Source organism: Neovison vison, chromosome 13, assembly GCF_020171115.1.
Source record: "Neovison vison isolate M4711 chromosome 13, ASM_NN_V1, whole genome shotgun sequence".
Classification (NCBI taxonomy): Eukaryota; Metazoa; Chordata; class Mammalia; order Carnivora; family Mustelidae; genus Neogale; species Neogale vison.
In genome coordinates, this window is record NC_058103.1 from 20,046,127 (window position 1) to 20,118,215 (window position 72,089).

Genomic DNA, 72,089 nt, shown 5'->3' on the forward strand with positions numbered 1-72,089 from the left:
GTAGGCAGAGAGGCAGGAAGAGAGAGAGAGAGAGAGAAGGAAGCAGGCTCCCCACTGAGCAGAGAGCCCAATGTGGGGCTCGATCCCAGGGCCCTGAGATCATGACCTGAGCCGAAGGCAGAGGCTTAACCCACTGAGGCACCCAGTTGCCCCCATTTAGTTGTATTTCTTATTCTGGACATTACATATATTATTTTTGTCATTTTCACTTACTTCCTCCTTGTTCATTTCTTCTCAGAAAGCCTTTAAACGCTCTGAAGACAGAGGTGGGGGTAATTTCCAGTTTACCAATATCTTGCAACACCTAGCCCAGACCAGGAACTCTGTAAAGCTTTGAAAAATTTAAAAGAATTGCCCACAAATATGAATGAACCACAGAAGTATTACCAATACACTTAGATAAAATTGCTTTATCAATTTGGGAACTGGTTAACCAAACCAAAATGCTTATGAGGCACCATCATGCAGTTCCTAATACAGAATATGGATATAGAAAGGCACTTGGGGCTTGGTTCTCTTGATCCCTTTAAGGTTCCCCTTCCTGTCTTTGTTGAAGTTCTGGAGTCACTGCCTTCTGCTGCTGCTCTTTCTGTCCTGTACTCTTACATTTCCTCGATTTTCCCCAAACCCTATTCATGCAATCGATTGGTGTGTGTGTGTGTAAGACTCACTAAAGATTTGACAAAATAGATCACACATCCATACAGTGGGAACTTTTGAAAATGCAATATTAGACACTTCTTGTATCAGTCAGGGTCTCATCAAGGGAAGCAGAAATCTCTCCAGATATTTAAAGAGAGAGGATGTCACTTAGGGAATTAACTGAACAGGCAGGGGAGGTAAGCCGCAGGACATACAAATGAACACTGGTCTGCTCACATATGACAAAAGAACTCTGACCCTTAACCTCTGTAGAAGTCAGCCCAGAATGGTCAGGACTTGGCCAATGACCACCGGCTTCCCCATCTTTTTATCCACCGCCCGTCTCCTACTCCCGCCACCTGCCAACTTTGGGGAGCATATCCCAAGCCAAAGATGCTCTCCAAATCAACACAGCCTGCCTCTGAGATTCGCCATGCCAACAACCTGAAATCAGAGCACCCCTGAAATCTTCCTTTTTTCACTATAAAGAGTTTTCACTTTCCAGCCTGCATGTGAGTCTCTGCCAACTGAAGCAATGGTGGCTGACTCCCTTATTATAGCAAGGTTTGGCAAACCTCTGTTTGTTCTCATTTGTTTTTTGTTTATTTCCACAGTGGATTAAAAAGAAATGAGGTCACACTAAAGTAATACAAAGTTAATAATCACTGCAAGCTATCACCACCCCTAGTGTTGGAGACAAAAAGGGAGCTAGAAGAACCTAGAAGCTCAAACCCCACACAGTTGGGAGAAACCCTGAAGGAAGGAGTGACCATCTGGCTGATGCCAGCAAATCAGGGTCTTGGGGAGGGCGTGGCTTAGGTATGGGGCTGGGCCCTCTGGGAAAAGGCTGTTGCCCCTCTGGTGCTGGTACATCCATAAGGGGACAGTGAGGCTGGTCCTGGAAGTGCCAGAACAGAGAGACTGAAGCTGACTGCTGCTCCTCGAATGAAGCTCTTTGTCAGGAAGATGGTTCTAGAAACAGCAAATGGCTCCAGTGACAGGAATAGCAAGCAAAGTGGAAGGAGCAAGTCCTCAGACTCACTGTGGCAAAACCTAACAAAGGCAGCTGACAAAGGAAAATGTACATAGCAGCATACAGAATTGCAACAAAGGAGAAAGACAACCACTTAATAATTAACACACTCTGTCCTTAAAAGAATTTTATGCCACCCGCATTACCCAAAGCCATTATTTTGCTTTTCTCTTCCTTTGTTTTCTTCCCATTCTTTCCTGAATCATCTTTATTTTCTCCAACCTTACAAGCAAAGCAACTCTCTCTTACATTGTATCCTTCTACACCGTGTCCTGGGAGGCCCAGTGCTTGCACCCTAAATCAGCCAATGGAGGCATTTTCCTTTACAAAAAGCTGTTGGCTCTAGAGGAAAATTATACCACTCCCTCCGGGGACAGAAGCAGCTGCTGCCATTTGGGAGTTCTAAAAGCCTTTTTGTCCTTGTTTACTTTGTTACGCATGTTTCCATACTCCCTGTGCATTATGTGCAGGCAGATGCTGGGGTCGCTGCAAAGGTGAAGTTTCTAGGAGGTAGGCATTTTGCAGCGTCTCACTGTAGGAGAATCCATGTTAACACAGGTCAGGGCATGAAGATCTAGTGGCTGCAGAGGGTAAACGTCTGTGGGTATGGGCGATGAAGTCAAAGTAGGGAAACTCAGAGGCCACACTAGAAGGAGAATGTTTTCTTCTGTTAACTTTTCGAAGTAAAATACTTTGCAAAAATAACACATGTTCATGGTAAAGAACAAAACAAAACAGCATGTGGGTATGTAAGGAAGTAAACATCCTCCATCCTCTTCCTCCATTATTTCCACCTCCTGGGTATGCCCACGTTATTGAATGGTGAGTATTCTTTTACGCTTTTTTCTTCCATGCGTGGTCCCCTTCCACACTGCCTGGGTTTGGCCACATGACGTGCTTTAGCCAATGAGCTGATAGAAAATCTGATACAAATAGGAACTAGAAAAATGTGCATTAAAGTGTGCCCTCTCCTACTGCTGCCAATCTTCCCACCTTCACGTGAACAAGCCTAGGCCAGGCCAGGTGAGTGAGGTCATTCTAGACAGTCCATGTTCAGCTAAGTCCGAATACTTCCAAACCCACCCATGGAATCATGACAACGAAGGGTGTTTTAGACAATCGAATTTTGAAATGGTTTGTTGCACATTATGTTTGTTCATAAAGATGGAAAGATATAACTATTTAAATATAAATAGATTTCTATTTCTGTATGTAAAAATATTAAAAATGTTAAAAAATGTTAAAAATATTTTTATACATCCTTACTTGAGTCATATACGATTATGTTCCATACAAATCACAAGACAACTCAAAAGGTGAGAAAATCCCTATAATCAGTAGCCACCATCCAAGTCATTAGTGGGTATGTGTTCATGTGGATCTACTGCTGCTTTGTGAATTAGAAAAGAGAAAATTTTATTTTCTTCTTCTTCTTTTTTTTTTCTCTAGCCAGTCAACAGCATGGCTTGGAATTATGCCTATCCAAGTGAGCGTACATCTATTCCTACACACGCGTACCTCTACCATACTGTTTACTACCTACATCTTTAGAATTTGAAATCTCTTAGATCAAGTTGCTCTCAATTTATTCTTCTATAAAACTGCCTTTACCTTTTTTCACATTTATTCTTTCACTTGAATTTTATTTTTTTTATTTAAAGATTTTTTTTTTTTAAGTAATCTTTACACCCAAACTGGGCTCAAACTCACAACCTGGAGATCAAGAGTCGTGTGCTCTACTGACTGAGCCAGCGAGGTGGCCCTCTTTCACTTGAATTTTAGACTCCTCTGGTCACGAAGGATGAAACATCTTGTGGGAAATTCTGGGAGATTACATTGAATTTAATCAGTTTGAAAGACCTAACAACTTTATTGTATTTCATCTTCCCATGAACAAACATGTTATATTTCTCTTTTACTCAGGTTTTTCCATCACCTTCAGCAAAATTGTATAATTTTCTGTACATTATTATTCTGAACAGACATATTTCTCTTCTACTCAGGTTTTTCCATCATCTTCAGCAAAATTGTATAATTTTCTGTACATTCTGTACATTATTGTATAATATTCTGTACAGAATATTATTAATATTCTGTACATTATTTCTGTACAAAATTGTATAATTTTCTGTACATTATTATACATTTACTTCTAGATTCCTTCTTCATTGCTTTATATATTGTGTTTCCATCAGAAGAAGGATCTTTAGGGACGCCTGGGTGGTTCAGTTGGTTAAGCAGCTGCCTTCAGCTCAGGTCAGGATCCCAGCGTCCTGGGATCGAGTCCCACATCGGGCTCCTTGCTCAGCAGGGAGCCTGCTTCTCCCTCTGCCTCTGCCTTCCTCTCTGTCTGCCTGTGCTCGCTCTCTCTCCCTCTCTCTCTGACAAATAAATAAATAAAATCTTTAAAAAAAAAAAAAAAGAAGAAGGATCTTTAAATCTATTCTATCCCATTGGTACATAGGAGAGCTCTAGATTTTTTTTAGCATTTATTTTTACCAGGCATCAATACTGAACTTTATTCTACTAGGAAAACTAAGACAATCAACTGACCAACTATGTAGGTCATCTTATCACTTGTAAATCATGATTTACCTCTCCCTTTCAGTATATGTACTTCATGTTCTTTTTCTTATTTTATTAATTTGGAACTGCAATGTAGTATATTAAAGACATTAGCAGTCATCTTTATCTACTTCCTGACTTTGATGGGAATGCTCCCAGTGACTCACCATTGATCACAATATTTACTGTAGGTTACTGGTAGAAATTTCCTATTAAAGCAGAGTTATTTTTTAGTTCTCATTTTCTCAGAGTGTTTTTTTTTTTTAATAAAGAATGGGTGTTGAATATAATCAAATGCTTTTTCATTATCTATTGAGATCATCATACAGTCCTCCTTCTTATTTATGAGCTGAACTATCATAATAAATTCTAATATTAACCTACTCTAGCATTTCTGAAATAAATGCTAATTACATTGTATTATTTTTCCAAAACACTGCTATGCTTTACTAGTAGTATTTTTAGATATCATGCTTCTGTTCACAAATGAATTTTTTCAATACTTTTATTTTCTTATTCTCTTCTTATCTACACTTGGTAACAGATAACAGCTGACCCTTGAACAACATGGGTTTGAGCCACAAGGGTCCATTTATATGTGGATTTTTTTTTTCTGAGACAGTACTGTAAATTTTCCCTTCCTTATTATGTTCTTAATTATATTTTTTCCCTAGCTTACTTCATTCTAGCAATATATAATAATACATATAATACAGTACATAATACATATAGACTACAAACTATGTTAATTAACTATGGTATTGGTAAGGCTTTCAGGCAACAGTAGGCTATTTATGGTTAAAATTTTGGAGAGTCAAAAATTATATATGGATTTTGAGCTGCCTATGAGGTCAGCACATTTAACCAGCATGTTGTTCAAGGGTCAGCTATAATACCAGCTTGACAGTGTGACTGTTGTAAATGATTATCTGTAGTTGTAAAGTACTGTGTTTCTTTGTGCCTGTTTATATGTGTGTTTTCTTCTGCCAATGACATATCTATATTAAATTCATGCAAATTCTTCTTTTCTCATCTATCTCTCTATCTACCATCTTTCTCTCTTTCTCTATCATATATTCATCTATATATATACTATTGTCTCCTCCGAGTAATTTTGATTCTCATCTTCTAAAATAGCTGCTGAAATGTTTAGTTCTATCTTCAGTGACTCTCATTTTTTTCTTATGTTTTCCTCAGCTTTCTGAGATAGGTTTGAAAGTGATAGTGAATATTTACATAGCTCTTTATATACAGGCACTGTCCTCAGTATTAACTCACATATGACTCAATTCATGTCCTGGGTACACATATGAACTTGATTCAATCTTCCTAACCACTTAGTTCTGGTAGAACATGGTAAACTATATTAGTCGGGATTGATTTGGGAAAACAAGACACCCTAGATGTTTCAGCAGAGAGAACTCACACGGGATTGGTTAAGCAAGTACTAGAACTCTGAAAAAGCAAAGTGAGAACACTGAGGTAACCTAGAGGTACCTAGAGTAGAGGTATATGGAAGTACAAGTGGCTACCACCTGTAAGTGTGGGGAAATTCATGAAAGATTTTCAGAACCTAGAAACTCCACAGAATTGGAGTACAGAACTCTGAGCAGGAGGTGTTACTGTAGGTCATGTAGGCAGAGGAGAGGTCTCTTAGAGATGAGGCAGTGTCCACTGTATACATATTGGTGAAGGAGGGGGAAGAAGCCTGCTTTGGGCTGCCAAAGGAAGGTGGAACCAACTGCTATGGCCACGATTGCCTCCTGCTACTGTTGGGACCACGGTGACACCAACTACAAGCAAACAGGAAGCTCCTACCCTTGCCTCCAGCATCTTCGTTGTGCTTTTGTGTTCTCTGTCAGCATAACTTTATTAACTTCACAGTTAATAAAGTGACAAAGGAGAAATAAGTTCACAAATTCCTAGCCCCAATTTCACAAAGAAAAGTATTATAGGATAACATTTGGAGTTTAAAGAAAAAAGCTTAATAACAAGCACAAAAAATTTAAATGATTTTTCTAATGTCACACAGACAGTGAGTATAGACCTAATATTCAAATCTAGGCAGTCTGTTTCCAGAGTCTGTGCTCTTAACCACCACACAAAGTTGCCTCTCCAACTATTTAAATTCCAGAAAATTCCTTGGTTCTAGCTTACTAGTTTCTCTTGAACTATGTCCTTTCTTTTGCTCAACCCAACTACTGGGTGTTACTTCAATGATGAGAGTTTTGTTTATTTTTAAATTTTTAAGATTTTATTGTGGTAAGAACACTTACCATGAGACTTATGCACTTACATTTTGAAGTGTTGTTCACTACAGGCATAATGTTGTACAGCAGATCTATAGAAGTTGTTCATCTTCCATAGGTGAAACTTTATACTCACCTGTAGCAACTCCTCATTTCCCCTTTCCCTCAAGCCCCTGATACTACCATGCTGCATTCTGCTTCTCTAAATGTGATCACTTTAAATAGCTAATATATGTGGAATTATGAAGTGTTTGTCCTTCTGTGGCCGGTTTATTCTACTTAACATAATGTCCTCAAAGTTCATCCATGTTACCACATATGATTTTTTTTAAGGGTAAATAATGTTCCATTTTATCTGTATACCACCTTTTCCTTACCCATTCGTCCATTGATGGGCATTTAATTGTCTCCATATCTTGGCTATTTGTGACTAGTGCTGTAATGAACATGGGAGTGCTACCATCTCTCTGAGATCCTGATTCCAATTCTTTTAGATAAATACCCAGAATTAGGATTGTGGATCATCTGGTAATTGCATTTTTAATTTTTAAAAAGATTTTATCTATTTATTTGAGAGAAAGGGAGAGAGAGAGGGAGAGAATGAGTGGGAGGAGGGACAGAGGGAGAAGCAGACTCCCCACTGAGCAGGGAGCCGGACGTGGGACTCGATCCCAGGACCCTGGGATCATGATCTGAGCCAAAGGCAGATTTTTTTTTTTAAAGATTTTATTTATTTATTTGACAGAGAGAGATCACAAGTGGGCAGAGAGGCAGGCAGAGAAAGAGAGAGAGGAGGAAGCAGGCTCCCTGCTGAGCAGAGAGCCTGATGCGGGACTCGATCCCAGGATCCTGAGATCATGACCTGAGCCGAAAGCAGCAGCTTAACCCACTGAGCCACCCAGGCGCCCCAAAGGCAGATTTTAACTGACTGAGCCACCCAGGCTCCCTTATTTTTATTTATTTATTTTTTTTAAGAGCTCCATACTATTTCCCATAACAGCGACACCACTTTATATTTTTATCAACAATGTGCAGGGGTTCCGTTTTTTGCATATTCTTGCCAACCATGATGACAGTTTTAATTTCCACTTTATTAGGTTAATTTTATTATGGGTTAAATATCTTCCTACAGTTTTTAGGATATAAATGATATTTATTCTAAACTTCCTGTTTTGCTTATTCTTCTGTCTCTGTCCTTATGATTAAGTTGATTAAGTTGATCTTTTATTGAGGAACAACAAAATATTGGCCTTCCTTGAATGATGACTTTTTTTTCCCCCTAAAACTAGGCCATTTTAATTTTTTTTTTTAACATTAGAAAAAATAGTATTCTTGATGATTTCAGACATGTAAGGCTGTTGGGTAGTATTTGGAAACATCACAGTAATGCTGGTTTTCTCGATTGGTGTGTAGTCTTCAATAATTATAAGGAGTTACTTGTATGGAATTGATGACAAATTATAGGACCATGCTTATGCATCCATCATTTTCAGGATTGCTGGTAACTTGTGGGCATATCTTCCCCAAATACTTGCCCTCCTTGTGTCACTGTGCCATAAGGCCCAACCTGCTGATGTTCACTTCAATGAGAGTTTGGTAATGGCATTCAAAGTTGTGTAGAGTGGGGATAGGAGATTCTTTTTGACACTAAGCATTGGTGGGCAAAAGATGCCATTCAGTTCAGGATGAGTTACATGGCCTTTTCAAATATAAGCCCAGCCACAGATGTCTATAGCCATACCACCCTGAATGCGTCTGATCTTGAAACATAAGCCCGTTGGCTTAAATGAATCTTTCATATTTAGGTGGTTTTTGAGTAAAGCCATCTCCAACACAGCAGACTTGAGTAACCCTCTTCTTCCATATTTTCTTCTTTCTCTTTCCTGTTTGAATTACTTTTAATACTTCTATTTCTTCGCAGGCAAAAAGTTGGGCAGAAATTTCCTGATTTCATTCTTTATTTTTGTTTAATCATTTTTAAAAAGTTTTTATTTATTTATTTTGAGAGAGAGTGATAAAGACAGTGTGTGTGTGCACAAGCAGGGTAGGGATGGGGCAGAGGGAGAAGGAGACTCCCTCCTGAGCAAGGGACTCAATCCCAGGACCCTGGGATCATAACCTGAGCCAAAGACGGATGCTTAACCAACTGAGGTATCCAGGTACCCCTGTTTAATCATTTTGGAAAGTACCTTGGCTCAGGACTGTCCCTCTTTATCCAATACAAATGCAAGTACTGCTCCTTATGGAGTCTTTTTATCATTCTTTTGCTTGGTGTTTGTCTTTTCATGTATCTTGATAGTCTTTTCCATTTGTATTTTCTCAGCATGGCACTGTTTGTGGTGAGCTTAGCTTTCAGACCAATCATCTAGCCTCTTGACCTTCCTTGTTTCTCTTTTTCTCATGGTAATCCAAATGATATCCATAGTGCTTATGGTGTAGGTGTAGCTCAGTACATTTTTTTTTTTTTTTTTTTTATGTTAAGGTGATGGCCACCAAGCCACCAGGTCTACAAAGAACCTCTCAGTTTTGGGGTCTCAGAGACTTCTGAGCTGACTCCACACCACTCACAACAGGATAGGAACACTTCTAAAAGGACCTGTTCCAGACAAAAAAGCATGATGCAATTGGTGACTATTGGTGTGCTCTCATCTCTGACCGCTGAAATACCTTGCTGGATTGACTGACTGATTGTCCACTTATGGGGAGAGGTGAGATGAACTGCTGTAGCCTGTGACTGAGTAGCTTTCATTCAGAGTAGAGAGGCTTGGAATACCCCACTGGTGTAATATGTAGCCTTTAGTTATCCCATGTCCTTCACACACACATACACACACACACACACACACACACCCGTTGCCATAGCCTGATATCCTCCCATTCCCACCCACCTGAGTCTGCAACCCCTGTGGTTGCTCTCTGGCCTGAGGAGGTGGATTTTTCAGAATCTGTCCTGCTTGATTTCCTCTTCTGATTACCCATTGCTTACTTTTAGGACCACTCTTGAACTTAGGATCCACTACACTTGGGTATGAAGCTCTTTTGGTAGTGTTCGCAACTTTTCTAGAAGGAAAATATGTCCTATGTCTTAGGAAATTTCGTTCTTTCATATCCCACCTTCCAAGGATTTTTTATATGTTACGATCCATTAAGAATTCTCCTTGAGGGGCGCCTGGGTGGCTCGGTGGGTTAAGCCTCTGCTTTCAGCTCAGGTCATGATCTCAGGGTCCTGGGACTGAGTCCCGTGTTGTGCTCTCTGTTCAGCAGGGAGCCTGCTTCCCCCTCCCTCTCTCTGCCTGCCTCTCTGCCTACTTGTGATCTCTGTCAAATAAGTAAATAAAATCTTAAAAAAAAAAAAAAAAGAAGAATTCTCCTTGATTTACATGCCAGATGTGAATTTTAAAAAGAAAATGCATGATCATTCCTAGAGATTCTATTATGATATAAAGTAGCTAAAGCAGTGCCAAGTTTGCCATCTAGAATGAAATTTTATATATATTTTTAATAAAAATGGGCTTCTGCTACTCACAATATTTTGAAAATTTTTTGATGAGTCAATTAAACACATTTCCACGAAAGTAGATATATGTTATTTTAAGGTTGCCTAGTGTTCTAGATATAAATATACCACCTAGACATTCCCCTGTTGATGATCATTTTAGTTTCTTTTCAGTTTTTATATTACAAACAATATTGCAATAAACATGTCATATACTTTTGAAATTATTTCTATAGAATGGAATTTTCAATATAGATTTATAAAGTCAATAAGAAATATTCATGGGATGTAGTTTTCAAAAGAAGAGATCACTCTTTCTTCTCTAAGTTTTTGTTAGCCCCCATCTGCATTAGCTCAAGGTTCTTATCATTCTGGCTATTTCAGTCCTGGAGTTGAACGACAGGCCCATCATCCATAAGTATCCTCATTTAGTCGGAGCCAAAGCACCAGGACAGAGGAGGGTATTCAAAAGCATGGTGATGGGTGCCTGGGTGGCTCAGTGGGTTAAGCCTCTGCCTTCAGCTCATGTCATGATCTCAGGGTCCTGGAATTGAGGCCCACATTGGGCTCTCTGCTCAGCAGGGAGCCTGCTTCCCCCTCTCTCTCTCTGCCTGCCTCTCTGCCTACGTGTGATCTCTCTCTCTGTCAAATAAACAAATAAAATCTTAAAAAAAAAAAAAACACATGCAGAGAAACATGACGCAAAAAAGAAAGCATCACTCATGCATTCTCAGAATGTTAAAACCCTATAATATCTATTGATAAATAAGTGAAAATATTTTTAATTAAAATGTTTACTGAATAATATGCAGAAAAATAACATATCCTGAAGTCAAACAACTAATTTCTCAAAATTATCAGGAGCTTTACACCCACCAAGAAAGTCTTAATCCTTTTCAGCAAAGAGATCTTTCCTTCACATCCTAAATCCTTTTTCTCAATAGACTCAAATCCAACATCTGTCTTCATTGCAATTTCAAACATCTTCTTACCTGTTCTGGACTTCTTTTCAACAACTGACACTTTCAAGTTTGGTTCTTTTCTTTTATCCTCAAGTGTAAACTCCAAAATATCTGTGTCAGAACAAACATATGGTAGATCTACCAGAAGAAACCCAGGTACGAAAGTTATTAAGCTGATTTATAGCAGCTGACCAAAATATCACTAGAATTTACTAGGCATGTGTTCTCCATACATGAGTTGTTTTTTCTTTTTTAGAAACTGTAAGAAAGCAGAGATAGGACACAAACACACACACACAAAGGAAAGAAAAGAGAAGGAAAAAGAAAAAGAAATAATCATTGTGGCAGACCATGTTTCAAAAACTGTCCATGTTTTTGTGTTTCCAGTTCTATGATTGTAGAACCTTGACATTTGTCCTATCAGAAGGTGGAGTCTAATTTTCACCCTTGAAGGTAGGTCAGCCTTTGTGACTGCCCAATAAGTAGAATGCAAAGGAAGACACTGTGTGACTTTTGAGACTAGGACACAAAGGGTGTTATAGCTTCCATCTGGCTCTTTCTCTGGGGCACTCACTTTTGGATCCCAACCACCAAATTTTGAGGAACCCTAGGCTCCATGAAGAGGCCACCTGTAGGTGATCCTTTGACAGTCCTATATCAAGTCCCTGCTGAGAGCCATTATCAATCACCAGGCATGCATGTGAACAGCCTTAAGATGATTGCTGTTTCTAGATGGTTCCTAGACTTCCTTCATAGTGTCCTCCCGATGAGTATGTATGGATCAGTGACAAGCCTTCCCTCGCGTGCTCTATTCAAGTTCCTGACACATAGAGAATCTATAACAAATGGCTGTTTTTGCCATTCAGTTTGGGGTAATCCTGGAAAAACCACCCTCACCCTCAGAAAAACAGAACACTTGCCTTGAGTTACTGAAATAAATAAATGTGGGAGGATATACGTTTAAAACATCAGGTTTGAAAAGGGCTGGACACTCACACCCTTCCATCACAATGTTAGTTCTAGTGTAGAATTAATTCTTTTACCAGAGATTCGAATCAATATTGATGGATCTCAAAAGTTTCAGGTGAGTACCTTTTCCTGTCCTTTGGCATTTTCTAGGCTGCATATCTGAAAAATGTTTAAAATTGCAATGGATTCTCCTAATGTTTAATTGAACATTGCCCTTCCTATGTTTTAAGGCATTGTCTCTAAGGCTCCTATCTAACATCAGCCTCGACCCTCCCATTGCCTATTATACACTCTGCTGAGATTCATTTCTCTTCCTTAGCACCTGCTTCATCTGACTGTTAGGTTTGGTAGAGGTGGATGAGAATTAATAATTTATTCATTTGGAAGAAATTGATAAGTTTATTATTTAGCAAGTATATTTCAGAATGCCTTAGGCTCATCTATTAATGATTCCTTTTCCTTTAGCTTATAAAAAAAAAACAAAAAACAAAACCCAAACTAAACCAAAACAAAACACACCAAATATATAAAACCAACCAGTAAAGATTTTACCCAAGCTACCCTGCTAGGTCAACTCAGCAAAGAGAAATCAAATTGGCTGAGACCTGGTTTTGTTTTTAGTTTTACTGAGCAGGACTCTTTCCTGAACTAAAAGCTTGATGTAACAGCTAATGGAAAATTTTATCCCTTTCTGATGATGTGCAAAAGAGCTACACAGTTGAGTGTAAGTCTTATATTCAGAGATTAAAGCCCACATTCACTTATGGTATCTCCAATTCTGTTTTGGTGATGAAATTTAGTGTTTTAAAAAAATTTACACTGCAGCTCGTTCTAACACAATTGCTATCTGACTACTTTATAACCTACACCATACCATTTATGGATAAAATAATGAAATTTCACAGAGAATTAATTTAATGTTCTCAGAGGAATTTTCCATATCTGTTTTTCCTTTAATTACCCAATATGGCTGTGTGAGTAAGGCGGAGGAAAGATGTGGGAAACTAGATTCTATTCCTTTCCTGGGATTTGATCTAAAGCCGCTCAGAGACATTCCATTTTTAGGTTCCTCAGATGGAAAATTTTCTACTCATGTTAGTCCTTTATTTTCTTAGGTCAGGTGTAGGTAAGGGATGCTGCTGAAGATTTTTTTTTTTCCTGCTGCAGATTTGAAGATGACTATGTCACAAAGGTGTCAGAATCAAATAATAATTTACAAGTGTGTTAAATAGTCTAGTATTACTTTTAAGCCACACATTAAATTTGAATTATCAAAAGTGATTTAAAATGGGACATTGATACACTCTACCCATTCTGTCTTGAAAGCCAAACATTTTTATTGCTATAGTTACTTTGTTTGAGTCTGGGTGTGTATGTAAGTACACATGTGTATTTTATAAAGTGAAACAAAGACCAGAGAAGTGTATCCTCAGAGAAATTGCAAGCAAATAGGGAAATCCTTTGGCCCTGAGGCTATCGGTAGCTTTCTTTCTAGTCCACTTCAGGATTTTTCCTTTAAATAATTGTAGGGCTGAGAGTGTGGGACAGAGCCCACTTATTCAGGATGTTACACTTGCTTTTTTTTGCCCCTTTCGTGGGCTATCATAAGCTTCTTACCTCAACTGGACTTCATTTTTGGCAGTTTCCAACACTTTTCCTGCCATTATGACACAACTATGTATATAAGAGATCTCTGAACATACTAAACATTGCTAGAACATCGTCATTCATTATAAGCTAAAATATAAGGATGCTTATATAAAATTTTTTTGTGTGTTTATTTTGGTTTAAACTAGGTTCCTCCGATGCTGGGTTGACCTTCATATTCTGGCCCATGAAAAAAATTTTCAAGTGGTATTTATTAGGCAATTAATCTAGTGCTTTCTAGGCATTGTGATAGAATTTTTGAAGTGGCTGTAATTTTTTTCTTCCTCTTTATGGACTGCTGCAAAATATCCACCCAGTCAACATTTAACTGTGATCTCCGGTGTGTGACGAAATCTGCTGGAGAAAATATTTGTTCTTGCAAGAAATAAGTGCATGCAGATTTTGGAAATAATTAGTTGTACTCCACAGTCATAGTTATTTTTATTTTAAAGAACTTGGGATATTATTCTCAGACCATTCAGGGGGCAAGTCCTTCTGGTCCATTTTCCTATAATAGTATTAACCACTATTAGTACTACTGTCATCACATTTTTTTTTTTTTTTTGTGGATACCTACCAGATGTCAGACATTGCTCTACATGTTAAATGTATGTTATCTTCTTAAATCTTGTGAAGTAGACATTACCCTTATTGTAAAAATGAAAAAAAAATTGTCACTATGCATAGTGGAAATAGCAAAATCATTGGTGTCAAACAGAATTAGACTCATTCTCTGCCACTTCAGAGCTGCCTTGTGATTGTTTAAGTCATTGGCTGTCTTTTGAATATTACTGTAATAAAAGATACAAATGTTTGGTTTGAAGGAACCATGAAGCAAAAAGCAAATGAAAGAAAAATACAAGCAAAAATCAAAACAAGCAAAAACAGATAATCAAGACTTAAAGTCGTTTTATTTCCTTCAGGGGTCTAAATTGTTGTAAAAATGATCTCCAGTTATACTGATCAGGTGAACTTTTTTTTTTTTTTTTTTTTTTTTATTTAACAGACAGAGATCACACGTAGGCAGAGAGGCAGAGAGAGAGGGGGAATCAGGCTCCCCGCTCAGCAGAGAGCCCGATGTGGGGCTCGATCCCAGGACCCTGGGACCATGACCCGGGCCGAAGGCAGCGGCTTAACCCACTGAGCCACCCAGGCGCCCCTGATCAGGTGAACTTTAACTTCTGATTTTTTTCCTTTGAATTTTAATGAATCAGTCATTCTCAATGATATGATGAGCCTTTTAAGTTACCAAGGAATGAATTTTATGTGTATTTAAATTCTAAATTGCCTAAAAATATGATTTTTGTCCTCATTTTAAGCTTTCAAGAAATTATGCCTGAATCTCTGGTTAATCAAGAGTTCTGCTCATTTCAGTTTAAATCATTCTCTTATTGAAAAAAGCTTCAGTTTTAACTGGATTGAAGTTGATTTTAAGTTATCATGTCTCTTAGAACCCTTCTTTTTCAAATGAAGTTCTGTAGCTTTTTCACTGACACCTTTAAACCAAGACATTTAACTGACACTAATTGAAAATGAAAAAGAGAGACACTCTGGGGTATTTTCAAATCTCAGCTATGGGAAAAAAAAATATGTATATCCAGTCTTCCAGGATTAATGCATAGTCTGGAAGATACCAGTCCAGATGTGCCATGCTCTTTGGTGATCATCTGGCCCAGGATATGAGTAATTTTTGAAGCTCCCTCTGGGAAGAGATATGTGCAGTAAAATACCACCTCTGTTTGCCCACAACAGCTTCCTCACCTTCTAATTTGGCCAGGTCTCTGTAATATCCTTTGTCCAAAAAGGATGCGCTATGTATTGATGGGTACTAAATAGCTTCTACTACCAAGGAGACTTCCTTTTCATTTTCTAGTCTCAGATGATCACAGTAATCTGGGGAGAACACTATTTTGTGCTGAGGTGTCTTTTCCTTCTGAACACTTCAAAGTGAAACCATCATTAAACCCGAGTGGCAGTCATTATTTGTCTCCAGAACCCAAGTGAGCAGATGAGTGGTGACTGTCTAAATGGCAAAGGGCTTGACCACTGACAGAATTCTAAACCTGGATTCTGAACCTATCCTTTTTCATGAGGACAATGAAAGGGAGACAGATTTTATACTAGGGAGGGTCAGCAGGAGAGATATGTTCTTCAATGGTGGTCAAGGTCTATCAGTTCAAAAACACTCAACACACATTTAGTGCCTACCAGTGTGCACTGCTGTCCTTGAGGCACATCACTCTCTGCAAACTGTTCCTTCAGAGGAAACAATAGCCCACACTCATGAGCAAGTTCTTAAGAGCTGTGACCTTAAAGGATGGAAGTGTGGTTTCACACTAAAGTTTTCCAACTGGAATTAAATGCTGGAAAGGGCATGGGAGTCAGAGGCACAGCTAATCCCTGCATCCTACAGACAGATACAGAAGACTTAATTAGAAAGACTTTACTAGAAACATGATTCACCCTAGTTTGAAATGTCTCAAAGGGAAATGTTCACAATTTTTCATGGAAGCCCAAATTCACAGTCTGTTAGAAGTTGTTATCCTCCTGTCTTCTTGCATTTAAAAATGAATATTTTTCTTTCTCTTTTGATTCTTTCACCTCCTATTATTTCCTCCTAACAGAATGCTTACTCTATTCCTTTATCATTTCCATGTGACTGTGGTTTGGAAGTTGATACCTAATAATTACTAAAGAGTTGGCCAAGTACTCTTGGAAGGTACCTTGATGATTATCTCAGATCCACAAAAATGTCTGCACTTTAGATCACATACAAATTAAAAGTAAATACATTTTTGAAGTATAACATATAAAGCTAAAAAAAATCCATATTTAAATAACCCTGGGTCAGTCTTTTTTGTAATCAGTTCTTTAAAATAATTCCCTTACTAAAATTTGAGGTGAATGAAAGCACCAAGGTTCTTTGGCACTTGGATCATTAATTATCTGCCTTCCTTTGCCATATGATAAAAGACAGGCTTTTGTCTTGGTTTTCTTTCCTTTGTCTATTTAAAAAATGCTTTGCCTGCCTACCTTTGACACATTGCATTTCACAACTTGCTTAGCCTTTGCTGGGCAAGGAAGCTTGGATTTTCTCTCTTAGAAAGTCCATTTATTCAGAGACAAATTATATGAAGTGATCAGTAAATGTGGCCTTGGGTGATGAACATGTGTGCTCATACTGTTCACGTACATGCCCTTCAATCCAGTATAAATTAATTTTTAATATATTAATTAAAACATTGTTTCCTAAAGGCAGAGAGCACATCTCCCTACCTCCCTCTTCCTCTGTCTCTCTCTCTCTCTCTCTTCCATGTTGCCTAGTAGAGTGCTGTATACTTCGTGATTGCACTGAGGAAAGGGTGCTGGCATACTTTAAAGACAGTAGTATAATAATAATAAAACCTTCTATTTTCTTTTCCAGTTTCCTAATCTAAACTCTGTATCTTTCTATCAATCACTCTTATGGTTCCCCTCAGCTCTCTTCATTTCAATTGTATTCTTCCGTAAGAAAATGAACAAACCAATGTCAATTTTCAGGTGGTATTCTCATGCATTTCCATGGCTTTATTTACTAGGTATGCAGGCGACAGCCTGCTCATTCCATCAATCACAGAGGTAAATTCCCATGAGTCCCCAAGATGCCTCGATTTATTATTCCTGGACTATTCCCTTTGAGAGATTTATCAAAGAAAGGGTGTTTCAGAGAAACCTAACAATCCTTGCATTGAGGTTCTCTCAATCATTCCGACAGTCTAAGGCTTCACATTTGTGAAGCCTCTTGATGCATAAAATAATGCAAAGAGAGGAATAAAGCGCACAATGAACTTGCACTAGTGGGAAAGTCACGAATGGTAGTGATTAAAAACACAGGCTTTGGATTCAGTCAGGATTCAAATCACAGCCCATCAATTAATGACTATGTGATGAGGGCCAGGTCCTGAATCTCAGTTTCCTTGTATGTGAAGAGAAGCAAGAATATCAACCTCATAGGACTTTGGAGAAAATCAAATGAGATAATGGTTGTACATATGAGACACAGTGAAATGTCCGGAATGTGTTGCATTTTCCTAAAGCTGTAACTATAGTTATTCCTAAAGGCAGTAAAATGGTCAATCTCATTATGAGAAGGTTTGTTATTACCGTTCCACAGATTCCTTTACCTAAATCACATTTTTCAAAATATATCTATTGAACATGGAGGGAGCACGTATTACCAGACATTGGCAGTGCTGTCTTCCCATCTGCAGCAATATCAAGGGGCAAGGAAACCAACTCATCACATTGTGAATTTGGCAGAACGATTAAAAATGTATAGAGCTTGAATCATAGGCTATGTGTTAATTAGTATAGAAGCCAAAAGAGTACTTGATTTTCAGTTCAACTTGAAATTTTCAATTTATTTCTCAGTTCAGTGGAACAGTGATATTAATAGCTAGTATTAATGGAGTGATTACCCTGTGCCAGGCACTAGATTCCCTAGCACAAATATTTCTCAGTTCAGGGGAATGCTCTGCAGGGTCCCTGGGACAATAATCCTTGGGTAGGCAATAATTATCTTGCCTTCTCCTCAAATGAATCAAAATTCAAATCAAGTTCTCCTTTGACTTTGTATATGCCAAACATCTGGCAGCTACTTTGACATCTAAGTCTCACCAGGCCATTTATAACTCCCTGATTTTCTCTTCATTCTGAAGGCTGCTTTTTCATGAATTCCTCACCAATGCATAAAAGCCGTAAAGTTCAGTGCTTTTTCATAGTCAGATGAAGAGTTCCCGGGACCATTTGTGTTATCAAAATTGCAACATTGCTAGGGTATTCCTTATTGCCCAATTTTTAATTTATTCAATGAAAAAGCAGAGGATAGTTAAAACTATTAACATTGAATCCTATATCTGAAAAACCTATAAATAGGTTAACTAAGGGGCTAGCTACACAGGACTGAAAGCAGTAATTTCATGGTAGGAAGAATGCCTAAAGGTCTTATTTCAAATTCTGATGATGCAGCAGATCTAGACACTAGCGTTTTATAGTAATGCCTGAACTGACAAACATTAACCAGAAATCACTGCCCATGATATAAGTGGCAATCTATCATGGTAAATGTCAGTATGGGGAAGACCTTAAAAGCCAAAAAACCAAAAAAGATCAGATATAAAGCTTATCCAATTGGACTTTGCTCTCTAGAGGAATTTTAAATTCATATTATAATTGGGTAACCTGTGCTCTTTATAAGTTCTTGAAAAGTTCTCTAGCTCTAGATAGTACTGTTTATGGCTTTGAATGATTACATATCAAATCCCCTTAGGAGAGGCAATCTTCAAATGACAAAAAGATTTCCATATTTTCTAAATGATTGGCCCATGTATTTCAAGCTACATTCAGATCAGTAAAATTTCGAAGTAGCACTGATGATGGGGTTGGATCCATCTTTTGTGATCAGCATTAACACAATTTTACTCTCAATATTATTAATTTTTTTTTCAAATAATAATGATCTTTCAAATCAGAATGCTAATCAAAGAAACCAAGCAGAATATATCAGCTTCTTCTTTTAGGTCTAATACCATTGTTTCTAACAGTGATATGATAGAAATCTCCCACTGATGTGTTTTTAATACATGAAACTTAAATACAACACTCAACTTATTAAAATGATACAGGGTCTCTTGTTCCAGAAATGAAGACTAAATCATCCGCAAAATATAAAATCTGTACAAAAAATCTGTAAAAAATCTGTACAAAATACAAAAGACCTGCTGCATTTTCTCCAATGTGTTATGGACGTTTACCTATCTGCTTCTTGCACTTAAATGACCCACTTCCCTTCTCTGCGTGAACAATTCCAAATCAGCCTTCAAACTGCAGCTCAACTACAACCCAGAGCTGGTCGCCTCTTCCTGTACCTGTGCTCAATCTATCAGAGCATCTGCCACATTGTGCGGACCTCTGACCACATCACACAGAATGATAAGCTCTATTTTGCCTTTGTATTTGCAGCACTCAGAGTAGCACTGAGGAGTCAGTGGACAATAAATAATATATTTTTTTCTGAATGAATCACTCCCAGGGCTGCTGTGTACATCTCTGCAGGTTATACACGACTTCACTCTAGGGGCCACAATTCAGATAGATTATGATGTGAACAGGAACCCTGCAGTTGTGAAATACATATCCTGATAACACATGGCAGACTCAGTCATTCGGGCTACAAGTTTCATACTCCCTCATGCTAAACGTTAGTGTTTGGTGCTGCTCACGCCCTCTTCCTTCAGTTTCCAAATCCTGATAAGTCAGGATAAGTTGGTTTTGCTGTCATAACAAACAGTTCCAAAGTCTCACTTATTTGACACAACAAGTGATTTATGGGACATGTCCAATACAGGTGGGCAGAGGAATTCTGTTCAATATTATCTTTCAGAGACCAAGACTGACAGAGGTTCTATTTTGACCCATGGTCATGATCATTGAGACTAAAATCAGAATGTGACTGATTCTGTACATGATTTAAAAATCATGTACTGGCTCTTTGAGCTCCTGTTTAGATGCGCCATGTAAAACTTCCAATCACATATCAGTGGCCAAAGAAAATCATGTAGCCATACCTAATTTTGAAGGGGGTCAAAGAAAATGCAGTTCTTCCAGATGCTCTAAAGAAGGAGAAATACTCATAAATTGGAGCATCTCCTATTTCTACTCCATTTGTCTGATTTAACTCCTTCTTACCTTATCCCTAGAGTACAACTATCACCTACATAGCTTCCCTGCTTTCTTTTTCTTTCTTCCATCTTGCCCTCGGCTCTTCTCTTCATCAGTGATAGATTGATCTTTAAAAAATTTAAAAGGGGCATCTGGGTGGCTCAGTGAGTTAAAGCCTCTGCCTTCAGCTCAGGTCATGATCTCTGTTTGTCAAATAAATAAAATCTTAAAAAAAATAAATAATAAGTTTCTTACTTCTTTCAAGAAGAGATTTTTAATTAAAAACCTTTAGTGATTCCCCCACTGATTACCAAACTAAGTCACAATTTATTTATCTAATCCCTCCTCTTTCATACTTTCCATAATTTTTGACTTCTTAATGGGAATCAGATACCACATGGGACACTGAGAAGCAAAAAAGATAGCTCCTGGACTTGACAGAGCTTATAGCTAGACACAAAGAGAAAATGAGGGTATTTCAGAGTGATGTTATAGTGGTATAGCTCAGTGGTAAGATCAAGAACAGGATAACTTTTTTTTTTTTTAAGATTTTATTTATTTATTTTTTGACAGACAGGTATCAGAAGTAGGCAGAGAGGCAGGCAGAGAGAGAGGAGGAAGCAGGCTCCCCGCTGAGCAGAGAGCCCAATATGGGGCTCAGTCCCAGGACCCTGAGATCATGACCTGAGCCGAAGGCAGAGGCTTTAACCCACTGAGCTACCCAGGCGCCCCAAGAACAGGATAACTCTGATTGGAGTCGATAAAGGCATCTCCAAGGAAGAGATGTTTAAGATAGATCTTGGATTTTGAATATATGTTTTATAGGCAAATATAGTTGAGGATGGGTGAATTGGGGAGAGATGAAGGCAGAAGGAAGAACATGGATAAAGAGGGAGGCATGAAAATTTGGTGTGTTAGAAATAGAAATAGTTCTGTAGGCTAGAAGACAAGGAGTTCCAGTGGTGGGATGGGAGTAGTTCTGAGGGGTAGGAAGTACATATGGAAAGAGAGATTGAAGTCATGTGAGAAATGGGGGAGCCTCACAGTTGGTTTTAAGGATATGGCCTTTGTCCTTTGGGAATGGTAGAATAATTGAATAATTTTAAAGATTTATTTATTTATTTATTTAGTCAGAGAGAGGGAGAGAGCAGGAAATGATGTGATCTACTCTGTACTTAAGGTTCAGTCTAGTGGTAGCATGAATGCAGAAGTGGAAAGCAGGAAACACCTATTTTGGAGTGACTTTTACTGTGATTAATTTTATGTATCAACTTGCCTGGGCCATGGGGTGGCCAGATATTTGGTCAAACTTGTTCTGGGTGTTATTGTGAGGGTATTTTGGGTGAGAGTAACATTTAATTTAGTAATAGTTTAAATTAGTAGCCTTTGAGTAAAGCAGATGAACCTCATCCAGTGAATTGAAGGCCTAAATAGAATAAAAAGACTGTTCTCCCTTGAGCAAGGGAGAATTCTCCAGCAGACTGCCTTTAAACTTCATCTCTAGCATCAGTTTTTTCTGGTTCTAAAGCAGACTGCCTTGGGACTCAACCGGATCACTGGCTTTCCTGGGTCTCCAGCCTACCAGTGCACCCTGCAGATTTTTGACTTGCTAGCCTCCGTAAGAGTGTGAACCAATACTTTATAATAAATCTCTCCCTCTCACTTTCTTTCCCTCTCCCTCCTCTCTCTCTGCCTCCTGTCTTGCTGCCTCTATCTCTCTCTGTTTCTCTTTGTCTTTCTGCTCTCTCTCTCTCTCTCTCTCTATTGGTTCTGTTTCTCTGGAGAACCCTGACTATACAAATTTTGGTACTGAGAGTGGTTCTGGAAGAACAGAATCTTAAGGATGAATTTTGAGAGTTGGTTCTAAGGCTTCTAGAATTAAGATTTTAATCTGCTTAGATTTAAAGACATTAGTGACTCTATTTTAAGTAGTAAAAAGAACACTAATAGTCCATGTGTGACCTGGCAATAGTACTATGCAAAAAATATCACCAACGTGATAATCAAAGGCTAGAAGTAAGAATCTGGGTGTCCATGTATATAATACTTGGACATATTTATCAAAGTAAATCCTTAAAAAAATTTTATTTATGTATTTATTTATTTATTTTAGAAAGGGAGTGGGAAGGAAGAGGGAGAGAGAGAATTCCATGCAGACTCCACACTGAACCTGGATCCTTACTCGGGACTCCATCTCACAACCCTGAGATCATGACCTGAGCAGAAACCAAGAGTTGATGCCTAATCAACTGAGCCACCCAGTTGCCTCTAAAGGTAAAAGTCTTAAATACTTAACATTTACCAGGTCAAGAAGTAGTCTATGAAGTGTTAACTACCTTGCCTGAAGCACCAAAACTTAAAGTGAATGAGGTGTGTCATGAACTCACATTTGCTGGTGCAGTTTCTGGTATTTTCACCCATTACTCCAAAACTGAAGGGCTGAGTTCAGTCCAAGGACTTTACTTTTGAATTACAATTTATAGTTCTCTGGAAATAGCTCAGTACTTTTCGGGATGCTTATAATGGAGCTGCTGACTAACGGTTTATTAACAATGGAGGTGGACATAATCTGATGGGATTAATCAGGTGTGGGTCAAGTTGCCCCAAAAGTAATTTCCATATACTTCATATAAATAGAGAACCTAATTATGCAAATCACTCCAGAGATCCCCAACTGACCTTTTTTTTTTTTTTTAAAGATTTTATTTATTTATTTGACAGAGAGAAATCACAAGTAGACAGAGAGGCAGGCAGAGAGAGAGAGAGGGAAGCAGGCTCCCTGCTGAGCAGATAGCCCGACGCGGGACTCTATCCCAGGACCCCGAGATCATGACCCGAGCCAAAGGCAGTGGCTCAACCCACTGAGCCACCCAGGCGCCCCCCCAACTGACCTTCTTGACAAGAACTAACCAACAGTAATGAGTGGAAAGAGAAAATATTGAAAATTGGATCATTTCCTCAGATAAATCCAGAGTTGACAACAATGCTTCTGGAGTTTGAGTGCTATAGTTGCTGACGGGGACGATCGTGCTGATTCAAGCTCCCTGAATGGGATGTATAGATTCACTAGAAAGTAAACTAAAAAGAGAGATGTTTTCTGTTTCAGTATGACCTAGCTTTATATTTATTAAAACTTGAAATGTTTCTCAAAGTGATGGTAAACAAACTTCTTCCAACTGGCAAGAAAAAAAAAATCACCCTGTATTTTCTAATCAAGGAGGATTAAAAGGCTATGAAACTATATCCAATGCACAAATGTTGTAATTACGATAAATATTTGTCCTTTCTGTTTTCACTACAAACTCATAAATCCTAGAGTCTGTGTTTGGCACATGCAGGAGATTACAGCCATCTGCTGACAGACAAAGCTGTCAATTATAAAACAATCTGGCTTTCCATTTCATTCCATTTACAGGTTAAATGTGGCCCAGCTGAGATAGGATCTTAACTATTATTACTATTAAAATTGAGAAGTTCTTGATCCCTTCTGCCCTGTGATCCCTTCTGCTCTGGATCCCCAGAAATTTGCAAATCTCTGAACTTGGAGTTTCAAACTCAAGGTCAGCATATCTTGTACAGGCCATTTAATAAGGTAAACCACACTAAGGGAAGGCTATGAGCTTTTTATCTAATTCGAGGGCAAAATGATGGTTTCATTCAATTAAAATGTACTTTAGACTAAGGAGAGAAATTATGGCAAACAGACATAGCAAAATGGAGATAGGACTATTGCCTGTCAGCTGGACTGATGAACATTTAAAAGGAAAGCTTTGAGGTTAATACATAATAAAACAATGAAACATGTGGGGGCATGGGGCTGGCTCATTCAGAAGAAGATTCGATTCTTGATCTCTAGGTCATAAATTCAAATCCCACATTGGGTACAGAGATTACTATAAATAAATAAATAAATAATAAACTTTTAAAAAACACACAGAATGAGGGGTATCTGCATGGCTCAGTCGGTTAAGCGTCCGACTCTTGGTTTTGACCCAGTTCATGATCTCATGGGTCCTGAAATCCAGTCCTGTGTTGGGCTCTGTGCTCAGCAGGGAGTCTACTTGAGATTCTTTCCCTTTGCCCCCTCTCCCTGACTTGTGCTCTCTATCTCACTCTAAAATAAATAAATAAATTTTAAAACAAAACAAAACAAAACAACAAAACACGACACATACAATGAAACATGGAAAGTAGAATGGCCAATTTAATGCCTTCAGATTCAGCAACATTGAGGAGGGACAGTTCAAAACCATAATAGAGACATTTTAATGAAATCAGCAGTGGCTCTAAAATTAAGGCCATTAAAGACCTAATGGAAATGAGTTAGCCTTTGTTTTGGCCAGATTCCATACTAGACAATTCACTCTGCTTTCTTGAAATTTTCCTGCAGTTTTACTGGAAACAGTTATCTTGTATTTTGTCTTAGTTAAATTGCCTTTTAACGGACTGTTCGGTAACTCTTCTATTCCACAGCAGCCATGGAGGAAGAATTAGCTTTTAAACAGACACCTAAGAGTAGAGAATACACATTTTCCCACCTAGATCTGGGCATGGGTCAAGCCTGAGGACAATTCCAAGGGGCTATTGAAAGCCTAATTAAGGCTCCATATTTACATAGTGTTAATAATAGTGTTTTTTGAAAGAGTTCTTCCTCAACGCCATTAGAAACCAGAGGGAAGCGAAAATATATTTGAATTTTCTCAAGTGCATGATTCCTCCCCTCCTTTCAATTTAACAACCGCAGTTTGCATTTCATAACAATGACCTAATCTTGGGTAAATAATTTCACCTACTGACTCCTAAACTCAAGGCAAAAGAAAAAAAAAAAGAGAGAGAGACTATATTTTACAACTGAAGAGCCCACTGAAATACAATTCATAAATCTAATGTTTCTCAGTTAAACATAAAAATGTGTACCTAAAAGGATTCCGTTTAAAGCAAATTGGGTAACAATTAGGGCATCTGGCTCTAGCCTGCAGAAGCAAATTTTGCCTCCTGGTTTAAGGGAGAAGGTTAAGTTGGATTTCAAAGTTACCTTCCACTTTCCAGCTGGCTCTGTTCTCCCATCTGGTGACATCCTCAATGTCAGCGTTTCATTTTCTCTTCTCCATGCCTCTTGTACTCAGCCATCAACATTGTGTGTCCTGGGTCTCATTCTGTCAAATGGATTAAATGTTAATCCAATGGTAAAGAATAGTGGACTAACTTTATTGTCTAGTACAGCTGTTGGAGATTTCAATGTCAATACATTGTTGGACCAGAATCAACTGGAAGGTTTATTGTAATTAATTTAACATCTATACACAGACTCCTCTACTTGAAGACTTTCAACTCCAGACTCTTAGGGACATAAAAAAATTTCCCTATAACATGATCAACTTTTCTTTCCTTGACAAATGGTAGTATAGGAGGGATCCTACAGATAGGTGTTGAAGGGGGATCAGGATATGCGACCTCAAAATATGTCATTTTGACATAAGGATTACTTTGAGTTGAAGGCTATTGGTCCTCCCCATTATCTGCTTAAAAGTGAACATAAATTTCCCTTTGTAAAGTTGACTCCATTTTACCAGGAAGAGAAGAGTGACTGTTACCTGAGATAGAGAACAAACACCAAGGTGAGTTTGTACAAACACGCCTTACTAAAATAACTCTTATCTCCCATCAGCTGCCTGGTGTATTTCTAGTCCCTTCCCCATAATTTATTGTCCTTTGAAGCCCTAACTTTGCTTCCTTTGTTAAAATGGTGCATAAGCCCCTGAGTTTAACCACTTTTCTGACTCTCACTTTTCTTTTTCTTTTCTTTTCCTCTCTCTCTCTCTTTCTCTCTCTTTTTTGTTTTTGTTTTTGTTTTATTTATTTATTTAAAGAGAGGGAGAGTGTGTGTGTGAGAGTGACCGGGAGGGGCAGAGGGAGAGAGAGAGAGAGAGAGAATCTCCAGTTGATTCTCTGCTGAGTGGAAAGCCCAGTGCAGGGCTCCATTTCACAACCCTGAGATCATGACTGGAGCCAAAATCAAGAGTCAGATGCTTAAATGACTGAGCCACTGAGATGCCTCTTGTCTGTCACTTTTCTATGGACTCCTGTGTATGTAACTATTAACAAAAGTCCTGTACCTTTTTCTCCTCTTGATCTACCTGTTGTTAAATTCACAGATCCCCAGTACTGAATATAAGAGATAGAAGAAGAGATTTTCCTCTCCAACAGTGGACAGAAGTTAAGTTTCATCACTGTATGCCTACGTTGATACAGAAGAAGGACAGGAGTATGTCTGAGACTATAAATCCTACATGTATTAAAGTTCCTGCTGATGGGAATTTTCCTGGGGACTGTGGATGCTGGTTCATACTCAAGACAATTTGCATCCACACATCCTCAAGGTCAATGGTAAGAAGGAAAATGAAGATACCCAATGGGGTTTATGAAGTTTATTAGTGACATATGGGGTACCTACTGTTTGTTAACCCACAATATTTATTTTCCTCTTTTTATTTATAACTTGAATTTCTCATTCATAATGATTTTTTTATTAATAACCCTTACTTCCTTATCAGATTTGATTTCATTCAGGATAGCAGTGAGGAACAGTTTAGTCCAATTAAAAGAACTTACGACCTTACACCTCCCCAAAACTAGGAGATTCTGTGGCCCAGGTGTGGTTAGTGAGGGCAGGTCTCCAAGTGGGCATATTGAGAACAACATTGTTTTCCTATCAAAAGTGACAAACTAAGCCTGTATGACTCTTTTGCTGTTTATTCTTTTCTTTTCCACTTGCTAGAATACAGATGCAATGTCTGAAGTACAGAAGCCTTCTTACAGTCATGAAGTTAAAAGACACAGGCTAAAAGTGGCGGACTAGGAAGTAGAAGGGGCCGAGCTTTTGATGACTTCCCAAAACAACTGCCCCAATTTTAGACTGCTCACCTCTGGAGTTCTGGTCATGTGAGAAAAATCTGTTTAAACCACATTTGAGGTTTTTGTTGTATGAAGTCATCCCAAGCCTAAGTGATACAAATTGCTCCAACAGATTTTAATTTTATTGATAAAAAGTGGTCTATTGGGGAGGAAATGCTTGAAAGACTTTATTTTAAAAACTTTGGGGAGTAGCTCAGACTTCTATACAAGAGAGTGTATTGGTTGAGCAAGTTAAATTTCTCCCTGCAGCTATAAATTTACAAAAAGAGATAATTAAAAGGATTTACACACACACATTTTGGTTATTTACTTTCTTTGCCAAGGAACTAGCATTAGTAAATTAGTTCTCTTCATGTAAGTTAAAATACACTGAATATTATTCCTACAACAATGCCTCCTTCCCTCACTTGGGCACTGAAGCTCTCAACTAGTGATAGAAGGTTGGACTTCTAGTACTCCTGAAATCAGACACAGCCCTGGACACACCCTGGGAGTTTGTCCTCTGTGAGAATCTCCTTTGCTGTATTTGTCTAGGGACCGCTTTAAAAACTGCTGGAATAACACATGTATCTATGATTAGTTTTTTAAATTAGCACACTGATTTTAATGATCCTTTCTGAAAATGCTGTCTTAACCCAACAGAGTCTTGTAAGAGAATGAGAAGGTGAGTATTTGGAAAATCGGAGCCTTTCAGCATTCCTCAAAATTGGTTCCATTACCATGGGTAAGCCTCTTCTAGAACATGAATGCTAGATGGGGGAAAGCTGGCGGAAAACTAAAGGGAGAGAAAAAAGAGGTGGCCTCCATCACAGTAATTTGCCTAGGGCTCTCAGTAGGTCTGTTTGCACAACAGTAATTCCTTGGGTTTCCTTCCACCAGATAAAAACCCCATCATTAGGTTTGCGATTTGCAAAATTCCCTTGCCTCACTCTCACTGGAAGGGACCAAATGAATCAATCAACATCGCTTTCCCAAGGCTCTGTTTGGAATCAAAAGGGCCAAAGTTTTTCTTGTTTATAATTAGTGAAACATCCAGCTAAAACAAGATCCCCATGAAGGTTTGCCAGCATCACACATCCTCATCCCAACAACAAACTCATAAAGAATATACACTCTTTGTGTTGTGTAGAGCGGTGCTTAGCAGCTGCTTAATGGCATAGCAACTGTACAGGGGACTGAAAAGCAAAGGCGAATACCAGATTTGATTGAACCCGCAGGGAAAATTTCAGGTGGTATAATGTAATTACCAGAGTTAGGATATTGAGGTTAAGTAACACCTATGCTCTCTTATCTAAAAGTGTCCAGGATCTCTACCAGCCATAAATGACTTGGATCTTAGTTTTATAACCTGGTAGTGGAAAGGGAGGCAATTCTCCAGCAGCACAGCAGTCTCTTGTTGGAAACCCTGTTTCTCATCCGGCACCACCTGTGTGTCCCCTTGGCTGCCCCCCAGCACAAGGCACCGATGCAGCCAAGCCCACTGAGCCTGTGAGAGTGGCCAGAAACACAGCAGAAGGTGTTGGCTTCCTGGCCTCTCATTGAGGCCATCTGGACTCTAACACACCTGTTTGGGAGGGTTTCCATAGCTTGGTTTACAAATGTAAGTGCAGCTCAGAATGTTCTGGTCTGGGGCTGATCATTGGCCTTTACTTTTTGGGATGTTAATTACACAACAAGATCATTTCTGTGCCCATTTTTGTCCTCCGTTACAAACGTTAGATGGCAAAAAGGTGCTTCTCGGTATTTTTTTTTTTTTTTTTTTTTAGTGGAATGAACAGATGTAAAAGTGTTTTCAATTCCTTAATAAAGGTGACATTAGGCCAGATTTGATATTACACTAAGTCCCACATAACATTTAAAAATGAGTTTTTTCAACCATAAAATTACTAATTGATCTGTCTTGTAAAAAGATAAAGGAAATGAATGCCTATTTGAGTTTCATTTCTGTCAGGCTCCCGATTCCTTATTTTATGTAGCGCAAAATGAATTTTAATGAAGCAGCCTCCAAATTTCAAAATATGCCATTACCCTTCTGAAGTAATTGGCATATTTGACTGCCTTTTCCTGTCTTAGAGTCTGTCTGACTTTCTCATCTTAAAGTCAATGTTCCATTCAACATGTTCTTCCGCATGCCATGTGAAAGAAGTAAATTAAAACAAGAGGAGGGACTGTACCAGAAAGAATTCATTCACTGAGCGACTCAACAAATATTTATGGAATTCCTGCTGTAGGTCAGGCACTGCTCCAGGTGCTGCAAAGAGAGTGGGATGTAAGTGAAAATCCCAGATTTCATAGAGTTTCCATGTCCATGGAATGAGAGAGTATAGACACACAAATATATGATATTCAGGAGATTTGCACTATGAAGAAGAATAATGAATGTTAATATGTGAAAAGGGACAAGATGAAAAGTCTGCATATGCTGGTTTTTTGTTTGTTTTGTATTTTTTTTTTTTTGAAGGGAACCCAGATGAGCCTCTTTAGGAAAAATGGCATTTGAGCAGAGACCCAAATGAAGTAAAAGGGTGACCTATTTTGGTGTTGAGAATCAGTAGATAGAGTAGGCTTTCTTTTTTTTTTTTTATTTAAAAGATTTTATTTATTTATTTGACAGAGAGAGATCACAAGTAGCCAGAGAGGCAAGCAGAGAGAGAGGGGGAAGCAGGCTCCCCGCTGAGCAGAGAGCCCGATGCAGGGCTCGATCCGAGGACCCTGAGATCACGACCTGAGCAGAAGGCAAAGACTTAACCCACTGAGCCACCCAGGTGCCCAGTGTAGGCTTTCTTCTTCCTCCCACATTTTCGCCTACTTATGTACATATAAAACACTTGGGGTTGCTTTATCAAAGCAACCCTTTATCAAAGCAACCCTTTCTCCTCAGAAGGGATGAGGAGAAAGGCAACTTTGGCTAACTACCTGTGCTACAATATGTATATTTCTATTTTGTGAAACTGTATGACAACTCTCTGGCCCAATAATCGGATCCCTTTTTACAGCTAGGGAAGCCAAGGCTCAGGGACAGCTTGACGTATGAATGCTCCAGTTCTTTCTTGTTGCATTACAAACTCCTAAATTTTGTGGGCTAAAATAACAACAGTTCTCTATTTTGCTCATGAAGATGCAATTTAAGCAAGACTCAAAAGGAAAGCCTTGTGTCTGCCCCATGTGGCATCATTTGGGAAGCACAGTTTAGGGTTAGGGATCCATATCTCAGATGGCTCATTCCCACTGATGGCAAGGTGGTGCTATTTATGCAACGATAGATAGCTGTGTCTGAAGGCCTGTGGGCCTCCTTTTCTCTCTGTGCACACTAGGCTCCCTCAGAGCATGGTGACTGGGTTTCTAGGACAATGCCCTAAAAGAGACCACAAGATAGAAAAACAGGGCATTATGATGTAGTCTTGGGAGTCCATATGCCCAGATCTGCCTCTCACTAGTGTTGGGTTTTCAACAAACTGACATCACCCTGACCCCCAGGAAGGCATTCTATTTTCCCAAATAACACCTTTCTCTGCATCCATTTGTTTAGTCAACAAGCATTCCTGAATGCCTCTAGCACAATAGTTAGAACTCTGCTCTGGAGTCCAGTTGTTTGAGTTTGTATCCTGGCTTTTCCCACTTACTTGTTGATGAAACTAGGGAGATTTACCCAATCTCTCTTTACCTCGGTTTTATTAAATGTAAAACATCAGGATTTAAGGAAGGTCTAGAGAACTTCTCATGCACCTAATAAGATCACTAATTTCTAGCCCTGTAATGCTACCAGCTCAGTTCCATTGTCTTAAAAAAAAAAATCAATCCCAAGAAGGTAAAATTAGAATTAATGACCTACTGGGGCACCTGGGTGACTCAGTTGGTAAGTGTCTGACTCTTGATTTCAGATCAGGTCTTGATCTCAGGGTTGTTGAGTTCAAACCTCATATTGGGCTCCATCCACACTGGGCATGGAAACTACTTAAAATAATAATAATAATAACAATAATGACCTGCATTCTCCAGAAGGACTGCCATTTTATCTCCACAAGAGGCCCAAGATATATATGATATCCTTTATAAGAACTTTTATGCCCCTATGTTTCTGTATAACCCTGAGTCTAATTCAAGCTCTCATCTCTTACCATGACTACCACCTCTGCCCCAGCAAAGCACCAAACCCTTCTACTTTTCCCTTTGGAATTCATGGTCATCATCTGAAAACAAACAAACAAACAAACAAACAAAACAAATAAAACCTGTTTTCTAAGCAATATCCTCACCTTCTTTCTCTAAAAGAAATAGTTTCCTAAAGCTCTTTCCTGTGATAGCTGTTTTGTTTTGTTTTTACCACTACTACCCTATGTAGTAAAGGGCTTTGTGGTAGGATAATTGTTTTTCTTGTTCTTTCTTACTGTGTCTAAATCATTTCTCCTCTCACCATCCCCACATCCAATGTTCACTGAAGCAAATGCCATAAGATTATACTGCCTATATCCCTTCATAACACAATCATCCATCAGTACCCTGCTTTTTCCTTACCCTTCACATGAGACTTTAGCCCTTGCCTCATTCGGTAGGTTTTCCCCTAGTATTATACCTATCACTATATTACTGGGTTTTACCACATATACAGATAATCCATCCACTATTCTGGCTTCTAACAATAAATTCTCCTTCCCTTTCCAACAATCTTCTTTCGCCCCATCTCTACCATCCACTCTTACAGCCATATTTTGGATCCTAAATCTTGTCAGCTTACTTCCTTTAGTACAAGTTCCAATAATTCTTCAGTTCACCAAGAATTTTAATCCACTTTTCTCAAAATTCCAATCTTCCTACTTTTTCCTTCCTTACCTTGCTAGGTAGCATTCTATAGCCCATTACTAAGGACCACTCTTTTGCATATTTTTTCAACAACTTGAACTTTGTCACCTATGGATGAGTTTTTATTGGTGTCACAACAAATCACTACAAATGTAGTGGTTTGAAACAATACACATTTGTTTATCTTATAATTCTGTAGGTCCAAGTCTGGTGAGCTCTTACCTGGAAGCTCTGAGGAATCATCCACTTCAAAGCTCATCAAGTTGTTGGCCATACCCAGTTCTATGCAGTTGTAGGACTGAGGTCCCACTTCTTTGTTGACTGTTGGCTGGGAGCCACCCCTATCCCCTAGAGGACATTTTCTGGTCCTTGCATGTGGACCACTACAATTCAGAACCAACAGGTTCTACTGAATCCTTCTCATACTTTGAATTTCTCTGATCTCTTATTCTGCCTCTTTGCTTTTAATAGTTCTTGTGATTACCTTCAGCCCACCTGGACAACATCCTTATCTTAAACTCAGCTGATTAATAACCATATATCTTTAAAGTCCCTTCACAGCAGGACTTATATTAGTGTCTGATGGAATAACCAGAGGATGGGATCTCGGAGGGACATTTAAAAAATTTTGCCTATCACCATCCATGTAATTTTTACATGATAAACTCTAACTCTGCTTAAAACTGGCCCTTGACCCCTTTGCAGCTGCACCACAGCTGAAGAAAAACATTCAGTGTTCTAATAGGGACATTCTGAATTTGTGATGACAAATCTCAAGTAGGACTCAGCACAGCCAAACAATCATTCTGTATTTCCCTAGGAGGCATCAGCATATAGAAGATATTTAAAACATTGCAACTAATGAGCTCAGCTATAAAGAGAATGTTGATAGAGAACAATAGAGAGCTGATGACTGAGTCCTGAAGAAGTCCAATGCTTAGAGGTCAGGAAGAAGGAGAATCAAGCAAAAGAAACTGATAAAGAACAGCCAAAGAGAAGTACAAGAAAGCCCAGGAGAGTATAGTGATCTAGAAGATAAATAAAGAAGGTATCTTAAGAACAGGGGATTCATCAACTGTGTCAGGTGCTGCCTAGATTTGGGAATTGTTCATTGGGTTTGGCATAGTGGAGGTCCATGGTGAACTTGAGAAGTGGAATATCAGTATATGGTATGAACAAAGCCTGACTGGGATGAGTTGAAGAGAAAATAGCTATTGGAGAAGTAGAGGTAGCAAGAATAAACAATTCTCTAAGGAGTTTTTCTATAAAGATGAGCACAGAAATGGGGTAATGCTATAGGGTTTCATGGGATTTAAGAGCAGAGAAAGATTGGTGGGGAAGCACATGGGGGCATTTGTATTGACTTCTAGTTGGTATGAAAATCCAAAAGAATCCACTTAGAAAATTTCAATTTCAGGGACGCCTGGGTGGCTCAGTTGGTTGGACGACTGTTTTCAGCTCAGGTCATGATCCCGGAGTCCCGGGATCAAGTCCCATATCGGGCTCTCAGCTCCATGGGGAGTCTGCTTCTCCCTCTGACCTTCTCCTCACTCATGCTCTCTCTCACTGCCTCTCTCTCAAATAAATAAATTAAAAAAAAAAAAAGAAAATTTCAATTTCAGATTTTCACTGTTAATATTTTCAAATTATTGAACATTGAATGCAGGGACACTTCCTTAGGTTTTTATGCATTACTGGACAAGTTCTTGCACAGTGTAGGGTAAGAAGGCTATAACGTATAAAAATGTATCTGAGAGCCATATATCTTTGACACAACAAAGTCCAGGGAGGACTTTTTTAAAATGGGAGATATATTTGCATTTTTGTATGGTGACATTAAACAACGTAGGAAAGAGAGGCAAAAATGCAGAGAAGAAAGTATAATTGCAATTGGAAAGTCATAGAACAGGCAGGAGGGGATGAGATTGAGTGCATTCTGGGAGGCTAATAGTAAATTAAAGCAAACACTTAAATAGAAGCAGGGAAGCTGAATATATGCATGAAAATTCAACAGATAACTAGATTTCATAATGGAGAAATATTGTAGTTTTCTTCCAATTGCTTTGAATCTTTCTCCCAGTGAAATGAGAGTTGAAGCTATCATCTGGAGGTAGAATATGAATAGAGTTTTGAGGATCAGAAAAACATGTGAAATGCCATCTGGGGCAGTAGAAGCAACCCATACCAGTCAGGCTTTGCCCCTATCATTTACTAATATTCCACTTCTCAAGTTCACCATGGACCTCCACTATGCCAAACCCAATGAACAATTCCCAATTCTAGGCAGCACCTGACACAGTTGATGAATCCCCTGTTCTTTTTTTTTTTTTCCCAATTTATTTATTTTCAGAAAAACAGTATTCATTATTTTTTCACCACACCCAGTGCTCCATGCAAGCTGTGCCCTCTATAATACCCACCACCTGGTACCCCAACCTCCCACCCCCCCTGCCACTTCAAACCCCTCAGACTGTTTTTCAGAGTCCATAGTCTCTCATGGTTCACCTCCCCTTCCAATTTACCCAAATTCCCTACTCCTCTCTAACGCCCCTTGTCCTCCATGCTATTGGTTATGCTCCACAAATGAGTGAAACCATATGATAATTGACTCTCTCTGCTTGACTGATTTCACTCAGCATAATCTCTTCCAGTCCCGTCCATGTTGCTACAAAAGTTGGATATTCGTCCTTTCTGATGGAGGCATAATACTCCATAGTGTATATGGACCACATCTTCCTTATCCATTCATCCGTTGAAGGGCATCTTGGTTCTTTCCATAGTTTGGCGACTGTGGCCATTGCTGCTATAAACATTGGGGTACAGATGGCCCTTCTTTTCACGACATCTGTATCTTTGGCGTAAATACCCAGGAGTGCAATTGCAGGGTCATAGGAAAGCTCTATTTTTAATTTCTTGAGGAATCTCCACACTGTTCTCCAAAGAGGCTGCACCAACTTGCATTCCCACCAACAGTGTAAGAGGGTTCCCCTTTCTCCACATCCTCTCCAACACATGTTGTTTCCTGTTTTGTTAATTTTGGCCATTCTAACTGGTGTAAGGTGATATCTCAATGTGGTTTTAATTTGAATCTCCCTGAGGGCTAATGATGATGAGCATTTTTTCATGTGTCCGATAGCCATTTGTATTTCTTGATTGGAGAAGTGTCTGTTCATATCTTCTGCCCATTTTTTGATGTGTTTGTCTGTTTTGTGTGGGTTGAGTTTGAGGAGTTCATTATAGATCCTGGATATCAACCTTTTGTCTGTACTGTCATTTGCAAATATCTTCTCCCATTCCGTGGGTTGCCTCTTTGTTTTTTTGACTGTTTCCTTTGCTGTGCAGAAGCTTTTGATTTTGATGAAGTCCCAGAAGTTTATTTTCGCTTTTGTTTCCTTTGCCTTTGGAGACGTATCTTGAAAGAAGTTGCTGTGGCTGATATCAAAGAGATTACTGCCTATGCTCTCCTCTAAGATTCTGATAGATTCCTGTCTCACGTTGAGGTCTTTTATCCATTTTGAGTTGATCTTTGTGTACGGTGTAAGAGAATGGTCGAGTTTCATTCTTCTATATATAGCTGTCCAGTTTTCCCAGCACCATTTATTGAAGAGACTGTCTTTTTTCCACTGTATATTTTTTCCTGTTTTGTCGAAGATTAATTGACCATAGAGTTGAGGGTCCATATCAGGGCTCTCTACTCTGTTCCACTGGTACTATGTGTCTGTTTTTATGCCAGTACCATGCTGTCTTGGTGATCACAGCTTTGTAATAAAGCTTGAAATCAGGTAAGGTGATGCCGCCAGCTTTATTTTTGTTTTTCAACATTCTTAAGATACTTTCTTTATTTATCTTCTAGATCACTATACTCTCCTGGGCTTTCTTGTACTTCTCTTTGGCTGTTCTTTATCAGTTTCTTTTGCTTGATTCTCCTTCTTCCTGACCTCTAAGCATTGGACTTCCTCAGGACTCAGTCATCAGCTCTCTATTGTTCTCTATCAACATTCTCTTTATAGTTGAGCTCATTAGTTGCAATGTTTTAAACATCTTCTATATGCTGATGGCTCCCAATTTTAGATTTCTAGTTCTGACATATCCCTTGAGCATTAAACTCATTTACTAATTGCTTACTCAACATCTCCTCTTGGTTGTCTAATAAGGTTCTCAAAATTAGCATGTCTAATATAAAACTCATGCTCCTCTCCATTTCTGTTCTCCCTTCCCCACCACAATTCACTTATCTCTCTATCTATTTCATCTTTGTCAATGTTACAATTCACCTACCTGTTCAGATCAAAGCTGTATTATTCAGGGTTCTCCACAAAGCTTAACCAAGAAGATAAGTAAACATATAGAAAGAGAGAGATATCTTAAATAATTATTAGCTCAGCAACTATGAGGGCTGGAAAGTCTAAAATGTGCAGGAAAGCCAACAGGTTAGAGACTAAGGGAGGGGTTGATGTTACAACTTAAGTCCAAATGCAGTCAGGAGGCAGAATTTCTTCTACCTTGGGGGACCATAATTTTTCTCTTAAGGCCTTCATCTGATTGGAGCATACCTACTCACACTATGAAGGGTAATCTGCTTTATTCAGAGTCTACTGATTTAAATGTTAATCACATTAATCATGTTAATGTTAATCTAAATTCAATTAAAATTTAAATGTTAATTTAAAAAGTATCTTCCCTGCAACATCTAGCCAAGCTGACATGAAATTAACCATCATGGTCCACCCCTTGTCGACCAGACATCCATATGCATCTTCTTAAACCATATTTAATCTCCAAATAAAGGCCACAATAAGGTCATAGTTCTAACATATTACGGATATCCTGTGTATAACCAAAACACACTCATATTTTCCCTAGAAAAGAATACAAAGTCCTTAGGTGATACTCAGTTTTCTTCTTGCCATCTTGTAATTAAATATGATGATATAAAGTGAATACATTTTATAGAGAAAAGGGAAAAATCAAAGATATTATTATATACATATATGCACACATATATCACCTTTGGTGTCAATGTAGAGCTTGTATCCAATAAACCTCAAAAAGTCATTATTTTCAGTTCTTCCTCAGAGGAAGCCCATAGATGGCAGCCATGGCACTCAGCTAAAATGGCATGATCCTGAAGCCCCACTTCCACAAGGACTGGCAGGGGCACATGCCCACGTGGTTCAACCAGCTGGTGCCAGGAGATCTACAGACATAAGGCCTAGCAAGTCAAGGCATGCTGCATTGCTCCATGCCTGGCACGCAGACCCCCCTAACCCATTGTAAAGTGTCCCACAATAAGGTAGCATGCCCAAGTACAAGCTGACTGGGGCTTCAGCTTGGGAGAGTCAAGGATGGCTGGCATCCACATGAAGGTGGCATGGGTCATTGGGATTACATTGGGCTTTCAGTGGATCCAAAAACGTGGAACAAGTCCATGGAATCCTTGTAGTCCAACATGCAGCAGCTCAAGTGGTATCATCCTTGGTTCCCAAGAAGGGAGACAACTCTGCTAAAGAACTCAAATTGGCTACTCAGCTAACAGGACTGGTCATACCCATAGGGAATGTCTATAAGAAGGAAAAAGCCAGAGTCATTACAGAGGAAGAGAAGAACTTCAAGGTCTTCATTAGTCTTAACATGGCCAGTGCCAATGCCTAGCTCTTTTCATATCTGGGTAAAAAGGGCCAAGGAGGGACACCTGGGTGGCTCAGTTGGTTGGGCAGCTGCCTTCGGCTCAGGTTATGGTCCCAGCATCCTGGGAACGAGTCCCATATCGGGCTCCTTGCTTGGCGGGGAGCCTGCTTCTCCCTCTGCCTCTGCCTGCCACACTGCCTGTGCTCGTTCTCACTCCTCTCTCTCTCTGACAAATAAATTAAAAAAAAAAAAAAAAGGCCAAGGAAACTACAGACCAGGACATTGAAAAGAAAAAATAAAGTGTCATTGACAACTTGTAAAAAAAAAATGTCATTATTTTCTTTTTCTCAATGCACAGTCATCTTGGTCGAAGGCCATATATCACTTTGGAATAGATTGGGAGAAAGAATAGCAGGATACATTTTCAGCAGTGTACTGGGTCCTTCTCCAAGGGAAACTGGCTTCGCCTTAACTCAAGTTCAAGGGGTCCCAAGCCTATAAACTGGTTCAAATATAGGAATTAACTATGGGCCTGTGACTCTTTGCTTTTATGATTCAAATTTGACTTTTGTTCTTTTGACCTAGAACGCTCTGCTTATACAAATCTTTATTTGTATAATTTAAATTTATAAAATAAATATAATTTATTTGTATAATTTAAAATACATGGTAATTTAGACTTACCATGTATTTTACTCCTAGAAATATCAGGATCAGCTAGCCAACAGCTTAAGTCAAAATGTTCTAATTGCTGCTTTGATTCTCCTGTTCATTAGAGTAACCATGCCCACCTTGCCTTTGGTGATTAAATAGCACCACTTGTTTTGATACCTTGGAATTCAATTACTTTCATTACATTTAGGTATTCCAAGTCAGTGACAGTTGTTTCCACCATAATTTCTGACTTCAGGAGGAAAACAATCACAGAGCTCTTCAAGAGTATTGGGCCTTCCCTCACAAACTTATTGCTCATAGTCATATTGAAAGGTATGTCTTCTGCACCCTCCTAGGATGGATGAGGAGATCTTAAGTGATAAATCCATTCTGACATTCCAATCTCCCTAAGCTTTTGAATCTCTTCCTCTATAGTTTATCAAGACAGTGCTGGCATTTCAGTCCATTTAGTGTAGGCCGTATCTTCTAATGTAAATGAATCTGTTGATTTGTGTTTTGAGTAACCAATCAACCAATCAGGTAGAGTTCTTTCTAATCTCCTAAACTGCACAGTAAATCCACATCTCTGCTTAGTGGGCCCATATTGATAAATTCTGCTTGATCCAATTTTATGGTCCTTCCACCATTATGCCACACCTGTAAATACTGACTCCCATCCATATTTCCTGGATTTCTATTTATATAGATTGGCAAGATCATGTAGTTCTTGTGGAGTGTACTACACTCTTTATGGGTGACATTTTGTCTGTTACCATAAGGGGTCTACAGGAACTTGAGTCCAGTGATAGATCTAGAAGCAAAGACAGTGGTGGTCCTGACGAGAATCATCAGTGTCTTGAAAGGCAACTACTTCATGGGAGGTCATTACAGTTTCTTTAGGCAGAGCAAGGTTAATCTCCTCAGATGAGGATGGAGTGGCTGCTTCTACTGGCAAAGAAGACTCATGGGAGTTAAAGTGTTCAATGTCCCCAGCTTTATCAGGATCTTCCCATATGTCCCTATTCTAATTTTCAGGATCTCATTCCTTCCCAATTTATGCCTTCACTTTAATAGCAGACACCCTGTGAGGTTGAAAATTCAATTTGCATTGTAATTCAACCACTTGCAGGATGAGAAGCTGAGTTTGGTTTTCAGCACTCTTGGCTCTTTGGCTGTACAGGTGATAAGGGTTTCATTCAGCACAGAATAGAAACTTTTAGGTCATTTATGCAGCACATGAGCTGGGAATTTGATTCCTAAACTCTTCCTTCTTTTTCCTTACTTGGTCCAGTGCAATTAGGAGTAGCCAGCCAATCTCATACTCCTTATTTTGCTAAAAATGTTCTAAAATACTAAATATGCAGCCACTCTGAAACTTGCCTCGTAAGTATTTGACTAGGAGTATCTGATTGTGAAACTTTGTGACTCTCTATTGTCACATCACACCACAGACAATCCATGTTCTCTTCACCAATGGAAGTAGTCAATGGTACTTTTGAATTTAATAAGATTAGAGAGCCAATTTCAAACACTGGGCACCATAGTCTAGCCAAGTTGATACTTAAGCATTATAAAAACCTATGATTAAAAGTAGAATTAAGCATTATAAAAACCTACAAGTCATCCTTGGTGTCTTTCATTCTTACTACATTAGATCCATCAGCTCCACTTTCGGAGTATATCCTGCCCTTTATCACTTACCATATTCAATATTATTGCCACCCTCATCAAGGTTATCATCATTGCTCATCTACACTCTCAAAATACTCTCTTTTTGGCTACTTTGATTTCACTCTGCCTTCTACCTCGCTGGCCCCCTACTCTCTGAGTCCATTATTTATGCAGCAACCAGAATGGTTTACTTGAGACACAAATTTAATCATTTCACTCACCCCAAAACTCCCGTGGCCCCAACAAACTCAAAATAAAACTCAAACATCCTATTGTTAACAACTCTACATAGTCTCACCCTCTCTTTCTTTGATTTTATCTCCATATTCACCAGCATTTTTATGAATTCCCCAATGTCTAATTGAAGGTATTTTTGTTTCTTTTGCCTGGAAAGCTCCTCTCCCTGATGCTCTTATGGCTCCATTCAGATCATTGCTCAGAAGTCATTTCTTCGGGACGCCTGGGTGGCTCAGTTGGTTAAGCAGCTGCCTTTGGCTCAGGTCATGATCCTAGCGTCCTGGGATCGAGTCCCACATCGGGCTCCTTGCTCGGCAGGGAGCCTGCTTCTCCCTCTGCCTCTGCCTGCCATTCTGTCTGCCTGTGCTCGCTCTCCCTCCCTCTCTCTCTCTGACAAATAAATAAAATCTTTAAAAAAAAAAAAAGAAGTCATTTCTTCAAAGTCTTCTCAGGATCACTCTATTTAAATTAACTGCATTATACACTATTCCCTTACTCTGATTAACATTTCTTCATTACTCCTATCACCATATGGTATATCATACATGTATTTGTTTAATGTCTGCCTTCCTAAGTAGAATAAAACCTCCAAGAGGACAGGGGCTTGCCTGCCTTGTGTCTTGCCAAATCCTGAGACCCCAGAACGACATCTAATGTACAGTAATGCAAAATCATTTATCAAATATATGAATGGTATTTATAGAGTACCCTAAGTTAGTACTCATAAGGTTGTTTAGAGGGTTAAATTTGATAATACACAAATGCCAAAGACTGACAATTATCTTCTAATTTCAATTCTTCCTTCTTTCCTAAGAGAATCCCCAATTTTTATTTACTCACATGGCTTCCCAGAATAAAGACTTCATTTCCACCCCATTCACACAGTCACACTGAACTAGTACCCACAACTGGTATCTGCAACCTCTGTCATTCCTGCCACCTCCCTTTGCCTCTGGCCATGGATTCCCACAGAGCGAATGAGCTTTGGGCCTTGGTGAAAATGTGTAAGCAAGATCTGAACATTCTGCACACCAAGCTATGTGCTTCCTGTGGGAGTGGGTGGCAAGTGCGGTGGGTGAAATACTACCTGCTGCTCTTAAAACTAAATCAGAAGACAATGTCAAGGAGGAAAAAACAGATAGTAAGAAGATGGAGGAAAACATAAAGACAGAGGAACCCTCAAGTGAGGAAAGTGGTCTAGAAATTGTCAATGAAAGTGTGATTGAACAAGATCCTGATGCCTCTCAAGGCATGGGAGGTGGGTGCCTGAGTGGCTCAGTTGGTTATGTGACTGCCTTCAGCTCAGGGCCTGATCCTGGAGTGCCAGGATTGAGTCCCACATCAGGCTCCCCACTCAGCCAGGAATCAGCTTCTTCCTGTGACCCACCCCTCTCTTGTGCTCTCTCTCTCTCTCTCTCTCATACATACTCTTTTTCTCTCTCTCAAATAAAGTCTTTTTTTTTTTAAAGATTTTCATTTATTTATTTGATCACAGATCACAAGTAGGCAGAGAGGCAGGCAGAGAGAGAGGAGGAAGTAGGCTCTCCACTGAGCAGAGAGCCCGATGCAGGGTTCCATCCCAGGACCCTGTGATCATGACCCGAGCCGAAGGCAGAGGCTTTAACCCACTGAGCCATCCAGGTGCCCCTCTAATAAAGTCTTAAAAAAAAGAAGTGGGAGATGAAAATGTAGAGCTAACCAAGGAAATGATGATGGATCAAGGAAATAATAATAGTGGCTGACATTGATGCCCTAAGTGATGGTGAACTATGGAAAGCCATTGACTTACTCACAGGTGTCCTCAAGCTGAATCCTCACTTGGCCATTCTGTATGCCAGAAGAGTCAGTGTCTTCATCAAATTACAGAGCCGAATGCTGCCATCTGAGACTATGACTGAGCTACTGAAATAAATCCCAATTCAGCTCTGCCTTCTGAGTAGTGAAGGAAAGCACACAGACTTCAGGGCCATTGGAAAGATGCAGCACGTGATCTTGCCCATGCTTGTAAACTGGATTATGAAGAAGATGCTCATGCATGCTGGAAGAAGTTCAACCAAGGGCCCTGAAGATTACTGAACATGTGAGAAAGGATGAGCAAAAACATGAAGAGCAGGAGACCAAATAAAGAATAGAAAGCGTTGAGAAGGCTTGGGAAGGACATGAGACAGCGCAGAGGGAGGAAGAAGCTAGAGGACCATCAGGAGCACAGGATGGCTCCTTTCCAGGTTACTTTCTTGGAGGAATGCCTGGAATGGAGTGGGGTATGCCTGGAATGGCAGGGATGCCTGGGCTCAATGAAACTCATAGTGATCCAGAGGTTCTTACAGCCGCGCAGGATCCAGAAATTAATGGTGGCCTTCCAGCATGTGGCCCAGAAGCCAGCAAATATGTCAAAATATGAGAGCAACCCAACTGGCAATTAGTAAATTGCCAGCCAAAGGACTTTCTGACAAATACAGCCCGTGCTGAAGGAAGAGCAACTTTGATCACCCAATGGACGTCACGATAATACAAACAAGTGTACCTCTGACCATTTCATGGAGAAAACTAGGGTGCTGTGAAGAGAATCTCTACTCCTCTGCCCCACAAGCAAATGAAACATTTTATAGTGGTTTGCCATTAGGGTATTCATTCAGATAATGTTTTCCTACTAGGAATTACAAACTTTAAACACTTTTTTAACCTTCAAATATTTAAGAACAATTTAAAAGGGTATGTTAATTCCTATAATTTTTATTTATTTATTTATTTAGTTAGTTTTACTAATCTTTTCAGGTTTTTTTCCTTTGGATTAATTGGGCAAGGCAGACACTTCAGTATGGAAGATTTATTGCTTAGTTTGATTGAAATGAAGATTTATTAGTGGGAAGCAAATACAGCATTTAAATACATAAAGTTTGGGTTGAATTTATGGTTTCTGAGGCATTTTGACTTATCTTTTTAAATGCTTTACTTTTTAAAACATGATTTATTTCAATACAACCATTGGGACTACCAGTATTACATTAGGATCTGGATGGTACTAGAAGTACTTAGCAGGGCAGCTGAAATCTAACCACTACTTTTATATAGCATGTACCCTTATGCAGATGCATTTAAATCTTTTTTATTTAAATTTAAATTAAATTCACTGTGGTGAAGGGGTGATTTTTATATATGCGGAAGTGAAGTTGGATTACTTAGCTGTGTTCTTGTCTGATATAGAAAATAAATGTTTCACATTATTTCCACACACACAAAAAAAGACTTCATTTCCCATCATGCCTTTTGGTCAATATTGATCATGTGATTAGTTCCAGCCAACATGGCATAAGCAAAGTTCCACAAACTTCTGAAAAGAGATCTTAAAAGAAGTGAGTAGAGGAGTTTGCCCCCCCTTCTCTTTCTTTGCTGACCGCAGTTTAGATATGATGGATCTCCAGAAGCTCTAACATCCATCTTGAAGCATGAGATGACCTTCAGCATAGAGGTTGGCAGTGGAGGATCAGGAGATACAAAGAGCCTAGGTTTTTGCTACCACAGAGTAACATAATATGTTCAGAACATCTGAACCTCTGAATGTGAGCAAAAAGTAGATTACTTTCATTTTTTATTTATTACCATTTTGAGATTTTCTGTTTCTTACAACCGTACCTATTCCTCACATTTTTAACACATAAATTGACCAAGACAAACTTTGGGTCCCAATAAACCCTTAATAAATATTATCTTTTACTTGGTATTATCATCATTGCTTTATTTTTTTTTCTGTTTCTATATCTCTTATTAGCATTGTTGTTAAATGCTATGTACTATACCAAATTTTAGGGATATGAACAAGAATAAGATAGATCTTTGAGTTAAAGGACATTGTGGTTTGGGAGGGTAGAAATAAAATTACAATACAACATGTATTGTGCTTTAATGTTTTAATAAAAACATGCTATGGGAACACATAGAAAGAAGAGCATAGGAAGTCTTCCAGAGGCAATAGAGACAGATTCATTGGAGAAGACATAAATCTTGAAACAAGATGTAAATATGTTAGTAACTATCATGAGGACAAAAGGTCGGGGAGGGAGAGAGAGAAGCAAGAGGAATGACGGCATAAGGACTTTCCTAATTGGTGAGCAGGACTAATTTGGATCTTACAAAAAGAGAGAGAGAGAAAAGAATAAGAAAAAAAAGGGTTGTTTTCGTTTTTGCCTCTAAGAAAGCCCCGTCTCTTATCTTATCCAATACTTCATTGCAAATGTGAGGTCATTATATTAAAACAAAACAAAACAAAACAAAACAAAACAAAAACAAAAGACAAGCAAAAAACATCACCACCAAAGAGTCTGAGTAAAAGATGAGTTAATATCTTAGAAAGCAGAGTGGATTTCCAGATGGAACTTATATAATCAGGACTATTAAAACAAATCATGATGACATATCTTAAGTTGAAATTATTGGGGGACAGAGTTGGGGGGAGGAGGTTAGGAGATGGCAGGACAGAATATACAAATGTATAAAATTAGAAAGACCATTTGAGGGAAAGAAAACTACTTAAGGTTCTTAAGGCAACAATTTTTAAAGTAGTTTCTAAAAATTACACTCTAAGTACTCCCTAGTCTAGCCCTTATATTGACAAGCAATAAGGAGCTTAGGATAGTCTTCATTTGACTTTCATTTTCAGGGCAATTTCTGTATAAATTTCAAAATCATCATCCTACCTCCACTGTATGTTATTGCAGTGCAAGTCAGAGGATAAGGGAAGGAGAACTAAGAGAGCAAAACAAGGATGGACGTTTGGGACTTCCTCCTTAAGACATCTTCACTGTTGTAACCTCAAGGCTTCTGGTGATTGCTAATTTGGATCCTCAGGATTCTTGACATTGTCCATTTAACCTCCTGAAACTAAGCTGACCTTAAATTTACTCCTGAAATTTCCCATACCTCTAATACTAGATTTAGCATTTGCTCACAACTTCTCTAATAGTGACTCTTGATTTTTTTTTTTGTCTTAATAATCTCTTCCATTGGCAAATTATTTTAAATGCAGTTTTTAACATGCCTTAGAGTCAAGTGCATTTCTGGGCAAATAACACACCTCTGAAAATACAATGGAAATCTATTGAAAACTATTAGTTGATCTATAAAAGTCCAATTTACAGATTTTAAATGTCAAAAATAACTGTACAAAAAAAAAAACAAAATAAAATAAGCAAAGCAAACAAACAAAAATACTCCACAAGGCAACACTTAAAGGAATTGATTTCTGGGACTGAAGAGGAAAGGGATAATAACATTTGCTTAATAGTAATCTATTATAATGTATCCTTCATGTGAGCTTCTCTTTTTTTTTTTTTTTAAAGATTTTATTTATTTATTTGACAGAGAGAAATCACAAGTAGATGGAGAGGCAGGCAGAGAGAGAGAGGGAAGCAGGTTCCCTGCTGAGCAGAGAGCCCGATGTGGGACTCGATCCCAGGACCCTGAGATCATGACCTGAGCCGAAGGCAGCGGTTTAACCCACTGAGCCACCCAGGCGCCCATGTGAGCTTCTCTTTACCACACTCTAAAGCAGCAACCCTTTTTACTGACCATATAATTCAAATCTTTCTTTGGAGAAATATGCAATATTTGGTAATCACATGCATTCTAAAGCATCTCATTTTATGCCCCCCAAATGCATGATTTACTTTGAATGATAAATATGGCTATGAAATGGAGTGTTTCCGGCATTCACAGATCAAATGTAACTAGGGAGAGATAACTCAGATGCATCCTGATGTTTTATATTTCCATGCACTAATATTTGCTTCACACCATATGTCACAGTTACACAAAAATGTGATAAAGTAGAACAGCCCAGTGGTTTTCTCTTCCAACATCTGGTCTTCTGAGGAAGTCTAACACTTTAGAGATTCATGTTTAAATCCCCAGATAGGTGGGATAATCAAATGCCTTGGTGAGAGGAAGCAAAGGGAGTGCTGGAACGTCTTCCCATTATCAAATTGGCATCAGTGAACACTGTGATAATCTCAACTGAGTTAAACAAACAGACCTAGAAGTCCAGTGGACCCTCCATGGAAAACCACACACAAAGTCCATTCCCAGAGCAGTAAAGAGAACCAGATGTCAGCCTTTTAAATGGTGGCTATCCATCAAGCCTTCTGACTCTTCATTTTGTTCAATGCAGTCCAGCCCTGGAGGGAACACAGCTACCTAAGGAACAATAGCAAAATCATCTTTCTAAAGCTGGCTTGGCCAGTCTACACAGAAAAAGACCAAGACAACATCAGCTAAATTGATGGAATTTGCAACACATGCTTGTGTCCTTGTGTCTCCAATCCTTAAAAAACAAACAACAAACAACAAACAACAACAACAACAACAAAAAGATGGGAAATATATGCTTTCATATTTCTTACTCCCCTGCAGGAATAAATTAGCTATATATTGTTCTCTTCATTCCCTTACATGTTCCTTGTTCTTTATGCGGACACAATATGGATACCAGCCCTTCCATTTCAAAGAAGCCCCTGAGTTCCCAAGTGGCCACCATAGAAGCGAAACTTTACCTACCCTTTCTTTATTTTGCATCACCACATCATTTGATATATTATTGGCTGCTCTCTCCTTCTCAGAGGAGTTTTTCCTGCACGAAATGTCCACCTCTCTGCTTTTCTAATCACTCTCTGTAAATCTTTCATCATCATTATTATTATTATTATTATTATTATGTCTTTACTTTGTCTAGACACTCAAATTTTGATGTTTAGCAAACCTTGGTCTTAGGTCTTCTTTCTGTCTACATCTCTTCCTGGGTGATCTAACCCTCATCAACACTCCAGGCCTTTATCATCCATATGCTGCTTGTGTTGATATATTCTCTTCTATTTAGGTCTGCTGTCCACTCTTCTGTACCCTGTGCTGTACTGCAGGAAGCATATCTCTTAGGAACTCTGTCATCAGTTCTTCGTTTGGTGGTTTGCTTTTGTCAAGGAAGACACCAGCAGGAAATTAGATACCAGGAGGAGAGAGGTAAGATACTATTATCTTTCTGGCTTCTTCCCTGCCAGGCTCTGGGTTAGCAGTGGCTGCATTTCTTTACCAGAAACCATTGCTATTAGGCAGGTTTCTTCTATAAGTATAGGTCTTGGAGATTCCAGTAACTTCTCCTTTCCCTTTCCCCTCAAACTGAGAGGTGGTAGCTGCTTTCAGTTTTCAACCTGATCCCAAGTTGAAAATTGAAGTCCTCATTCCAGGGGACTTCCCCACTCTTGCCATGTTCCTGAACCCAGTCATCAGCTTTGTAAATAGTTTATTCATTAAAGTCTTTTCTTGTGCCTTCTTTCCAATATGCCATCTATTTGTTGTCAAAACTCTGACCTACAGTCTGAAATTACCCTCATCTGTATCTCAAGTTCATCTATCTTGCTGGAGGTCGAGATTCAAAAACTGACTACTGTGCTCACTTGGATTTTCTAGAATATTTAAATACTAACATGGATATCAATGAACACATGAGCTTCTCTTCCTCTATCTCTGTATTCCACTTTACAGGAAATGACATTTGCTATTTTCAAGCCAGAAACATGGAAGTCACCTTTAACCCCTTCTTTCTTTCAATTCTAATTACCCAGTAAAATACTAAATTTTACCAAGTCTGCTCTAAATATTTCTTGGACACATCCATTTCCTCCATTCTCATTGCTTTTATGCTAAACTAGACTATCTCCAACTTTTGTCTGGTCTCCCCTATGATACATTTTCCATAGCAAAGCCAGAATGATCTTTCTAAAAGGAGATGTCATTATATCAAAACTCTATTTAAAAACCCTTAAAATGGGATGCCTGGGTGGCTCAGTTGGTTAAGCAGCTGCCTTCGGCTTAGGTCATGATCCCAGTGTCCCAGGATCGAGTCCCACATCGGGCTCCTTGCTCAGCAGGGAGCCTGCTTCTCCCTCTGCCTCTGCCTACGTGTGCTCACTTTCTCGCTCTCCCTCTCTCTGACAAATAAATAAACAAAATCTTAATAAATAAATAAATAAATAAATAAAAACCCTTAAAATGAATTTCCATTACCTTTGGATAAAATCTAGGCTTCTTTCCATGGTTATGTGCTTATCCACTACCTGATCCATTCTCTGTTGTAACATTTATTTAATTTGTTATTTAAATGTCACCTGCCTCCATTAGAGTGAAGGTCCACAGGTTAGATGTTTGTCTTGAATTGTATTCCCCTAAAATTTATATGTTGAAGTTCTAATTCCCAGTATCTCAGAATGTGACTTTATTTGGAAAGAGTCATTGCATATGTAATTAGCTAAGATGAGTTCATACTGGAGTAGGGTGGGTTTCTAATCCAATATGACTGGTGTCCTTCTGAAAAGAGGAATTTGGACACAAACACAGACACATGTATAGGGAAGGTGACTGAAAAAAGTGGGGAGAAGATGTTCATCTCCAAGCCAAGAAAACAATCCCAGAACAGGTCTTTCCCTCATAGCCCTTAAAAGGATTTAGTGTGCCAACACCTCCATTTTAAACTTCTAGCCTCCGAAACTATGAGACTATTAATTTCTGTTGTTTAAGCCACTTAGTTCTAATATTTTTTTTTTACAGCAGCTTAGCAAACTAATACACAGGGAATGTGTCCATCTTAATTATTGTGGTACCCCAAGTCTCCGACAGTGTCTCAAACATACACAGTAGCTATTCTACAAATATTTATAGAATGATTGAATGAATTCCTGTAATTGCTGTGAAGCAAAATTTCATATTGGGCAGGTAGGTCAGACCAATCTGATGGAGCTTAATTATTGAAGTATCAAGAGTATCTCATTAAAACCTGATCCCAAGTTGAAAATTTAAGGACAATGTTTAGTCAAGTCCCATCACATTTAATATTAATTAATTAAGCAGGAAAATAGAGTAAATTTTCCATGAGAAAGAGAAATAAAATGCTGAGGGTTGTTACTCAGCTAGAATAATAACATTTTAAACATACCGTATCAAGTAAAATGAAATAAAAATAAAATGCCATATCAGCTTTACCTTATTCTTTTCATAAGCCCTTTAAATTTTTGTTATCCAAATAATAGAGAGTCATTATAGTCAACAGGAAATCAAGCATAGAGGGTTGGAAAAATTTGAATGGGTCCTTTGTCATTTTTACTTACAACTGAGGCCACCAGGCAAGGAAGGTTATTTAGTTGCTACTTTTTGAGTTTGTCTTTTCCTAAGTCAAACCTGAGAGTTTCAACACCCTCAACAGAGTACTTATAGGCCGAAGGTTGGAAACCCTATTAAAATTTCATGAACCTGAATCCAATGTATTGGTTTATTCAGCTTTCCTTGGTGTTCCTAAGGTACACATGGTTCAGCTGAGGCATGGCATGTGGATTTCCTAGTGAACAGTGAATTCTGTAAGTTTATATGTATTCAAAAATGCACATCTCTTGGAGGGGGACAAGATGGCGGGGTACTAGGAAGAGGCGTCTTTTCAGCTGGTACCCCAAAGTGAGCTGATTACCTACCAAAGAACTCCGATCACCCATGAAATCAGCCTGAGATCAGAATTATACACGTCTGGATCTCTACAGGGGCAGAAGACGCCAGTGAGCAGGTAAAGCGGAATGGGAACAGCGGACTGATATCAGAAGATAAACAAAAGGGGGAGGGAGCCACCAGAGGTGACCGGTGCGAAAGTAATACCCCGATACGAGCGAGAGTGCCCTGCGTCTGGGGACCAGCATTAACTCGGAGACTGGTTGAAAGCACTCCAAAAGAGCAACGGATCGCGGGGGCAAATTGTGGGAATCGGGGCGGCTAGGGACAGGGGCTTAAGTCCCCCGGTCCCAGACGGCCTCCCCGGCACGGAGGCAGAGAGAGTGCGGCAGAGAAACCGGCTCCTGGTCCCTAAGCCGCCAGCGCGCCCCAGAGCGTGGGGGTTCCGGCTCCTGTGAGGGGATGGGAGCCGCGCCGGTCTGCAGAACGCGCACTAGCCCTACCACAAAGCCTGAGATGCGCGCGCACGTCGCTCCAGCTCTCCTGGGTTTCTAAGGCCCGGGGGCGCTTCTTGACCCGGGCCATTGTTTCAAAGTCTAAGCCGCGCGCGCGCGCAACTCTTCCCGGGACAGAGGCGCGCAAAAGCCCAGCCTGCGGCTTACGGACCAGTGCCCCGTTCTCAGTGCCCCAGACGCGCGCCCGACCCACAGCCGCCTCTGAAAAGAGGTGCGTGCAAGCCGGGCACTCCCAGCCCCGGCCGGCGGCAAAATCTCAGTGTGCGATCGCTGCTTGGAACCTCTCTGGCGGTCAGGAGCTCCCAGACAGCTGCCACTGCCTTGGCTTTGGGGACGAGCAAAAGATCCTGCGCCCCCAGGGTCTTTAACTTGGAACCTGCACTGCCAGCGTCCAAGGGGGAATTTATTCAGCTTCTGCACCCAGACTGAGGCTTCTCTCTGAGACGGAGATCAGGAAGTGTTCCAGGGTGCACCTTGACTGCACCAGAGTTGATACATCCAGCTACATCTGTTCAGTCTTCTCCCACCAAAATGACTAGGAGGAGGAATGCCCAACAGAAGAAAAATACAGAGGATGGACCTTCCGCAACAGAGCTAACGGCTATCAACATAGACAATATGTCAGAAAGAGAATTCAGGCTAACAATTATCCAGGCAATAGCTAGGTTGGAGAAAGCCATGGATGACCAAACAGAATTGATTAGAGCCGAACTGAAAGCAACCAGACAGGATGTTCACAATGTTAGGGCGGAGCTTAAAGCTACCAGGGAGGAGGTCCACAATGCTCTCAATGAGTTCCAATCCAATCTAAACTCTCTCAAAGCTAGGGTAACTGAGACAGAAGATAGAATTAGTGATCTGGAAGACAAACAGAGAGAAAGGATCAGGAGGAAGCCTGGAACAAACAGCTTAGATGCCACGAAAGCAGAATTAGGGAAATAAGTGATGCCATGAAGCGTTCCAATGTCAGAATTATTGGAATTCCTGAAGGGGAGGAGAAAGAAAGAAGTCTAGAAGATGTCGTGGAACAAGTCCTTCATGAAAACTTTCCGAATCTCGCGAATGAAACCAGCGTTCATGTACTAGAGGCTGAACGGTCTCCACCCAAGATTATACACTCCAAAAAAACATCACGACACCTGATAGTCAAATTGAGAAATTATAATTGTAGGTATAATCTCTTGAAAGCTGCCAGGGCAAAGAGGCTCCTTACTTACAGAGGGAAGCCCATCAGAATAACGTCAGACCTGTCCACAGAGACCTGGCAAGCCAGAAGAGGCTGGCAAGATATATTCAGGGCACTAAATGAGAAGAACATGCAGCCAAGAATACTTTATCCAGCAAGACTGACATTCAAAATGGATGGAGAGATAAAGAGTTTCCAAGACCGGCAAGACTTAAAAGACTATGCAACCACCAAGCCGATACTGCAGGAAATATTAAGGGGGGTTCTATAAAAGAGGAAAAATCCCAAGAATAGCATTGAACAGAAATATAGAGACAGTCTACAGAAAGAAAGACTTCAAAGGTAACTCGATGTCAATAAAAACGTATCTATCAATAATCACTCTCAATGTGAATGGCCTCAATGCACCCATAAAACGGCACAGGGTTGCAGATTGGATAAAACGACAGGACCCATCCATATGCTGTCTACAAGAGACCCATTTTGAACCTAAAGATACACGCAGACTGAAAGTGAAGGGGTGGAGAAGCATCTTTCATGCCAATGGGACTCAAAAGAAGGCTGGGGTAGCGATTCTCATATCAGATAAATTAGACTTCAAACTAAAGACTGTAGTCAGAGATACAGAAGGACACTACATAATCCTTAAAGGGACTATCCACCAAGATGATCTAACAATTGTAAATATCTATGCTCCCAATATGGGAGCAGCCAATTACTTAAGAAAACTGTTAATCAAGATAAAGAGTCATATTGATATGAATACACTAATCGTAGGTGATCTTAACACGCCTCTTTCAGAATTAGACAGATCATCGAAGCAGAAAATCAATAAAGAAACAAGAGCATTGAACGACACATTGGACCAGATGGACCACATAGATATATACAGAACATTCCACCCTAAAACAGCAGAATACTCATTCTTCTCAAGTGCACACGGAACCTTCTCCAGAATAGACCACATACTGGGTCACAAATCAGGACTCAGCCGATACCAAAAGACTGAGATTATTCCCTGCATATTCTCAGATCACAATGCTTTGAAACTGGAGCTCAATCACAAGGAAAAGTTCCGAAGGAACTCAAACACCTGGAAGCTAAAGACCACCTTGCTTAAGAATGCTTGGATCAACCAGGAGATCAAAGAAGAACTGAAACAATTCATGGAAACCAATGAGAATGAAGACACTTCGGTCCAAAACCTATGGGATACAGCAAAGGCGGTCCTAAGGGGAAAATATATAGCCATCCAAGCCTTGCTCAAAAAAATTGAAAAATCCAGAACACACCAGCTGTCTCTACACCTTAAAGAACTGGAGGATCAACAACAAATCAAACCAACTCCACACATAAGAAGGGAAATCATCAAGATTAGAGCTGAGATCAATGAGGGAGAAACCAGAGATACAGTAGAACGTATCAATGAAACTAGAAGCTGGTTTTTTGAAAGAATCAATAAGATCGATAAGCCACTGGCTACACTAATCCAAAAGAAAAGAGAGAAATCCCAAATTCATAAAATTATGAATGAAAAGGGAGAGATCACAACTAACACCAAGGAAGTAGAAACAATCATCAGAAGTTATTACGAACAGTTATATGCCAATAAGCTTAGCAACCTAGATGAAATGGATACATTCCTGGAAAAATATAAACTACCAAAACTGAACCAGGAAGAAATCGACAACCTGAATAGACCGATATCTAATAACGAGATTGAAGCAGTGATCAAAAATCTCCCAAAAAACAAGAGCCCAGGACCTGACAGATTCCCTGGGGAATTCTACCAAACCTTCCAAGAAGAAATAACACCTATTCTCCTGAAGCTGTTTCAAAAAATTGAAGCAGAAGGAAAACTTCCAGACTCTTTCTATGAAGCCAGCATTACCCTGATCCCCAAACCAGGCAAGGACCATACCAAAAAGGAGAATTTCAGACCAATATCACTGATGAATATGGATGCTAAGATTCTCAACAAGATCCTAGCCAACAGGATCCAACAACACATTAAAAAGATTATCCACCATGATCAGGTGGGATTCATCCCTGGGCTACAAGGATGGTTCAACATTCGTAAATCAATCAATGTGATTCAACAAATTAATATGAGAAGAGAGAAGAACCACATGGTCCTCTCAATTGATGCAGAAAAAGCATTTGACAAAATCCAACATCCGTTCCTGATTAAAACGCTTCAAAGTATAGGGATAGAGGGAACATTCCTGAACCTCATCAAATCTATCTATGAAAGACCCACACCAAATATCATCCTCAATGGGAAAAAGCTTGCAGCCTTCCCGTTGAGATCAGGAACAAGACAAGGATGCCCACTTTCACCACTCTTGTTCAACATAGTATTAGAAGTCCTAGCAACAGCAATCAGACAACAGAGAGAAATAAAAGGTATCCAAATTGGTAATGAAGAAGTCAAACTCTCTCTCTTCGCAGATGACATGATTCTTTATATGGAAAACCCAAAAGACTCCACCCCCAAACTACTAGAACTCATACAGCAATTCAGCAGCGTGGCAGGATACAAAGTCAATGTGCAGAAATCAGTGGCTTTCTTATACACTAACAATGAAAATACAGAAAGGGAAATTAGAGAATCGATTCCATTTACTATAGCACCAAGAACCATAAGATACCTGGGAATAAACCTAACTAAAGAGGTAAAGGATCTATACTTGAGGAACTATAGAACACTCATGAAAGAAATTGAAGAAGACACAAAAAGATGGAAGACCATTCCATGCTCTTGGATTGGAAGAATAAACATTGTTAAAATGTCTATACTGCCTAGAGCAATCTATACTTTTAATGCCATTCCGATCAAAATTCCACCGGCATTCTTCAAAGAGCTGGAGCAAATAATCCTAAAATTTGTATGGAATCAGAAGAGACCCCGAATCGCTAAGGAAATGTTGAAAAACAAAAATAAAGCTGGCGGCATCACCTTACCTGATTTCAAGCTTTATTACAAAGCTGTGATCACCAAGACAGCATGGTACTGGCATAAAAACAGACACATAGACCAGTGGAACAGAGTAGAGAGCCCTGATATGGACCCTCAACTCTATGGTCAATTAATCTTCGACAAAACAGGAAAAAATATACAGTGGAAAAAAGACAGTCTCTTCAATAAATGGTGCTGGGAAAACTGGACAGCTATATGTAGAAGAATGAAACTCGACCATTCTCTTACACCGTACACAAAGATCAACTCAAAATGGATAAAAGACCTCAACGTGAGACAGGAATCTATCAGAATCTTAGAGGAGAACATAGGCAGTAATCTCTTCGATATCAGCCACAGCAACTTCTTTCAAGATACGTCTCCAAAGGCAAAGGAAACAAAAGCGAAAATAAACTTCTGGGACTTCATCAAAATCAAAAGCTTCTGCACAGCAAAGGAAACAGTCAAAAAAACAAAGAGGCAACCCACGGAATGGGAGAAGATATTTGCAAATGACAGTACAGACAAAAGGTTGATATCCAGGATCTATAATGAACTCCTCAAACTCAACCCACACAAAACAGACAAACACATCAAAAAATGGGCAGAAGATATGAACAGACACTTCTCCAATCAAGAAATACAAATGGCTATCAGACACATGAAAAAATGCTCATCATCATTAGCCCTCAGGGAGATTCAAATTAAAACCACATTGAGATATCACCTTACACCAGTTAGAATGGCCAAAATTAACAAAACAGGAAACAACATGTGTTGGAGAGGATGTGGAGAAAGGGGAACCCTCTTCCACTGTTGGTGGGAATGCAAGTTGGTGCAGCCTCTTTGGAGAACAGTGTGGAGATTCCTCAAGAAATTAAAAATAGAGCTTCCCTATGACCCTGCAATTGCACTCCTGGGTATTTACCCCAAAGATACAGATGTCGTGAAAAGAAGGGCCATCTGTACCCCAATGTTTATAGCAGCAATGGCCACAGTCGCCAAACTATGGAAAGAACCAAGATGCCCTTCAACGGATGAATGGATAAGGAAGATGTGGTCCATATACACTATGGAGTATTATGCCTCCATCAGAAAGGACGAATATCCAACTTTTGTAGCAACATGGACGGGACTGGAAGAGATTATGCTGAGTGAAATCAGTCAAGCAGAGAGAGTCAATTATCATATGGTTTCACTCATTTGTGGAGCATAACCAATAGCATGGAGGACAAGGGGCGTTAGAGAGGAGTAGGGAATTTGGGTAAATTGGAAGGGGAGGTGAACCATGAGAGACTATGGACTCTGAAAAACAGTCTGAGGGGTTTGAAGTGGCGGGGGGGTGGGAGGTTGGGGTACCAGGTGGTGGGTATTATAGAGGGCACAGCTTGCATGGAGCACTGGGTGTGGTGAAAAAATAATGAATACTGTTTTTCTGAAAATAAATAAATTGGGAAAAAAAATCAAAAAAAAAATGCACATCTCTTAACCCAATATCACATGTTCAACTTAGCTAATATCTTGGAAATCAGAGCCTCCTTGGCATTTGGGGCACCACAGGTTGGCATTTCACAAATGAAACAGTCCTCTTTAATTAAATAAAGACGAGTCATGATGATAAGTGGTGAATATAATTTGAATTAAATTATATTCCGAATGGTTAAGTCTAGAAAAATCAGCAGCCTAATAAAACTCATTAGTATTGACTTTGACTTGGTGACATCAACGATCTCTTCCAATTGTTATTCTTCAGGTATAAAGTCACGTACATGACACTGGTGCATGTCATGAAATGTCATCAAGCTTCCACCTTCAAAGAATTGAGAATACTTGAATTTGACCACTTTTCATAGCATTTCTCTCTTATTAACTGCTATTTTGTGCGTCTAAATCATGAATCAAGCCATTAAGTGCAGTTGATATTTATACATACCAAGATGACTCTGTAATCCCAGTCAATTCTCCATGAACAGAAGCTAAACGATCAGAACCTTGCACTTTCTGTAAATAATTAATCTGTTCACATGGCCATCTCTCAAGCAGAGAAGTCCTCACTCCCTGGCGAATTTTTGGTCTAGATCCTGAACTCTGTCACGTCATCTGAACTGGAATTCTTTTTACTAGTATGTTATTTGAATCATTGTTTTCTTAAGCACTGGAGGCTCTTGCTCTGATAACTAACAGTGCTTTACTGCCATAACATTTTCTCAGCTATGCCCTGCCATGGTCCCTCATATGGTAACATCCATCTTCTAGCCATATAGATTTCCCTCTTACCTTGAACAATTCAGATCCCTATACCTCATCACACCATTGGCCTTGTAGCCAGAGATTTCTGTAGTCCAGGAAATGGGAAGTAGGATGATAATGAAAGATATATAGATTGCCTTTGTTACTAATCCTGGGCTCCCTTTTCTACATGCATGGATGCTTGGAATCCTGGTTCACAAACTCATGGAGGTATATTGGTGCCATGACAGTTGCTCCATGGACCCCTATCGGAGTCAGATGTATCCTTTAAAAAAGTTTATAAATGTTTTAGAACACTTCTTCCATCATCAAAATATTTTATAATCTTCTCCCTGTTTTAGTCTTCTATCATCATAGCAATTAGAAGACTGATTAGCGCCACTGCTACCTGGAACATGAATTCAGAGAGAATTGTCCTCGAAAATCTTCCGGTTTAATCCTTGTTTGAGCGAGTAGAAATTCAGTTTTCTATTTCTTGCAAATAAGTGATTTCTAGCAAGTCATTTAATTCAATCTTTCATATCAAAGAAACTTTTATCCTATTTTAAAATTTTAAGAGTTGGGGAAAGAAGACAAAGATGAAGAAGAAGAGCAGGAATGGAATATGAATGACTAATTGAAAATGTCTTTTGTCTCTGAAACACCAGGACCAGTTTCACAGACTTTCCGGTTTTGTAACATTAGGTATCCTTAGGTCTTCATGATTCAGCTGGTTTCAGGTAATTTGTCCAAGTATCCATGAAGCAATCATGAAATCAGTGTATCTAGTCAGCATGAAACATAATTATTATTTTTAAAGATCCTCAAATATTCTTAATTATGAGCATCTGAGGCTTAAAAACTATATCTAAAGGGTAAGTTGTTTTTGAGTTTTGATATGAAGTAGCAGAAAAGGGACCCTAACACTGACCTAAGTTATTAACAAAAAGATTTAAGTGTCAATGAATAAATGTGGAGCATATAAGGATGTTTCTTATATTTTTTAAAAGAATCACTTTCAGTTTATTAATCTTTGTAATCCAAATATTCATAATTATTTCTGAAAGAAAGGATAAGATTACTAATAATCATTATACTTTGAAGAATTTGAAAGCATTTGAAAGAGAAAACACTTTCTAGTGGAGCAAATGTTTCAAGTGGTCAATGTGATCTAGCAAAAACACTGTGAACTCAGGCCTTTTATAAATACATATATATATATATAAAATATATATATTATATATATACATATTATATATATAAAATTCAATATTTGCCTATTAATAAGATACCAAAGGTCAGGATTACAAAATGAGCTATAAGCACAGTTCATCTTTAGAGGAAGAACGATTACATCTTTGCCTGTTTCCTTTAGATTAACAGTATTATACAGTCAATCTGTATATTATACAGTAGTGCATAGATCAATAATACACTATACTAATATGCCTTGATAGACTATCAAACCCTAAAGATCTGTTCATAGTTTGGCTGGTCAACATTTCTCTAATTTTTTTAGAAAAAAGCACAAAAAGCCCAAGCAATTTTCTCTCTTCCATGTTGGTTTCTAAAATAATGTCTTCACGGAGCCTGCAGGGAAACTTGGGAATTGGAACTCTTTTTCAATTAGTAAAGGAAAATCAAAGAGAATTTCCAGTAGTGACTCAATTAATCCAAGTACAGCAGGGAGTAACATCCTAATAGTTGGAAAAAGAAATAGTGGGAAGATGCCTAAAATTCATTTCAAATTCCAAAGCTGAAAACTGAGTGGCCTAAGGCCATTCTACCTGCTTACCAGTCCTTCACATTTCCCTCTTGATGAAAAATAAAAAAGTAAAAGTAAATTTAGTTTCATCATGTAGCAAGCGTTCAGAATATTTACATCCTCTGCTAACAGTGTTCCTAGAGCAGCGCAAAGAAGGGGCCTAGAGACTGACGAGGCTATTAATTGCTAGTTATGTCCTACATTAAGTTTGTACACCTCAGGTCTTCTTTGATGTCAAGAATATTTTTGCATTTGTCTTCATTCTCAGATAGTTCAACCTTTCTGGATGGGGAGATATTTATCCGTGTAGCCGAGACAGTTTTGATAGAATCAGTTTCAGTTTTAAATCTCTCTTGAGAGGCTCTCACATCTTGTAGGCTCACCTAGGCCCATTCCAAGGAAGTCTCTCAAGTAACTCGCCTCGGGCCATGTGCATGCATTTAGCTTCTCACTGAGATTCCACTGAGTTAGCAGTTTGTTAAAATTGTTTTTAGAAATATGTTCCTGCGTGGCAAAGCTCCAAATAACATCTAAATTATCATTTGTGAGGCATGAAGGGGAGTGTGACTGTCTCCACTGCGTCCCTCACGGGCCAAGGCCCGCCCTGACAAAGCACAGGGTGAAGCTCTCATCTCAGAGGAAGACACAATACCTCCAGCCGCTTCACCCCGGCAGCAAAATGGCAGCAGAGCTCCAGGGTAGACACAGCTCATTAGGACAGTGGAGTTTTGCTTGCTTCCTCTTGACTGATGAAACAATGCGCATCTTTTCTTTTTTCCAATCAAAATGCAGATTAAATTTGATCATGCACTACAGGTGCTTTGAAAGAGAAACTCGTTCCAAAAAAAAAAAAAAACTATTGTGTTTGACTCGTCACACATATTCTTTCTTCTGTTTGGAATGTCTTTCATCTTTTCAACTTGGAAAAAGCCCAGTTCTAAAGGAAGAAAGTCTTGCTTGGGAACCTTGTTCTCTCCCCAGTTAATCTGAGTGCCCATCTATGGATACCCAGACCCTCCCATGACTCCTATGTCATAGCACTTTTCCCACCCTAATACAATGTTTGGGTCACTCTCTGGATCACTAGACTCTAACCTCCCTGAGCAGAGGACAGATGTCATCACCTTAGTATCTACAGGGTCTTTAAGTACAATTACTAGCACAGAGGTATACTAAAAGAAGCATGTTTAGTGAATTAATGTACTTAGTGCTGTCCAACAATCAATGCTCTCAATAAAGAACAATTTAGATGTATATGTCTCTATCATTACCCCAGCACTTCCAGAATGCACACTTGGATGTAGATAATGGATTATCTCTATTTTTTAATTTTTTTAAAAAAAATTTATTTATTTATTTGACACAGAGAGAGAGAGCACAAGCAGGCAGAAAGGAAGGCAGAGGGAGAGGGAGAAGCAGGCTCCCTGCTGAGCAGAGAGCCCGATGCAGAGCTTGATCCCAGGACCCTGAGATCATGACCTAAGCAGAAGGCAGAGGCTTTAACCCACTGAGCCACCCAGGCGCCCCATATAATAGATTATCTTTAAACTCTTACTTGTCTTAGAATGACCTCTGACTCAAATGTGGTTTCTTGCAGCCATAATTTCTTCCCATTTATCTTTTTTATTAGACTTTGAAAAGAGGGAGTGTGCCATGCTTCCTGTAGCTAGCAGGTACAATAATAACTACTTTTTAAATAAATAAACAAGCAAATACGAAAAGGCAACTGATGATGCCCATGGCTGGGCAGAGGGCATGGCCATTGAGGATTGACTCAGTAGCTACACAGTTACTCAGATAGAGGTCGTTGGAGCTAGGATACAGAGGATTTAGGAAACTAATAATAAAAGCCTTCTACAGACTAAATAACACTATCCACAGTCAAAATAAAAGAAAAATCATCTCCTAAATAAAGATGTTGCCATAGAAATAGGAGATGTGATCTTACAGTGTAGAAGGGTTAAAACTTTGTTCATTGATGAAAAAGCTTTTTTATTAAGCTTAGAATTAGAAAAAACAACCTTGAGTTATACCAATGTAGGGGATGAAAGAGGGATGGTCTGTAGTACAGACCTGTAAGAGGCAGTTTTCCAAAAGGACAGGTTGTTTTGACATGGGGCTAAAGGGAAGATATGGGGACATGATCAATTTTAGCCATGGACAGCTACCAGAGAATTATAGGGAAATAAGCCTGGAAAATCCCTTTTCCACCTAAAAGGTATGTTCATTTCCAAGTGACTTGGCTTCTTTTCAATGCTGGCCCATCGCCTATTAGAAGAGAGAATCATTTCAGAAGCCTAAAGCAGCCAACCCAGATGCTTTGACAGTTCTGGAATGCCTCATCGTTTCATCAAAGCACCCAGACATCAGAGCATTGTACTGCACCAATGGGAGACCAGCCTTTTATCCTGATGCTTATGGGCTCTTAGGATACACAAACACTTGGAAACCACTAAGAGGAATTACCAGCCAAGGTACCCCATCATGTAGCCAGCCATGATTACCAACAGAGCCTTACTAACACCAGGGCATGTTTTGTTAAGAAAAATTAAAAAGTTACTCAGCTGTGAAAACCACTTCCCATTCAATTGTTGCCAGTCCCAAGGTGCAGTTACGTGGATCCAAGTTAACAGCAACATACACACATACACACACCCTTCAGTTATAAATCAGGACCCACATGACTTAGCATTGAGCCTGGCAAATAACTAGAAGTGGTTTTTCTTTCCTCCCCTTCTTCCAGTTGGCCGACAGGTATAACAAGCTGACTGAGCCTGCAATCAGCTCCATCAGAGAGTGTGGATAAAAGAGCAAAAGGCAGAAGGATTTTCTGTGTCTAGCCTACAGAGCATCCCCTGGGAAATCTGCAGAAGTGGAAAACACTTTTCAGAATTACTGCGATATACTACCTGTTCATCGGACGTGCTTACAGTGATTGAAATGTCCTAATTAAGTTTCCCATCCACCTTGCGGACTGGGATTGTAAAGGTCATTAAAGCAGGTACTGACCAACTAGTACTGACCCAACACTCACGCACAGAGCCCTTGTGTCACCATATTTTTTTTCATTATATTCTGTACAGCCAGAGAGAAGTCAAGCCAGGTCCCTGTTCAGTTACCTGCCTCTGCTCTTTAAAATTTCAGGGATATGGTAAAGCCTATGATGTGTGTGTTGGGGTGGGGGTAGGGTGGGGTAAGAGGACATGGAATGACAGGAAGGGAGTATGAAAACTGAGGAGGAATGGGATGGTGGGAAAAGCTCATGGCTTTTCTTACTGACTGATTTTTAGTAATGATGGCAGTGAATGAATTCCCAGGTAGTGTACTCCAGTATTCTTAATGAAGAGATTAATGGATATGGTTCATTCTTAATTGTTATTTAAGAAAACTGCTAGATTTCAGGAAGTCAAAATGTTTGTAAGTTTTTTTCCCTGTCTTAAGAACCATCTCTAAATGGATGATTTCCTTGTCTGTGCCTCAATTTAATCCCAATATTTTCATATGGGCATTGCCTACTGAAAGGCTTCCTCCCTCTCTGGTGGATTCTGGAGATACTTGACGGATCGTCCTCCTCTCCGTGCATCCCTCTAGTCTGTTTTGTAACATCCACACCATGTTTCCCATGGATGTTACATTCTTCCAGGACCCTTTACCCCACAGGACTGCACTCCTGCCTTGAGATGGTATTGGGCACTTGCTCCTGCTGGCCCTGACCTGACTTTGCATGGGGATGGACTCCTCCTCTAACAAGAAGAATGTGAAAGTTTCCCGAGGAAGAAAAGGAAAGAGCTTCGGCATTAAAGTCTTTTCTTTTTCTCCCTTGAATGTGGTCCAGATTGTGAACCAGTTTTGGTTATTATCTCTTTCTGTAACATGCAGTCCTTGTAGAAATCCTGCTATATGCAGCACCCAGCTCCATTTATGACCACCTGGAGCATGGGTTTTGGTGCCAAACAGCTTGGATTTAATTTAGCTCTAATCCTAACTCCCGTTTATGACCTTGGATAAATCATTTAATCTCTCTCTGTCTCAGTTTCCCATCTGTAAAATGGAGTTAAGAAGCTATTTTTAGGGGTGCCTGGGTGGCTCAGTTGGTTGAGCATCTGCCTTCAGCTCAACTCATGATCCCAGGGTCCTGAGATTGAGCCCCGCATCAGGATCCTTGTTCAGCAGGTAACCTGCTTCTTCTGCCTGCTGCTCCCCCTGCTTGTACTCTCTCTCTCTCTGACAAATAAATAAATAAATTTTAAAAAAAAAAGAAGCAGCTATTTTTACTTCATAGGGTCGGTATGAGAGTTAAACTTCCTGGGTTTTCCACAAGCCTCACATCCCTTTTGTCATTGGCCCAAACGTTTGTCTTAGGACATGTTTGGTCACTAAAGTATTTAAATTTATAGTTAAGTATTTTCAGAGTCCTTATTGCCTACTATAAACCTAGGCTTAAGAAATAAGTACTGTCACAGGAGATGTTGATATTAGATAAATAACTGGTAGAAATATTTATTAAAATTAGAGATTCTTTTCTCCACATTCATTTTGAGACATTTGGAACCCAAACCACCAGGTAAATCATGCCCCTCTGTGCCCAGCAAGGGAAGCAACAAAAAAAGGAGAGCTGGCCCTGGGGCAACTTGTAAGTCAATTCCTCCAATGAGTGTAATAACACATGCTCTATTTAAGAATCATAAAGACCAGTTGAGTTAAAACAAATTTTATATTCGACTGTATGAATATTGGAAGTTCAAAGAAAGGAGGGCCAGTGGGAGCTTCAGCAGGCAAGACACCTCATGGCCTTGATCAATCAAGTTCAACGGGAAAGGATGAAGGAGGACCGCTCTTATCTGGACAAGTATGGGGAGGTCAAAGACAGCATAAATAATTGTGCAATTTTTGTTCTAATTAAATAAACTTCTGCTTCATGAAAAAATTTATCTAATATATTCCTTCATATCCCTTCATGTTCTAGATTTAAATTTGGAGAACTGAAACACACACAACACTACACACCTATTTTAGTTCTTGCTGACACATCCATCAAATATCATTACAAAAAAACAAACAATAAAACCCCCTAAAATCAAAAGGCTCCACCAACGACGGGAGGCAGATCTATCTTCAGGGCTATTATAGAATAAAACTTACTGTGTTTTTTTCACTGGCTGATGCTTTACAAATTCATTTATAATTTGCTGCTGGCTGTTCTTTGTCTCTCTGGTGTTTCTGCTTTCAGAGTTCTCCTACCCTTCATAGGTCAAGCATTAGATCTCCCTCCACACCCTCAGCTTTAATGCTGATTTTGCAAGCTAAAAAATTCATTTCAAACACCTGTAAATCTTCTAACAATTCATCAATAAAACCATTAAGTAATTTAGGAACTAATGGAGTTGATCTTGATGCCCCCCCGCCCTACAGCTGAGTGGCTCCACTTTCATTTCTAGCCCCTTCCTGCCCTTTTACCCACTTGCCATTCCTCACTCTGCCACAGGCTGCTATTAACCAATGATTTTTACACAGAAGTCTGTCAACTTACGTTTGATCCATATGCTCATATATTTACAGAGTAGATATTTTGAAATCGCCTTGTAAAGACTGAAGAGACGAAGAAAACCAGGAAAAGCTTTTTATTGATAGATACGAAGAGACTCAGAGATTGATTCCTTTGGGGATACACCAACATAGAAGACTATATAAATTTGTGAATGCCCCCGGGCATTATTTTGTGAGATGGGACCCTGAAACATACAGGAAATAGATATTTTGCTGAATTCCTTGCTACTTTCTCTCCTCCTCTTTCTGCATTCTCTTCCTTTCCACTGTCAGACTTTCTATACCTGGAACCCTCTTTGGAAGAGACATTCATGATTTATTTTGTGCATTTATAAAGTGTCTTTTTTTTTTTTTTTTGTAGCATCTACAGGTATCTCCTGCTTTCCAAAAGTTGGCGTCACAGCATTCTGTTCTCATAGAAGACCTATGTTAGTACCTATTTTCACTAACCAAAGGAAATCCGAAGATCATTTTTTGCTCTTATTAAAACTTATGTTACTGTCCTAATGCAGAAAGTGGGGAATACTCTTGCCAAAGTGTCATAGAAATGCTCTAATTCTGAATAGCAGGGGAAACCTGGTATTCATTGAATTTTGAAATTAAACATAAATTATGTAGTATCACAATAGGTAGTATTACACTAATTGCTTCTGTCACCACAGGGCACAACTGGCAAACTACTGAAAATGGGGAAAACATATCAACAGCCAATAGCAAAACCAAATAAATGTGCTCTGCATTAGAACTACATAAAGGCAGGTTTCAATGGAAACTAGAGGTAAAACTTTTGTGAAATTTCGTTTCAGGTACCACTATTACAGGTGAGATGATCTGTGATGTGTGAATAGGGGTCTCCATCCTTGAATTTGCCATGAGAAGATTTAAGTGGGGAGCTGGGCTTGAACAAAGATAGCCAGAAGGAAATTAGCAAGCGCAAAGCAGTTTACTAAGGTGAAACCACACACTCAAGGTGGGAGAGCGGGGCAAGTTCCTCCAGGTGGACCTGGCCTCCACGTTGTTTTCAGATTGTTATTGGTCACTCTGGGCTGGGAGGAGCTGTGACAAACAGTGGGGTGGTGTCTAATGGAGACTGTTTCCAGTCCTTCCAGAAACTCTTCCCATAGGTTGGGAGGAGGAGTTTTTGACCCTCCACAGTGTGTACCAGAACTATCTCTGCAGCCTCTCCTCTATGGGCTGTACCCACAATGCAAATGTATTTCAGTGAGTGTAGGGGTTAGTCTGGGGCAGAGGAGGAAGAGGAGAGTCCTATCTGCTCCTGTTGTTCTTTGGTCTGTCAGCCCCAAGGTCTTAAAAGCCACAAAGTCAGGATGTTGTACTCCTGGGATTTTAATGTGTAGCTTTTTAATCACCATCCTTGCCTATGGCTAAGGTCTCTATCATTCCCCTTCAAGGACTTGGGAGTCTGCTTCAAGGACTCCTTCCACTGCTCTGGTCTAGCTTCTACCTAAAACCACCACCTCTTTTATGTGGTGAAAGACTTTCACCATTAAATTTTTAATTCTTAGGATAACTTAAATAAGATAAAGATCAGTGTGTCTCTCAGAAACATGAAGGATTGTAACAATCACGTGTTTTAAACCATATGGAGAGAGAAGCACTGCCTAGTTCATTGCAGATGCAAAAGACAGACTTTCCAGAAGAATATATGGAAATTTTGGCTTTCCAGTCAGGTGGGAGTAAGTGTGGCAAGATTTGCTCTCTGATGTAAACAACTGGAAAATTAGACAAAACATATAAAACAACTGTTTTCAGACACTGGACCACAGGCAACACAGAACTGATTCCTTAGAGAAGGAAAACAAATCAGGTTTTCTTTCTTTTTTTTTTTTAATTTTTTTAATTTATTTTCAGCATAACAGTATTCATTGTTTTTTGTACCACACCCAGTGCTCCATGCAATCAGTGCCCTCTCTAATACCCACCACCTGGTTCCGCCAACTTCCCAGTCCCACCACCACTTAAAACCCCTCAGATTGTTTTTCAGAGTCCATAGTCTCTCATAGTTCACCTCCCCTTCAAATTTCCCCCAACTCCCTTCTCCTAACTCCCCATGTCCACCATGCAAATCAGGTTTTCTGCTTAGAATTGCCTCCTAGAGTTTTATGGAGAGCAAAGGAACTCAGACAGACAGATCTTGGTGTTTCTACCACATTGTAGAAATAGAGGTCAGAGCACTGGGTAGATAGAATTGTGGATGGGTACCAGAGAGAAGAGAAATACATAGAGACAAAGCTTCAGAAATCTGTACTAGTCACCTTGGTAGCTGCTGCTGAATACTTAGCTACACATGCATAAAATGAACATCTATAAATTAGACAAAGAAATCTCAAGGAGAACAACATCCAGAGTTCAAATGCATTGCAATCAGCCAGAGTGGGGCATTCAGCAGTAAGGTAATAAAACTTGGCCTATAGTAAAAAGCATAGTAGACTATTAATAATAATGCTTTAAATGGTGGAAATAATCTTTAAGTAACTTTAAAGCCTGCCAAAACATTTTTAACACTCTTTATAAGGAGTAAGAACCTAATAGTAAGAGACTAAAAAATTAAGAGCCTAAATAATACAAAACTTTTACTATCTAATATACAATCAAAAATTACTAACTAACTAAAACTACTAACTACTAACTAATGAGAAATTCAGGACAAATTGACCAAGAGTCAAGTGAAAAATCAGTCAACCAAAATAGACCAAAGATAGGACAGAAATAAAAAATTACCAGATAGTCTTTGAAACTACTTTTATGAATATGTTCACTATGTTTAAGAGTTACACAAAGAATATGAATATAATGTGGAAGGAAAGGAAAAATATCAGAAGGTTCCAAGTGGAAATTTTAACCACGAAAAATAAAATACCTGAAGTAAAAAATTCAGTGAATGGAATAATGACCAATTAGGTTAATGCACAAGTAAAGATCGATGAACTTGAAGACATTGTAATTGAAACAATCCAGTCTGATACACAGAGGAAAGATTAAACAATGAGTACAGCTTTGGTGACCAATAAGATAGTGCCAAGTGGTTTAGCATATGTATATATGGAGTCCCAGAAAGATAGGAAAAGTGTGTGTATGAGGGGTAAAGAAATAACACCTCAAAATTTTCTAAATGCAAAAAAATTAAAGATCCATGGAGTTCACCAGACTCCTTAACAGGACATACACACATAAACACAAACACACACACATGCACACACACACATATACAGACAACCAGACCAACACATTTCATAAACATTCCTGAAAAACCACGATAATGAAATTTTAATTCTTCCAGAGGAACAAAGACATGGCACATACTGAGGAATGAAGAAAACAATTCCTACAGACAGCTCAGAAGAAATAGGACAAACCAAAAGAAAATGAAAAACCACCTTTAAAGTGGTGGAAAAATATTTACAAAATTAGCATTCTAAATCTAGTGAAAATATCTTTAAACATGAAGGCATAATAAAGACATATTCAGACAAATAAAAGCTGAGGGAAATTTGTTGCCGGCAGTCTTGGATGTTAAAAAATGATAAAGAAGTTTTTTGAGCTGAAAGGAAATGATTCCAGATGGGAACCTGGATCTAAAAACAGAAATAAAAGGTACCAGAATGACAAATATGTGGCAAATATGTAAGGCTTTTTTAATCTCATGTTCAACTTTATTTAAAAGTTGTTTATTTTTTAAAAAGATTTTATTTATTTATTTGACAGAGAGAGATCACAAGTAGGCAGAGAGGGAGGGAGAAGCAGGCTCCCCGCTTAGCAGAGAACCCGATGTGGGGTTCAATCCCAGGACCCTGGGATCATGACCTGAGCTGAAGGCAGAGGCTTAACCCACTGAGCCACCCAGGTGCCCCAAAAGTTATTAATCTATTGAAGCCAAAATGAAAACAACAAAAGATAGGGTTTATAAATATAGGACTAAAAAGCTTCATAACACTTGTACAAGTAATGGGGAGAAGGGAATAGAAACAGAGTATTGTGAGGTCCCTGTGTTCAATGCGAAGCATTATATTATTAAAGTAGACTGAGGTAAGTTAAAGATACATATTACAATACCTGGATTGATTTGCGTGCTAAAGGAAGCACACAAATAAAGACAAGACAGTGATGTGTCTAATAAACTAACAATGGAAAAATGCTCTCAGTCATTCACTCCATGGTATCAATTCTTCAGATGACTTGAGTTTTCTCCCTCTGCCACTGGCTCAAGTAGTAGAAAATCCTCTGTGTGTTAAGATCCAGTGCGGTAAGAAGTGAGACAGGCCACGGCTTTTAGATCGAAAATCCATGATGTTTTAGACACTAAAGCATTTGGCAACAGAAATTTCCATTAAGGATCAGCCTAACAAAGTAAGTGAAATCTGTTTTTCTTTGTCTTTCTCAGTATAGAGAAGCTGTTGTAACAACAACCACAGCAACTACAACCACCACAATAACAAGAACAAAAAACAAAAGCAAAAAAGAATCCCACACCACAATAATACTTCTCATCATACTCCTATCTACCCTCCAGAGCCCTCACATAACTCCTCTCGTGGACTTTCATTCAGGAAGTGGGTGCTTTATGGTGTCATTAATGTGGAGGACACCTACTCATTGAACAGTGTTTGAGGTTCCACTGTTTACCATACAGGATTTTTATAGGGAGTTCCTTTTCCTTTTCTATAATGTATTCACTTTCCACTGACTCTTTAAGCTCAATTTCAAATGTCTTTTTCTCTTTTTCCTGGTCACAAGAATCCTACCCCCAAAAAGTCTTCTCCTAAAGTCCATAATCTGTTGTCCCTTTTCTCACAGCATGGTAAAGTCTGTTTCCGTGTCTCCATCTTACTCATAGGTTGTACATTGTCCATGTTTGTACCTGCTTCTTTCCCCAGGACAGAGCCCTACACATAAGGGAGACTTCATAAATGTAACAAGGTGGGGGAGGGGGAGGGGTGGTGGTGTGTGAGACAGGCTTTTGTGTTCGTTTGAGCCATCAATTTGCCTTTTGGTTATCTGGAAGGCAAAAATGTCAGAGGTTCAAGAAAAAGTATTTTTACCAGGTCACTTGGAAATACAAAGGTAATGATCTATTTTTACTTTTGATGATAAAACCTTATGGGAAAAACTCAAGCACAGTATGTATCCACTTATGTAGAACAAACAGAAGCCAAAATGAACCATATTAGGGAAGTGAACTGTTTGACCCCTCTCTTAGAGAGCTTAGATAGTCCAAGGTAAAATTGCTAGAGGAAGTCATGGGAAGTGAGCAGGCACTGTAAAACCAAGCATATTACTTAGAGAGTTAGATCAGGAAATTCCAGTTTTATCTTGGCCTGGTTTCACAAATGGAAAGGATTTAAAAACTTAGAAACTACAACTTTCCCACTTTGTGTCTTATAGGTTGGAGAAGTAAAAGAAAAGAAAAACAAACAAACAAAAATTTAAACAGATAGAATGAAGTAGTCATGACCGAGAGAAGATATAATAAGAGAGAGAGTATTCCTTAAGATGGTTTCCTATTCCCTGGTCCCAGTACTCCAAGACAGTTGGCTGACTGTCTGTCCCATGACTCATAAATCATAAATGGAATTTTAAAAATCTTTTTCTTTTGAAATAATTTAAGACTCACAAGAAGTTGCAAAAATAGTATGGAATTTCCTTATACCCTCACCTTCCCAAAGGTAGCATCTTATGTAACAATATACATTATCAAAATCAGAAAACTGACATTGGTATAATATTGTTCACTACAAACCTGATTTACTTTTATGTGTACTCATTTCATGTTTTCTTATAGTACTATGACATTTTATCTCATGTACAGATGCACTGAACCATGTAACCACCACCACAATTGGGACATAAAACTGTTCCATCACCACAAAGAAACTCCCTCATGCTATTCCTTGATTGTCAGACCCTCCCCCCAACTCTAACCTAGCAACCACTGACTTGTTCTCCATCTCTACAGTTGTACTATTTAATGCTGTTATATAAATAGAATTATAAGGTATGAAATCTTTGAAGATTGCTTTCCCCCCCCAGCATAATGTCCCTGAGATCTATCCAAGTTCTTGCATGTGCTGATGGCCTATTGTTCCTTTTTGTTGCTGTGTAGCATCCCATTATATGAATGTATCAGTTTGTTTATCCACACACTGAAGGACACCCAGTTGTTCACATCTTTTGGCTATTATAAATAATGCTGTGATACACATGAATGTGAATGTATGAACACAAGTTTTCATTTCTCTGGGATAAATACCGAGAAGCTCTCTTTTAGAGTTCTTTGGCATATATGAAATTTTTTTTTAAGATTTTATTTAATTATTTGTCAGAGAGAGAGGGAGAGAGAGCGAGCACAGGCAGAGAGAGGGGCAGGCAGAGGCAGAGGGAGAAGCAGGCTCCCTGCCGAGCAAGGAGCCCGACGTGGGACTCGATCCCAGGACGCTGGGTCATGACCTGAGCCGAAGGCAGCTGCTTAACCAACTGAGCCACCCAGGCGTCCCAGCATATATGAAATTTTTAAATACATCTTTCCTTTAATTATCCCACTTTCAAGTTATTTCATTTCTTACAAACCAAGTTCCTGGAATAACACTGTCTGTATTCCCCACCAGAATAGGAGTCTTCCAAGGCAGGGGTTCTGTCTTAATAATGATGGCACATCCAGTGATTATGTTCACTGCAGAGTACACATGAAGAAATGTGGCTTGTTTTTTTTTCTCAAAATATTCAAGGCTGCTTGGAATAATTTCTGATGGATCACTCACTCATATTTACAAAGAAGTCAATGACTAACATTTACAAGGAAATTAGAAAGTGTGGGAGCTGATACAGTATCATTCTGAGTAGCAGTTATCTGAGGCTAGAATTCCGTCCTTCAACGGAAACCCTCTCTGCTCTTCATAATCACCATGTTGATTTTCTCTTCAATCTCTTTATACCTACCAAGGGTAGCTATCAGGTACCCTATCTGAGGGTGGTTAGTTGATTTTTAACTTCTTTGTTGCAAAGAGCAAGTCCTTATGGAAAAATCTCAAGGGAAGTAGAGAATATGCTGTATTAGAAGAGAATCAGGAGGACATTTACAGACATGAAGAACAGGGTAAGCAGAAAGGAAAACAATCTTAATAGGAATAAAAAGGTTTACAGAGAACTTGACTCCTAAAACAATACCCATTTAATGAATTATTTTAACAATAAAGGCAACAAACTTTTCTTTTGACCTTTCAACTGGCTGAATGGATACTATTCTTCTTAAACTATAAAGGCTATCCATTGCTTTTGCTCCTGACAATGTTCCCTTGATATCTCACCTTCTTTGCCAAGTCAGAAATTATTATATAGACAGGCATCCCCATTCCTATTTTCTAAGTTGAGCATGAGTATTTAGGTGTTTGCGTAGCAAGAGTTTCTCATATCTGATGCCTGATGTGCTTGATGTAGGTATCTACAGCCATCAGTACAGGTGACAGGCATCAAAGGGCCCTACCATGGCTGCCTTAGCACCAGGGAGAAGCTATATACATGTGCCAGATGAGATAATCTTGGAAATGTTGAGTAGCAGTTAAAATGCCAGTGTCTTCATTCATCATCCCTGTGTAGGAACTTGGGAAATAAAGTGGGTGGAGGAATCCAGAGAAAAGATGTAATGGGTAGGGAGAGTGCTTGGAATCAGCACTTTGTTACCCTTTCGTAGAAGAAAATACCGTTCTTTCTTTCTCTCTTTTTCTCTGAAATTGCATGTCACATTTCAGTGATTTTTCACTTGAAATGGGTATTAGGGAAATGATGCTATTGTCAAAAAGTCATACAAAGGCAGTTTCAACTAGATTAAATGGAAAGCAAACAAAAAAACTGAAAGTGAACTCAAATCTTTTTATTTATGAAAGTGATAATTTTCTCTCTATGTGTGAGTTCAGTTGATCCAGAGATAGAAAACCAGAGACTTAAATTTCAACTGAAATAAGAGGCTTGTTCCCTCATACTTGGGGGGATTACACATTCAGCAACCCTCTCAGTTTAGGCATGGTGTTAGAAAAGACTAGTTTCAGCCACAAGTGATAAAGATGCTCAAATAACAGCAGCTTCAAATGTATTGCTCTCAGATATAAATGAACTCTAGAGATAAACATTTCAGAGCTTGTCTGGTAACTCTGTAATTATTAGACCCAAACTCCTTGTACTTTATTGTTCTACCACTTCCAATCCTAGGCTATGGTTCGAGATGACTTCCTA

The 72,089-nt window shown here is 39.1% G+C and overlaps 2 pseudogenes; one reads left to right on the forward strand and one right to left on the reverse strand.

Annotated features, from left to right (window-relative positions):
- Positions 1–7,947: 7,947 nt before the first annotated feature.
- LOC122894472 lies at positions 7,948–32,251 on the reverse strand (annotated as a pseudogene).
- Positions 32,252–37,075: 4,824 nt separating this feature from the next.
- On the forward strand, positions 37,076–37,904 carry LOC122893527 (annotated as a pseudogene).
- Positions 37,905–72,089: the final 34,185 nt, after the last annotated feature.